The sequence below is a fragment of the Phoxinus phoxinus genome (genome assembly GCF_949152265.1).
Source record: "Phoxinus phoxinus genome assembly, chromosome: 2".
NCBI lineage: Eukaryota > Metazoa > Chordata > Actinopteri > Cypriniformes > Leuciscidae > Phoxinus > Phoxinus phoxinus.
Window position 1 is genome coordinate 46,163,421 of NC_136877.1, and position 70,668 is coordinate 46,234,088.

The window sequence follows — 70,668 nt, forward strand, 5'->3', positions numbered from 1 at the left end:
CACTCCTTTTTCTTTTTTTTTTCTTTTTTTTGTTGCCCAAAGTCTTTCTCTTTCTCAATTGCAAAAAGGTTAAATCATATATTCATCTTTCCACCTGTTTGCTCTTTTTGTACCTCAGCCAGTTTTCCATTTTTACATTGTGCTGATCGTGATTTTAACGGTAAAAGACTGTAAAAAAATAAAATAAAAGCTACAGTAGAAATCAAAGAAAAAAAAAGCTACAATAGAAAACTGTTAATTGGTTAACAGGAAGTTTCTGTACTACTGTATATACAGTGAATAACTTCAATAGATCTAACCGTACATTTAATGTCATTTTACAGTAAAATACTGTTACATTTACAGTTTTTGGAAGTGAAAAAGAACAAAATTATATAATTTATTGTATAATTTACAGTGAAAACCCATAAATTGACATTCCCATAATTCCCTGCGTGACACTACACATTTGATGTATATTTTCGTCGAAATAACTGTTTCTTCTTTTTTCTAAGTTATATACATTAGGGTTTTATGTCACATATTTCCCCGGTTTCACAGACAAGGCGTAAAACTAGTCCCAGACTAAAATGCACATTTGAGCTGTTTCAAATTAAAGCAACTTGCACTGACATATCTTGACATTTGTCTCAAGATTCACACTGTCACACCAGTAAAGTGTTTTTTTTATTTTTCTAAGGCATATTTATAAAAGTTACTTAAATATTCTAATTGAACTAAGGCATAATCCTGGATTAATCTAAGCCATGTCTGTGAAACCGGGCCCTAATGTTGTTAAATTAATATTTATCGCATTTTTTTATTTTATGTGTGTTACCATGATGGTGTTTGTGGGAATGACACTGTGCGCCTTATATATTAGTATTTACTTTCTCATAAACTGCTTGTGATGAACAATGACCAGCTGTTTTTGAGTGGTTGTCAGTGTATTACAAAGGTACAAAAACAGATATTAGTACTTCAGGTTGGTAAATTAACATTGTATCAGTTAATGAATTACGTTTAGTTTTTTACTGTAAATGTAAGATAAATCTGTAAAACCTAAATTGATGCTATACCTTATTTTGTTTACGGTTAACTTCTGGCAACCACAGCTGCCATTTTTTTTTTTTTTTTTTTGCCGTAAATTTAACCGCTCGTTTTTTTTATACAGCTTATTTACAGTTAACATCCAGCTTCATGGTTTGTGAGCACTCTGTAAGCTGTAGTCTGTGAAGAACAGCACAGTAATTTTGGAATATATGTAGAATGTGTATTGCTAATCTAGCAAACACTTCAGCAGTGAAATTGCAAAAAAAAAAAGATATCTTTGCCTTTAGAAAGTTGAATGCCAACACGAAACTGGGAACTGAGTAGGCCTATTTTCCTAATTGTTCAATTAGCATCAGGGTGAACTGCTGTTTTGTGTACACTTGAGGTGTTTGTGTTCTGTCATCAGTTGCCTCATAAATAAAGTGTGAATGTGTGTGTGTGGGGAGGATTATAGGTCTTAGAAGTTTCATGATCCATTTTTTTATTATCAGGGGCTGAGAATAAAAAGTGCACAGTGCATTTGGCAGTTAACTAAAACTACAAGGAAACTATCATCACGTGCTGTTCAAATGTTTAGTAGCCTAATGTGCAATAAGCAATATGACAGATAGAATGAAAACTTAAAATTAATCTATGGTTTAGAATTAGAAATATTACGGCTTCTGGGTGTTTAAATTTGAATTTTGACAGTTGGAGAGTTTGAACAGTCTTGGCTAATTTGAACATTCCGTCGATGTAACCTATTGGATTTTTTTATTTTATTTTTAGGAAAACCGTAAGTCGGATCCGTTAGAAAAGTCAAGATGTTGACTTTCTTTAGTCATTTAAGCTGTTTCGACCATATTTAAATGCCGATATTCTCTTATGGCGTCAGAGGAAACCCCCAAAGAAAATCTTCTGTTTTTTTACGTCACGTAATGGGCGACATTAACGTTACAATCGGTGTAAGATTTCTTTTTTGTTCGCATATTGCCTCGTAGACTATTATAGGCCTATACTTCATTCACTTCGGTGCCACCTTGAAGCGGAATTGTTCAGAGGAGAGGGAGAGAGAGAGAGAAAGGGAGAGAGAAAGGGAGAGAGAGAAAACCGGTTGGACAGGTAAGACGCAGAGGCAGGACTGTGTCGGGTTTGTTGTCACCGTTATATTCAGACGCATGCGCATTGTTACCCGTTTCCTCATGAAATGTGTACCTGCGCTCTAATCAGCCACTGAAATTCGTTTTGTACTCCGTCGTGTTGAGCAGCTTGGACTATTTATCTGCCACAAACATCACCTCCCAACTGAACAAAGGCACCTAGCTTGGTCTTAACCTAACGTTACTGGACTGAGTGAATTTCCGAGGAAGACTTCGTCCACTCGGAGTAGCGGAAGACGGCGGAAGGTGTAGCAGAAGCGGGTAAATAGAGTGGGAAACTCCACGGAAACCTGTACAGGTACAAAAAGTTTGGAGTAAGAAGGTGTGCGTATACAGCGAAGAACTCGGCTTTGCTTTTCCAAATTGAGGAAGGCACCATCCTAGAAGGACTTTACACTTACTTTGCAGTTTTATCAAAAGTGGGTCGGTGTTAAAAAAGCCTGCTGTTTAATTTTGAGAGATAGCGGGGAAGGACCTCGGGAATTATAGACCATGCCGCGAGCTTTCCTGGTGAAGAAAACGGGACATTCACCCGGCAAGAGAAACTGGAGCAATCTGCCAGATCATGAACGCGGTGACATTTATATTCCAGGTGAGAAGTTACAAAAGTAAACTCTTTTTCAGATCACGACTCGGATAACGGTACAGATGCAACAGTTCATTACAGGGGGTCCAAAAAATTCAGTTTTTTATTTTTTTTAAACCTTTGGTTTAATTATATATATTTATTATTTAATTTTAAATGCAACGGTTGGGTTTGTCCATATTTGACCCAAACATGGGTTGAAACAACCCAGCATTTTTAGAGTGAGTTGTGTAAGGAACAGTCTTGCCTAATTGATAGCCTAAGCTTATTTTGTGTAGCCTATTTTTTTATAGCCCATTTGTTTTTTTAACTAGGCTATTTTATGTGATTTGCACATAAATCAAATTAAAAGATAGCTAATACACAACGTGCCTAAATGTAATAATGTAATTGTGAGTGATTGAAAACTAGGGCTACTTAAATTATAAAATGAGTTTGTGTGTGTGTTGGTGTGTTTAAGAGTGCCGTTATACTGCAGTTGACCTTCAGACCCAACTGTCTTCCTTATAACATGAAACTTATTGCAACACAGGACGGTGCCAGTTTGGCCTAGGCTATACACAAAACGTTAGTTGTCTGAAACTAAACTCACTCTTAGAAGAAAAGGTTCTATATAGAACCTTAAAAGGTTCTATAGGCGCTTCATATTTGGAACCCCTAAAAGGTTCTATACAGAACCCAGGAAAGGGTTCTTTCTTGTCATTATAGAACCTTTTTAGCATAAAAGGTTCTTTGGAGTTGAGTAAAGAACCCTATGGTTCTATATAGAACCCCAATGAACCCTTTTTTTCTAAGAGTGTAGAACCTTTTTTATATTTAGGTCTATAGAGGCCTAAAAAAATTAAATAAAATCGAGATAAAGCTGAACCTTTAATTGCCCTGAAAGCTATATAGAATAATCACTAATTAATTAATTATATATATATATATATATATATATATATATATATATATATATATATATATATATATATATATATATATATAGCATATATAGCCTATTGTGTGATATTTACAATCAAGTCACTGATAAATGCTTGATTTTACTGTTTTTGGAAGTTAACAGTTTGGACTTGGTATCAAATTTCTGCGGGTCACCTAACGGAATATCAACCGTTCATTATGAGCCCATACTTAGTCTCTACACGAATCATCACAATGAGATATGTGTAATTTTTTTAAAATATTTACGGTTCACAGTTAAAAACGAAATGTGTGTAGAACTGTGCCAAGAATGCGTTAATCATGCGTTTGTCGGCCTGCGGTGTTTTGTGAAAGTGTAGCCTAATCCATTTGCGTAACAGCGCATTCATAAACTGAACCAACTTGAAATCATTGATTCATGCAGGTATGTCAGGACTGAGGTTGTTGTACACCTGTTTCACTCGTTGCCATAACGATTACTGAGTTCACGTGTGTATTTACTTACAAGGCGGTTTCTTTCTTTCTTTCTAACTAATCAATGCAGCATCCGTTTAACGCATCGTGGTCCTTTAGTTTGTGCCCGTGATATGGTTTCGGGTTAATGTTTACAGCGCTGAAGGAAATAACGGGCTTCACCGCGCTGGCTCCCTTCTCCCGCTACACCCTTAGCAAACACACACACACACACACACACACACACACACACACACACTCACACACATACAGCGAGTGTACCTTTCACCTCACTTTTCGATATCTGACTGCTGAACAAACCCGGAGCACAGGCATTGTTATGTATTTATCAACGGCGCCTACTCATTTTATGACTCTTGTTTTAACCCATTGGTCGTTTTTAATGGTTTTATTCCGCCCGCCATGTGATGTGACGCAAATTGTCATAGTAAGGAAAATTGACTTTGAAACATAATAAGCTAAATGACTGATAAACCAGTTTAGGATTAATGGAAACTTTACTAACTGATATGAGGTAAAAACGTTATGTTTTTCACTGATTATTATGGCTTGTGCGTTTAATTTAAATGCATGTTCACTCAAATCAAACATAGGTTATTGGTCGACATCGAATGCGGTCCTTTTTTTATAAAGATAAAATTCTTTCGGTTCTCGTTCGTCTTCATGTTATTGTTTGTGGTGTGACTGACTGTCTTTGAAGGGAGGGGTTGGCAAACACTAGGACAAAGGCAAAAAGAAACAACAATCACGGCTGTGTGTGTGTGTTTGTAGGCTATATATGCTATATAATATTCACATGATTCTTTAGAAACGATGTTTATTAATGTTGAAAACTTTTATTCAGCAAGGAGGCATTAAAATGGTCTAAAGTGGCAGTAAAGACAATAATACATTTATAATGTTACAAAAGCTTTCTATTTCAGATAAATGCTGTTCTTTTGAACTTTCCAATAATCAAAGAATCCTGGGGGAAAAAATTGCTCACAAGTTTTCAACATTGATAATAATAAATGTTTCTTGAGCATGCAGCAAATCATCATAATAGAATGATTTCTGAAGGATCATGTGAGACTGAAGACTGGAGTAATACAGCTTTACCTCCTGCATTAGGTATAACATTTATGTTTTTTAATCACATAAATCACATTTTAAAATATATTCCAATAGAAAACAGTTATTTTAAATTATAAATATATATTTCACAATATTACTGTTTTTGTTGTATTTTGGATCAAATAAATGCAGCCTTGATGAGTAGGAGACTTCTTTAAAAAAAAAAAAATCAAACATACATTCTGGTCTCTTCAGAACTAAAACTAGTTGGGTTTCTTCTTGACAGGAAACTGAGTTCGCTCACTGTACAAGTCTAAATGGCCGTTATGAAATATCGGTTATTGGATGCTACCGTTAGCCACTGCACCCATTAGATATTTGCATTTTAATTTGCAACTCAGTCGATTGTGCCACACCAGAGTCAACAAATTCATTGTTCGCACTGCTAGTATTAGTGTTGGTGATCATCTAAAATCTCCATGCAACCAATGTTTTTTTCCCCTCTCTACCTGTGATCTAATAATCTCTTTATGTGTTAGCTATGATCGAACAACCTCTTAGGAAAGAACATGATAGTTTACCGTCAAACATTTGCAGATTATTCATCTGATGTATTGTGTTGCGTGGAGGTTTGTATAAAGGGAGCTCAAGCCTGTGCCTCTAGCCCAGCTGGTCTGACTGGTAAAGCAGTAACAGGAGTGGTTTGACTTCAGCCCGGCACAATACACTCACACACTCATGCACACCAGCCAACCCACCCACTCACACTCGCACTCTCACACACCTGGCCCAGAGGCACAACTGTCCCCCTTAGCCTCGAGAGCCACATATACACACCCAGTTTCTGATTGTCTAGCAATCACATCCTTCATCTTCAGCTGTGTGGGATGTAATCCACACTTGTTCACAAGGCCAAGATGATATGCCGGAAAGATGTGTAAACCTGCGCTTGTCTTTAAACAACACTCAAGCAAATATAAAGATGTTTTCTGCTCTGACTCGGTTTTGCCGTTTCTTCCAGTCGCCATGTCTCCCGTTGCTCTGCGAGAGGAGAGCGAAGCCAGTCCTGCAGAGGTGGCGTTGTGTCTGTCCACACGCAAGGACCACAGCATCTACACGTACAACCGGACGTACACCGACGACCCCGGCGCAGTGGTCCCTGCCGCTGAACTCCCATCATGCACTGCTCTAGGCCAGAGTCCAGAGACCGAGCACATCCGAAGCGCACACAACAATACGTATGTGCGCACTAAAATAAAGGTGAGGCTTCTGGAAAATGTTTGCTTATGCTATGTTGATCTAAGATCTAGTTTCGGCAGCATTAAGCAGTCATATTCAGCTGTCATGCTATTGTGCCACTATTGGACATAATTGATTTGTCTTTCCCTGTATTGCTTGTGTGTGTGTGTGTGTGTGTGTGTGGTTATACTCATATCATTTTACTAGTTTGAATGTTTACCCTGCCACTAATTTCGTTCTTTGTTTGTTATTTGGGTGCAGGTCACCACAGGTGAGCTTCCCATAGAGGTCCCGCCCGCTGCCCCCAATGTAACTACAAGTCCACCTGTTTCTATAGCGACACCTTGCTCACCTCCTGTCGCTAAGTCGTCTGCAGCGCAGTCACGTAGCAATACCTATGTTTGCCAGGTGTGTGAAAAAGTTTTCCAGTTCCAGCGCATGCTAAACAGACACCTGAAATGCCACAGCGAGCAGAAGAGGCACTTGTGCGACTTTTGCGGAAAGGGCTTCAACGACACCTTCGATCTTAAGAGGCATGTCCGCACACACACAGGTAAGAGGTTCGTCTGTTCGCGATGAAATTGAAGTTGCAATAAATCGATTGTTTTGCAATGTGACATACGTCCGAGTATAATGGATTATCAAAAAATAAGCAAATGTACGGCGCAGACTTGATTCTATCCATTAGTCGCGGATTGGTTGTTACGGTTGTGGGCGTTGCACTCAAAAACGGATGCAAGCTTGCGGTCGATTGTGAGAGGGTGGGATTTAAGTGGAGTAAATGATTGGAGAAGTCTGGCATACGTCACTGGAGAGAAGTGTATATATGTGCAGGTGGAGCTGGGGGAGGGGGAGGGTTTCAGAGGAACTCTGAACTGCAGGACTAACTTACTAGCTTTCCAGACTATTTAAATGTAAAACAAGCAATCTCATTGGCTGCAGGATCAGCAGAGGCCAATCAGCTTGTGCCATGCAGCAATGATGTGATTCACACATTCACGCCCTCTAGAGTTTCATGACTGAAATAGATACACACACACACACACACACACACACACACCACTGTATGGAATAATTAAGATTTTCTAAATAAAACTCTCGAATAGTAGTGGAATGTTAAGCAGCAAAAAACTGTTTTCAACATAATAATAACAGTAAATAAATACAGCCTTGGTTAGACTTCTTTCAAAAAACATGAAAATATTAAGTGTGTGTGTGTGTGTGTGTGTGTGTGTGTGTGTGTGTGTGTGTGTGTGTGTGTGTGTGTGTGTGTGTGTGTGTGTGTGTGTGTGTGTGTGTGTGTGTGGGTGTGTGGGTGTGTGGGTGTGTGGGTGTGTGGGTGTGTGAATGCTAAAACATTCAAATCTTACTGATCCCAATACACTATATCACTATATACTATATCACACGCACACACACTGCTGTGCAAAAGTTTGGGATCAGTAAGATTTGAATGTTTTTAAAAAGTCTCTTATGCACACCAAGGCTGCATTTATTTATTTATTTAATTATAAATACAAAAAATTTCTATTTGAATATATTATAAAATGTAATTTATTCCTGTGATCAAAGCTGAATTTTCAGCATCATTACTCCAGTCTTCAGTGTCACATGATCCTTCAGAAATCATTATAATATGCTGATTTTATTGCTCAAGAAACATTTATTATTAATGTTGAAAACAGTTGTTTAACTTTTTTTTCAGGATTCTTTGATTAATAAAAAGTTAAAAAGAACAGCATTTATCTGAAATGGAAAGTTTTTTTTCAATTAGAAAACAGTTATTTTAAATTGTAATAAATATTTCACAACATCGCTGTTCTTTTTTTGCGTTTTTTTATTGTTTTTTTTTTATAAATGCAGCCTTGGTGAGCATAAGAGACTTCTTTTACAAACATTAAAAAATCGTATTTTTTATATATCTCACACAGTATAGATGAATCATTGACAATAATATCTATAACATGCTTTTACAAAATAGATAGGGTGACCTTGTTGGTTAGTTTAAAACATTACTATCATTTCCTTCTCAGTTTGAATCCCTTTTTTTTTTTTGCAGAACGTTTAGCCATGTTAGACCAACATGCAAAATGCCTTTCTCCTTTTTAAATCACGAATATTCTTCTGGTCCTCCTGCAGGTGTTCGTCCGTACAAGTGCAGTCTCTGTGACAAGGCCTTCACCCAGCGCTGCTCTCTGGAGTCCCACATGAAGAAGATCCACGGTGTCACGCAGCAGTACGCTTACAAGGAGCGCCGCAGCAAGCTGTACGTCTGTGAAGAGTGTGGCCATACTGCGTCTACCCAGGATGCACTGGTGCGCCACCTCCACACTGAGCATCCAGAGAGCGTCCTCCTGCGGGCCAAGGCGGCACGAAGACTGTCCCCGTCAGCCAACGCCAAAGACGACAGCTCCCAACCTGGATCCCCTCTCTCACTTCACAGCGATGACACTGTAGGGTCAGGAGGATTCTCCCTATAAAAATATCGTTTTTTTATACAAAAGGATGTGATTCTGATGATTTATCATTCATTCAGAGTACGAGGGAGGAGGGAAATTAAAAAGGGGAAAGTGAAGTCATGCAAAATGCTGTTTTTATGGCAGTGCGCTGAAATTCAGTTTACACTTTTGTTGTACTTTTCCCTGTGAAACCACACAAAAGCAGACGATAATGTCCACTACAGCATAAGTATGCACTACTTCACTTTACATAATAATAATATTATTATTAACATTGATGAGATGAAACACAACTCAGGAGAAATACACACATGAATGTGATATTGAATGGCTCCATTTGTACAGTGTCGGACGTTCATTTTATGTAGCAATGTTTCAACACTAAAATAATGCTTTTATGAACTCAACTGATAGTATTATCAGTGATCTCTGAAGGTTTGAAATGAGGGATTTCGAAAGGGAATTCATTTTGTGTTGCTAATTACTGCTTTATGTAATATATATGCATAAATTTATCATAAAAAGATTTATATTTATCCTGGTGTAGTTTTATATTTTCTGGGCTATATGTTTAAACATTTTTGCTGTAGATTTTATACATTTGTTTTCACATGTAACAGCCTTCTTTGTGTGTGTGTATATGTGTGTGTTTTTGGTGGCATTACTGTTTTTTGTACTTTTTTTACATTCAAAAGCATCATCAATATAACGTTGTAATTTCTTGTCACTGTTTGTTTAAATAAGTAGACTGTGTCATTCTATTTTGGTGATCATCACAACAGGCCTCAACAATAAATGTTTTTGTTGATGGTTTGAACATGAGTGGTTCATTCGCCTGTATTGCTATAGGCAACATTGCTATGCTATCGGAAACTCTGCTACTTAGTTAGAACTTAATTATTGATTTTTTAAAGTAGGCTACTTTTTATGCATGATTGCATGAATGCCAACTAGAATAGGGGAGATAAGAGCAATAAAGCATTTTGGAATTTGCATGTAAGAGAGAATGAACAAGAGAGAGAGAGATTCAGTGGGTGGATGTTGGTGTTGGCGGATTCCAGATCCTTGTTTGGTCTTGTTCGTGGAATCCAGTGTCTGTTTCATTGTGGGGCCATCAGGCATTAACGGCTCAAAGGTGCCTATCCCTTTAGAACCGTTATTTTCAACACCAACAAATTCAGTACCACCCTTTTCAAACTGCACAAGAATTTCTCGTTTAAAACAAACAGAAGTTGAAGTGAAATAGGAAATGTAGCTACTTTTAAAGGGATAGTTCACTCCACAATTAAAATTATGTCATTTAATCACCCTCCTGTTGTTCCGAACCTGTATGAATTTCTGTCTTATGCGGGACTCAAAAGAAGATATTTTGAAGAATGTAGAACCAAACATTTGATGGGCTCCATTGACTTCCATAGTATGGAAAAAATAGCCTACGGAAGTCAATCAACCGGTTATTCTTATTCTATATATATATATATTCTTGTTTAGCAGAAGAGAGAAATTCCTACAGGTTTGGAACAACACTAGGGTGATTTAATGCGGACACATTTTTCATTTTTGACATTTTTGGGTCAACTATCCCTTTAAGCTGGTTAAATATACTGTCGTTGTATACTGTGAAACATTCACCTAAACATAATCCAACCATATTGTGAAATAATGGTAAAATAATTAGGCTATTATCCACTGACTATGTTAGTCTTCATTTTGAGCTTGACTAAAATGCCCCATCAACCCTTTGAGTGGCGCTACTCGTGTCATCGTCGGACGGAAATGACGCAGTACAGTACTTTCGAAAACACGGGCGGGGAAACAGTGTGGCATCTAAAATAGGTAAATAAAGAATCACAGTCAATATAATATAATACCTTACGTGCATTTTAAAATATAATCACTCTAGCTAGCGTTTAATCCGAATTTAAGCACATTGTTTGCAAGCAAACAAGCTCATTTAGTTTTTAGTATTCGTGCATAACGTATATTTCAGTTATTGTAACTCAGCTTTGGAGTCTTTAATTTGTTGCCTAGTGATTTATCCAAGCTTGTATAATGCGGTTGCATCAGTTGCATTACGAATATTTAAGCAACTTGAGTCTGTTTAACTTGTAGGATGTGAATATGCCTGGGGATCAGGTGTGTTTGGGTCGCAAGCGCCCGCTGCCCTCGTGCCCGAACCCGCTGTTCCTGCAGTGGTTAACGGAGTTACGTGACAGCGCCAAAGAGAAGGGCATGAAAACACAGTACGTGTACCAGAAGGTGAGCGAAAGTGTTGGGTTTAATAGATCTTATTAACAGCTGCGCCATTTTTAACAGGAATGAAAGCGAGGCTGTGATGGGATAGTGGGTTGTTGCTGGCAGTGGCAGTGGCGAAACTCTGCATCTTTCCAAGAGAATAGACAAAAAAACTTCTGACATTGTGAGCTGTGGATAATTATAAGTGATCTAGTAACTTTTTTTTTTACAGCGGATGCCATTGAAAAAACAGTCATTGCCATCGAAAATATGCCTCTCCTATACGTAAAATACATATTTTACATGCACTGTTATGAAATTGAAAACCACTACATTATAGTGAGCATAAACACAGCTCAAACTGCTGCAATGAACCTCATTGGTTCTTGCTGAAGCTCAAATGGTGCATAACACAAGAATATGAACCTCATTCTTGCTCATCAAGCGAACATGCTTTAGCTTTGTTTACCACAGCTGATGCTTGTGTTGATGATGTTTATATGTGAATAAAAGCCTAAATTGAATCTATTCATTATATAAAGCGATCGAGCCTCTTCAGAAAATGTATGAACTTTTTGAAGCTTCAAAGTGGTAGTAGCCTTGCTTTCATACCTGTCTTGGCGCTGCTCTGAGTACGGTCTGTAAATATGTAAATGATCTCATTAGAATATGCTAAACTGATTAAACCCAGCAATTGCAATGTTATGCTATTTCACAGGCCATAAACTCTTTGAAAAAATATCCTCTCCCGCTAAAAAACGGAAAAGAGGCGAAGATCCTGCAGAACTTCGGCGACGGGATCTGCAAGATTTTGGACGAGCGACTGCAGAAGCATTATCGGGAAAACGGTGCGGGACTTCAGTGTAGTGCAGATGTAGATTTTCCCTTTATCCACAATCTACTGGCGTTATGTTTACATGTTTGTTTGTTTTTCCTGAAAGGTTCTGATGCTCCAATCCAATTGACCAGCCATACAAGCAACATGGCTTCCTCTAAACAGATGGACGAACCTCAGAAGAAACTCTCCGGAAACTTGGGTGAACATATGGTCGGTTTAAGGATGAAATGAGTCGTGCGTACTTGTCTTCGAAAACTAATGACAAATTTATTGCAGAAACGAACACAAATAGAAGGAAGAAAGGAGAAGGGAACTAGGAAAAAGAGAGAGTATGTGCCTCAGAAGAGGTCTGGAGGTTACGCTGTACTGCTCACTTTGTATAGACACACACAGGTAAAACAAGCACATTTATTCTCATGTTATTTTGCATTATAGCCCACAGTAGTCTTTTTTTTTAAACGGTTTACAAGTTATCCTTAAAAATGACTTCCCCTGTGGAGAAAATGAATGTGATTATTGTTTTTGTAGATGCCTGGCAGTAAAGGCTTCATGTTTAGGAATGAACTACAAACTGAAGCACAACCCTTGTGTGAGAAGTCCTTCACAGTGGTGAGGCCAACAACACACTTCTACAAAGGATTTACCGCTATAACCGCTGTCTATAGCCTAAGTATGTCTTCTCCCTCTACATGCAGCCTGATCTTGGTTGCAAGTACACGGCGTGGTCGTCTGTGAGCACGCTCGTTCAGAAAGACCTGTTGGTGAAGACGCACAACCCTGCCAGGTGAACCAGATCTGCAGTCACAGCCCTGGATGCTTTTGCTTTCATTTGAGCTCCGTTGATCTTCATCGCTCTCTCTTTTCTTGCTTTATTTCAGGTATTCATTGACTGACCAGGGTTTGGCTTTAGCTGAGAGGCTTGATTCAGAAGAGACCGGGATGACTAAAGAACATGTGGAGCAAAAGAGTGAAGAAGAAAACTCTCATGATGGACCAGATGTTGTAGACCTGACTTTGGAGGAGGAGGATGATGATGATAATGAAGAGCAGGAAGAGAAAGAGAAAGCGAGTCGGTGGGTACAAGCAGGTTGGCTTTTGCGTAAGTGCAAGGACATATGTTAAAGTTTCCAATTTAGTTTTTTAGATCATTTTTAGATCTATTTTGAGTTGCAAAAGTCACTAATATTTAAAATCAACAATTCTTTTTTTTTTTATGGATTATTGTAGCCTGGACCTCGCAGACTCTCGTACATTTCATTTGTACAGAGAGTCTGGCCTCTCTCCATTGACAAGCGTTAACTTCCTTGAAGGCGGGTCCTCTGTTGAAGTTTAAAACCATAACCAATCGCTAACGTTTGGTCGTGACGAAACTTCAGCTCAAACTAGTGCACGACCTCAACGTCATCGTTCTCAGCCACTCCCTCTGTTCGCTGATTGGACCGGTAAAAAAATTGACCGGAGAAAACCCAAGAATACACCGCAAACCCAGACGACACACTGAAGGAAAATGAAAATTGAGCGGAAGTATGTAGGTGGGCGGAGCCGGGCTAGGATTATTGTAGTATTTAGTATAAATTATTTATCCATCATTATCATTAAGTGCAAGGACATATGTTAAAGTTTCCTTTTTTGTTTTTTAGATCATATTAGTGACTTGCTGCTCAAAATAGCCTGATATTTAAAATCAACAAGTCTTGTTTTTTTTTTATGGATTATTGTAGTATTTAGTCTAAATTATTTATCCATGCACATCTTTATTTTTTTTTAAATCCATGTGCCCTCATATTTTTTAACCAAAATAACCTTAAACAAATAACAAAATTAACCAAAAATATATATTTTTCGATACTGAAATATCTGAAACGCTTCCAATACTAATTTTCCACAGAATAGATACACAATACCAGCTGCGCTTTCTCACTCTCTCATCTCTCCGACAGCGAGTGACACAAACCCGCCTCTCCTCACTCACTCGTTTCATTTGCTCTGAATGAATATTGTTGGTGTTACGGGGCTTGAATTTCTGCATGGGATTGGGCTTCTTGCACATAATTTGACTCATTCTTGAGTAGATTTTGTGCTCACAACCCAAAAGTGTCGCACATAAAAGCCGCCTTTCGTGCAAAAATTTTTTTTGGCTGCTTATTGTGCTTAAATTGTCAAATACACACAAAATAATGTCAAAATGCCGGTCTTGACGAGTAGTCAGTAATGTTTTAAGTGAACTTAAACAGTTGAGAAAGAAAACGCATGTGTAGTGTAATTGATCCGTGCGTCAGGTCTTAAAGTGTAATATTTCTGCTGTCAAATTATGAGATAAATAAAAAAATATCTATAAGGCTGGTTTCCCCCATTGTATCAGTTAAGATTGTGACCAGTTAAAATGCTGAGTGGCTAGTAACTTTGGAAAACCAGTAGCCACAATGGATCATGAGCAGAATAGTCAATGTCAAGCCCTGATTGTGGCATATTAATAACGGTGTAAACCTTCCTTTGCTTATAGATGCAGCAAGTCTTCAGAAAGGCCTACTACAGCTCTGTCTGTGAACCAGGCCAGAGGACTTCTCTCCGAGACAGATCCCAAAGGAGAATCCCAAACTTTAGAAACCGGGAGAACAGCAATGGGTTGGCATCTTCCGCCTGGATCTTATGACATTGTGTTGTGCGTTGACTTCGTCGAGACAACTGGGTAAGATACTTAAAAAAAATGTTTTATTATATCAATATAATTTTATTTCAAGTTTGTTTAATGCTTTGTTTTATAAAACAGGAAATAGCTAGTAGAATTATATTAGTTACATTGTGAACTCAACAGGGGAAGCAGTGGTCGCAAACAAGAATTGGCCAAGGAATTGCAAAGGAATGCAGTGACCTTTGACATCAGGAAACTGAATGTAGGGGACTTCCTCTGGGTGGCACGTGAGAAAGTGACACCTGTTCCTGGTAGGTCAACTTTGCTGAGATGCAGGACTAGTTAATCACCAGCAGATGGCAATGTTGTTCTTCTCAGAAGAAATGCACAAGAAAAGTTTGATAGATGACAATATTAAAAACATATATTTTTATTTATATAGAGCCTTTTCAACACTCAAGGCCGCTGTAAAAAGATCAAATGAAGTGATTTTTATACAGTGGTTCTCAATCTTTGGGACTCCGAGACAATATTCAAAGGCCCTCTTATCTAAGCTAATATGTACCTCTAGTACTTATGTTGTAGTAAACAAAAAATATGATGTCGGTTTAATTTTGTATGTTTATTTTTAATAAAGACTACGTCAATATACATGTAACTATATAATTTGAAGACTTATTGAGGCCCTCGTGGAAGTTTGCTGATGCACACTAGTAGGCCCCGGCCCCCTGATTGAGAACCACTGTTTTAATAGTTTAATCCATAAGGGTTTTTGAAATAACAATGATAATAATTGCTGACATGTATAAAAAGCATGCGTGTCTTCCTCCAGGGCAGCTGCGTCCACCAGTGGGGAGAGAGCTAGTGCTTGATTACATCATCGAGAGGAAGAGGATGGATGATCTCTGTGGAAGCATCATCGATGGACGCTTCAGAGAGCAGAAGGTTGAGGAAAATCTGCTTATAAAATTATGAAAAATTAACTTTGTTGCATTTTTTTTTTTTTTTTTTTCAAACCTGCAATACTTTTTCCTTAATTTACTATTTTAAAATTTATTTTATGTAACTTAAATTGAATTTATCCATTTTAAATTTTATTTATTTATTCTGTAATTTATTTGTATTTGTATATTTACGTGTTCATTTATTTTATTCTCACATGTATTTCTTTGATTATATTTATTTATACATTTATTTTTATATTTCTGTGCGACACTGAAACTAAAGGAGGCGGTCCTTGCTTAGCTCCGGTGTGTCATTGGTTGAGCTCACGTATAGCAGTAGAGATCGGCGTTTGCAAAGAGATCAACTGGAGAGTCGCAATTTTTTTTTTTTTAACGATTCGTGTCGATGTCGAATTGTTTCGTAGTGACCAGAGAAGTAAATGATGGAGGTTCGGTTCTTCATATTTATCTGCTTTCAAGATTCCAAATAGAGAACTAAACAAAATTGGAATTAGTTATATATATTTTTAAAAGTCGGATTGAATGAATGAGATACTCAAAGATTTCACTTGTTTCATTACTGGACAAATCAGTGTTTTTAACAAATCTCCTGAAAAGAATGATTCAATGTTTTTTAATACTTTTGACATGTCGCCACCAACTGGTCTAATGATGTAATTGATGGAATCTTTTTTGTTTTTTTGTCAAACTATAATCTTTTTTTTTGTCCGAACTATAAACTTCTGTGATAATTTGAAGCTTGTTGTCATTAAGGATTAGGATTCATGTCGGTGTTTGAATCGAGATCGCGATCTTTTAACAAATAATCATGCATCTCTAGTGAACAGATTTGGGACTTTCCTAATATATGTTGCATTATTTTCCTGTTTCTCTTTTCTGTTGTCTTCTCCTTCTCAGTTTCGACTGAAGAGGTGTGGTCTGCGTAAGCCCATTTATCTGGTGGAGGAGTGTGGATCGGCGGCGGCTCATCTCAGTATACCTGAGAGTACTTTACAACAGGCTATAGTCAATACACAGGTATACATCAGGCCGTAGAGACAGGCATGCATTAGTTGACGATGGTGACGATGTGATTGTGTGTAATTGCAGGTGGTTGACGGCTTCTTTGTGAAGCGTGTACAGGATGTGAAAGAGTCTGCTGCTTACCTCACCATCATGACCAGATACCTTCAGAAACTCTACCAGGTTTGTTTTAACCCTTTAACTGTCTCCCCCCTTTTTGAGAATGTACATTTAAAATGCACTATTCAAGCTTAAATGGTTGTAATTCAAGAATGCTTTGAAGTATAGACCTAAGTTTGGTCTTGTTTTAAAGGGAAAAAATGTATTATTGCTGAAGTGAAAGCACTTTAAAACATTAAAGTATGAAAGTTATTTAAGTTTAATTTACATTAAATCAAATATATTTTTTTTTATATTTTTCTTTTTTATAAAATATATTTTACAAAATAGTTTTTACTATAAAATTACTATAAAATCAAAGCCATATATCTAACCAAGTTGTGTTCCAAATTTGAAGTTGATATCACAAAAATTTAAGTTCCCATGAGATTTTGTTTAGGCGTATTACCAAAAATAGCCTCCGGGTGTCATTGAATTTAACTGTATGCATTCTGCCATAACAAATGAATAAATTTCTGTCCAAATATCACTTCTGTCACAAAATATGAAACCTTGAGACTCAGACCTTTCTGACAATATGTGTTTTGTCAAGATTAGACAATATTTTGATCATAAATTATGAAACATAATGATGCCCAAAAGGGGAGGTATTAATAAGGGGAGGCCTGATAAAATAATTTAGAGTACTGTTTCTATGGTAACACAATGTCCAATTTCAAAAAAGTTTTCACAGGATGAATTCTGAGATCGTAAGCTTTCAAATGATACCTAATTTATAACTACTAAAATATGTAATGTTATAAAAAAAAGCGATAAAAAAATATATTATATTTTTAGAGGATAATATATATATATTATACTTTTTTGAAGATAATATTATTTTATAATTTTTTAATGACAAATACTAGATTATATGTTTTCTTATGAAATTTTAGCATGAAAACCAACATTTCAATTATTAAAAGTGTGTGCGTCGACTTTTTGTGACAAAGGTCAGAACTCCTGTTATGATGTAGATTTTTTTTGAGGTGCGCTCTTGTCATCAATTCTTCTATTACTGTTCCTGCATAATTTGTAACAAAAAACTGCTGAAATATCTATTAAAGGAGAACTCCGGCGCAAACTGAACCTGTGGTCTAATTACACATTGTTACCTAGTCAACCGTTATCTGAGATTTGTTTTCATGATTATCGAATGTAAATAGTTTTATCTCTAAAAACAGTTTAGCCTATAACGCTAGTATAACGCTAGTATATGGGGCATGGAGTAATGACAAATAAAAATCGCTTGTTAATACCACTAACAAGGCTCAAAATAGCCCCACACTAACACGGTAGCATAATGAGGGTCCCTACATGCTAACCGAAGCATTGAGAACTTTGACAGTGTCCAGACAGTTTAATAAGAAGATATTTTATACATAGTCAACTTCACGTATACAAGCAGAATCCATCTTTGAAAAACAGACTCTATCAATCGATCTACGAACCACCGATCCAAATGCGCTGGACCATATGAGATTCTACACAGTTCAGCACATTTGGATCGGCGTTCGGAGATCGACTGATAGAGTCTGTTTTTATCAGATAGAATCTTAGACCTTTCCAACGATATATAGTTTGTCATGATTAATTTAATGCAATTTAATGCCCAACCAATGCAGTATGTGTAAATCACTTCTTTAAATATTTCCTAATTTATATTTAGGGCCCAAGCCTTGAAAAGGCGAAGGCCCTATTGTTTTCCTTCGGATTATTATTTATTATTATTATTATTATTATTATTCTTCTTCTTTATTATTATTATTTTACTACCTTTTGGGCACTTTTGGGGGCCTTAACGTGCTCAAAAACTCTTGAAACTTTGCACAAATGTCAGAACCTGCGGCCATTAGGGCCGCGCTGAAGCTGGGACCCGGGCGTGGCAGGGGGGCTCGGCAGCGCCCCCTGGAATGGGATTCAAAAACATGTCCATATATCAAACACGCTTGCATGTAATAATATGAAACTCGGTACACATGTAGATCTCATCGGGCCGAACAACTTTCGTGCTCTAAGTTTTACGCCAGTCCAACAGGAAGTCGGCTATTATGGGCTGTATGGAAACGCATGTTCTGGCATTTGAAACACTTCTCCCAGAGAATTCATCCGATGACCACGAAACTCGGTGTGCATGAAGTCAAGACATGGAGGATGCTAAATTGCGGACGGATTTTTGATATCTCGAACGGTTTGGCCGTGGCGAGGAAACGAATTTATGATTAAAAAAGGATGCATAAAGTGTGTTATAACTTAGTTATAGTTTTACCTACAGTTACAAAACTCAGCGTGTATATTGATATTATCAAGCCGAACAACTTTCTAATTTACAGTCATTAGCTCCGACCAACAGAAAGTCAGATATTGTGGTTTGAATGTGAATTGTGTCTCTCTCTGTCTCTGCTATTCTGTGTGTGTGTGTCTGTCTGTGTGGGGTGGGGAGGGGAGGGGGGATCTGTGTATGTGTGTGTGTGAGGAGGGGGGCTAGTTTAGTTTAACCCTTTCTCTGCTGTGTGCAAAATCTCGGGCACTTTTGGGGCCCTTAACGTGCTCGAAAACTCTTGAAACTTTGCACAAATGTCAGAACCCGCGGCCATCAGGGCCCGACTGAAGCTGGTACCCGGGCGTGGCAGGGGGGCTCGGCAGCGCCCCCTGGAATGGGATTCAAAAACATGTCCATATATCAAACACGCTTGCATGTAATAATATGAAACTCGGTACACATATAGATCTCATCGGGCCGAACAACTTTCGTGCTCTAAGTTTTACGCCAGTCCAACAGGAAGTCGGCTATTATGGGCTGTATGGAAACGCATGTTCTGGCATTTGAAACACTTCTCCCAGAGAATTCATCCGATGACCACGAAACTCGGTGTGCATGAAGTCAAGACATGGAGGATGCTAAATTGCGGACGGATTTTTGATATCTCGAACGGTTTGGCCGTGGCGAGGAAACGAATTTATGATTAAAAAAGGATGCATAAAGTGTGTTATAACTTAGTTATAGTTTTACCTACAGTTACAAAACTCAGCGTGTATATTGATCTTATCAAGCCGAACAACTTTCTAATTTACAGTCATTAGCTCCGACCAACAGAAAGTCAGATATTGTGGTTTGAATGTGAATTGTGTCTCTCTCTGTCTCTCTGCCATTCGTGTCTGTCTGTGTGGGGTGGGGAGGGGAGGGGGGGATCTGTGTATGTGTGTGTGTGTGTGTGTGTGAGGAGGGGGGCTAGTTTAGTTTAACCCTTTCTCTGCTGTGTGCAAAATCTCGGGCACTTTTGGGGCCCTTAACGTGCTCAAACTCTTGAAATTTTGCACACAGGTCAGAACCCGCGGCCATCAGGGCCAGGCTGAAGCTGGTACCCGGGTGTGGCAGGGGGGCTCGACAGCACCCCCTGGAATGGGATTCAAACACTTGTCCGTATATCAAACACGCTTGCATGTAATAATATGAAACTCGGTACACATTTAGATCTCATCGGGCCGAACAACTTTCGTGCTCTAAGTTTTACGCCAGCCCAACAGGAAGTCGGCTATTGTGGGTGGTATGAAAACGCATGCCCCTGGAATTTGAAACACTCTTTCTAGAAAATTCATCCAATCGCAACCAAACTCGGTCAGCCTGACGACAAGACATTGAGGATACTAAATTGCTGACGGATTTTTGATATCTCGAACAGTTTGGCCGTGGCGAGGAAACGAAATTATGGCGAGAAAAGAGAAACACGATCTGTTATAACGTCTTCATACATTTATTGATCTTGATGAAACTTCAGTAGCGTGTTTGTTGTAAGAGAGCGATCACATGGATGTAACTAATGTGAGCCCCCCCCCTTTTCTGTGTGTGTTTGGAGGGGAGCAGAAAGACTCACACTGATACAAGCTCTAAAGCAGACTTCTTCTCGACAGTCAAAGCGGGGTTACGTTATTGCCCGTCGTGCACAGGAACCCGAAAGGCAACGGGGGTGGCGGCTTTTTATATATATATATATATATATATATATATATATATATATATATATATATATAAATAAATATAGCTGCAAGCAGCGATGGAGGGCCCAAGCCGGTGGCAGCGCCAGCCCGGTGCCTTTAGTGTAACTAAAGGCACCAGGGTGGCGGTGCCACCGGCTTGGGCCCGTAATCGCTGCTTGCAGCTATATTTATTTATATATATATATATATATATATATATATATATATATATATATATATATATATATATATATATATATATTTTGTTTTGTTTTTCATCCTCAGAATTGCACATTATTCTATCGCTCCAGAGAGCTGGAGGGTGATCGAGAAGATGAGATGGAGAACACAGCGAACCTCTCCTGTTCTCTCATGGCCTTCACAGAGTTTAACTTTGGGGCTGTCAAGAACAAGGTAATGTGGAAACACATCAATGGGCTTCTGAGAAAGTAGGGTTGCACTGATATTAAAATCATGTATGATATGATTTGCTGACATGAAAATAGTTATTGCTGATACGATAAATGGCGATATTAAAAATCTATATTAGAATAAATATATATTAATATATTATATATAACACTATAAACAAAAAACACTATTATGATGCTTGAGTAGCACAATATTATAATGTACACTGTCAAATATTTATTTTGAAATGAGTCTTGTAAAAATATTTATATATATATATATATATATTTATTTCTGCTAATGAACTGTTGTGCTGATAATATTGTTCATCTCTGTGAGAGTGTATATTTTACCCTTTTTGTTGGTAACACTTTACAGTAAGATTGTTCATGTTTAATTAACTACGTTGGTTAACATGAATTAACAATGTAAAATACTTCTAAAGCATTTATTAATCTTAGTTCATGTTAATTTCACCATTTACTAATACATTATTAAAATCCAAATGTTTTATAATTCAATGGATTTAAACTAACTTGATCTAAGAATGAACAGTTGCATTTTTAGAATTTATGCACATCTTGGTGTTTCCATTCAATGTTTTTTTTATGCAATATCCCAAAATGCACATAAAAATAGGTGGATAGAAACAGCTTATTGTCAGTTATTAAAAATACAACTGTTCATTCTTAGATCACGTTAGTTTAAATCCATTGAATTATAACACATTTGGATTTTAATAATAATATTAGTAAATGGTGAAATTAACATGAACTAAGATTAATAAATGCTTTAGAAGTATTTTCGATTTTCGAATGCTTTAGTGAGTTTTTTTGCTGTGCATCAAGGAATTTACTGAATAAATACCTTGATGCACAGCAAAAAAACTCACGTGACTTTGCCTCAACAGTTGATGTGATTGGATAACTGGAGTAACCAGTGGATCAGTTTCATCGCACAGCATTTCTAATGTTGGTTTGATCATTCTGAAATCTCTGAGCCAAAGTCTGTCATCAGAATGATTGGGTTTAATTCCCTTCCAGAAGCGTCTCACAGGATTGTTCACAAACACCAGCATCCGAACGCAAGAGAACATGACAGCGTTTATTGTGTTTCGTCGGTTGCTCTGAAACACAAGTCATTTATGATGGAGGAAAAAAGGATTTTCTTCATAAATCGAATAATTCATTTCTCTTTCTCTCTCTCTCGTACAAACACAGTGCCAGACAGTGCGGGAAGTATTTGCTCGACAGCTTATGCAGATCAGCGGAGTCTCTGGTGATAAAGCAGCCGCTGTTCTTGAACACTACAGCACAGTCAGCAGGTGTGACTCGCTTTCTACTGTTGCACAACATATTAAAACTCATTTACATTCCACTGTCACAGACACTCGCTCATTAAATTACAGTGTACCGCCCCGCTATCACAGACACGCACTCTTCAAAACACTCATTGTCATTCTACTATTGCAGACACTTACTGACGTATGAGTTAAAAATGCCTTTTGATGTGTTCCTTATCAATTGCTCAACAACTCATTGGGATTGACAGAAGGTCATGTGATTTTACCTGTTAAAGAGATAGTTCACCTTCAAGTTGTTCCAAAACTGTATGAATTTCTGTTGAACACAAAAGAAGATATTTTGAAGAATTTTTTTGGGGTGAACTGTCCCTTTAATCATGTGAAAAAATGCTGTTGCCCAATCTCATGACTTGTTTTCAAGTTGTTTTCAAACGTTTTTTTTTGTTTTTAAACCATTCGTTCTTTCTCTAGTTTATTGCAAGCATATGACCAATGCTCCAATGAAACGGTAAAAGAGAAGCTTCTTTCATCGATCAAATATGGAAAACTCAAGAGGTTTGTACTGATTGTAAAGATACTAGAATCTAGTGTTTTGCTAGATCTCTTTCTTTCTCAAAAGTGACTTGCATTTTATTTATCAGAATATTAGGCAGCAAAATTATTTTCAACATGGATAATAATAATAATTATAATAAAGGTTTCTTGAGCAACAAATTAGCATATCAGAATGATTTCTGAAGGATCATGTGACACTGAAGACTTAAAAATTCAATTTTTATCTCAGGAATAAATCAAATTTATAAATATAGTCAAAACATTATTTTAAATTGTAATGGTATTTCACAATAGTACTGTTTTACTGTAATTTTGGCCAACTAAATGCAGCCTTGGCGAGCAAAATTGATTTTATTATTATCATATTTCTGGTTGATATTTAATAATGTTTTTATTGTTATTGCAGGAATCTTGGACCAGCCTTGAGTCGCACTATATATCAGCTTTACTGTACATGTGGACCTCTGTCATAAGCTTTCACCCTATTAAAAACACAAATGTGTGGTGTACTTCAGTTTAATCATTGTATTATAATTTTTCTGTTTGTTGACTCAAATAATGTCTAAAGCAATAAAGGTGTACAGTTTTCCGAACCACCTCAGGAGTATTGCATTTTATTCTAGCTGTTCTGTTTCAAAACTAAAATTGCTGTGCCCAAGCGTTTAAGCACTGAGGCGTATGATTTCAAAAATATGCATTAAAATGAAGGAGAGGGGGTATTGGTGCAATGGATTGGGACTAGCTGTATGGGGCAGGTGGGTGACATCAGTGTAAAGAAAGGAGAGTTGAGGTAACAGCTGCTCTGCCTTCCAGGAGATTGGAGGGGGACACCGCTGACGTCCTCTGAATCTCCATCAAGGAGAAACACGCATATCGACACAAACAAGTAGGGCGCCTTCCTTGCCTCGTATCCACGCTGGTTGCTTTCGTGGAAATGTGTTTTGACGTTTTGCTGCCAGCGTCCCGCGAACAGACAGGCGCGTGCGTTTTAATATCCTCGATGCATTCTCTTCTCTTCAGCCATGCTTGTGGAAACACAGCCGTAATGATAATAACAACAACCTCACCATCGTCCCAGTGAAGGTGATGCAGCTGGTGGTGAAATGGTCAGAACCGAGAGACTTTTTGAGAAAATATGCATGCACTTGATGTGTGAAGGGCAAGGAGGAGACGGAGGATGCGGGTGTGTGATGTGGCGTTGATCATGCGACTTCGCCCAGGCTGCCGCTCTCGAGAAACCGTGTCGGGACCCGCGGCGGATGGGCTGACTTACCCGCAGGGGAAGACCCTGACCATGGCCGCCAGATCCTGAAGCGCCCCCGGCCACCCCCGGTGCGTCTCCGCGGGACGGAGGGAAGATGCAGGAGGCGACGGAAGATGGACAGGAGCCCATACTGAACGGAGCTGGGAGGGAAGAGGTGAGGCGAGGGCGTGTATTGGCCCACATTATATGAACATTTTGCGTTTCCATATACAGGTGAGTTGTTATTGTTTAGCAGCACTAACTGTGTTGGACACAGCCAGGAAGACTGTCACGACGTGTATGGCAAGCCATTTTAACATCCGTTTTGAATCGCTAGTAAGTAATCCACTAGCGAATAGGTTCTTTTTTTACTTGTAACTATTTGATACACTTATTCTAACATTGACTAGCATTTATTCCAGTTTTACTAGTACTTATTAATTAGATCTAGTATCATAAGACTATTGCTAATGGGTTTATTTTGTTCACACTTTATTTTAAGGTCTTTGTTACACTGTACTACTTAGTAGTAGTCAACATTTGAAGTGGATCAGAAAAGTACATCAAAGTTGTCCTAAGACAAGAATGGGTATTGTTCAAATTTTATGTATAACTTTGATGAAAGGTTTTGATCCTCTTCAGATGTTGGTTAGGCTACTGTATTTAAGTACGGAGTAATATTTAGTCACTACGTTTACTTTAGGGTTAGGATTTGGTTTGGTTCAGGGTTAGTTGCATGTAAGTAGGCATAATTCATCGTTATTATTTAGTCACGTAACAATGACACTGTAAATTAAGTTACCATTTTTTATCTTACTTGTTAAGGTTTACTTTTATTACTAGTTTACTTTTATGACTACCTGTCAGATGTAATGTTTATTCAGAACAACTTTTATTTTATCTGTAGGATTTCTGACTAAACTATATGTCAGCAACAATATAAATAGTCTTATAAATAAATACTAGACTATTCTATTGCTATTAAGAAAACTTGTAGATACCAATAACAATTTGAATAGTTATAGTAATATTGAATAGTAACTTTTAAAAAATAGTATGTAATGAATAAGTATTATTTAATGAGTACTTACAAGTGAAGATTGGACTAATTAGTAATACAATATAAGTTATAGTAACATTAAAACAGATACTAGTTGGTTTTAAGAAATAAATGCCAAATGCTACATAAAACAGCTTGCCATAATGTGATCAAGCTGTACTCTGACGAGTTTTTCAGGCTCATGATTTTAATAGTTTAATATAGAGACCTGTTTACCATTATTTTATCTATCCATAAACGAGCATGCTGCAGTATATTGCCTGTTAGCTATGTGATTTTATCTCTGCACTGCAGTTACTAGTTTCCCCAGATTGTTGGCCTTAATCTGGCATACTTTTATCTTGTAAAAAAAAAAAAGGTGATCATATTGGCACAAAAAGTACTGTGGTGGCACTTTGATGGTATCAGATACTAATAGCGTGGTACTGAATGATTTCCATATTCAAATACCAAATTTACATAGTATTTTAAGCTACTGTTTGGAGGTGTAAAAGAGATCATAATGCTTCTCTCAAATACAGTATCTCCGCAGATTGGTATTCCACAATTTTAGGTTTTCTCTTCTGATGTTAATAATCATAAGATGTTACCCAAAGAAAGTGTGGCACCCATAGCACACGGTATAAGTAATGCAACTTTGTATTATAGTGATATTCTCCACACAGGGTAATAGGCCTATGCTCATCTTTTCCCTCAGGTCTTGGCAGAGCATTTCCCTTGGGGCTGTTGTTTTACTATTATCCTTGGCAGAAGTCTCTCTCGCTCTCTAATTGTGTTTGCCACTGTATAGCTCCTTCCCTTTCACATTTATCATGCTCTTGCGTCTGATAGATGTCCTCTCACCGGTACAATATCTGATCAAAGGAGGTCTGTGTAATTTCAAGGCAGATAATGACTTCGGTTAGGTCAACATATCTGTGACAAAGCTCAAGACCAGAGTCAGCACTGACCTCTATATTAACAAACTACAGCATTTCTCTCTCTCGCTCTCTCTCTCTTCTCTCTATTCATTCATTGGTGCTGAGTTAACCTCCTGTCTCTTGTTACATGAAGATCAATGGAAATGGAGACAGCTTGAAGGGAAGAAAGCTGTGAGTCATATAAAAAATGCAATTTTAAATTAATTTGGATGGCAGCAGGAATAGTCTACAACAGATAGTGTGCTATTTCTGTACATTTTAGGTGGCATTAGTGTGGCACCGGCTGTTGAAGGATAATGAAAGACTGAAGACGAGTGAAAGATGCTGACAGAGTATCTAGCTTTGACGTATCGCTCTACCTTCCAACATATTTTTATCTCTCTGTAAAGATATCATATTCCTTCTTTAACCAATATTTTTCTATGTATTATGTTCCTCTCTAGTGCATGATAGCCCTTTCTATTCCAGTTAATTTCTATTAACCCAACCACACATTCAGAATTGTAAGATTGAATTGTCAGTCATCAAAAGGCCATAATCCTCTTGCTACTTCACTGAGATGTTAATTTCCGAATTTGTGTTTTAGTTAATAGAAAAAGACTGAAAGAAAATGGCTATGGAAGAGAGAAGTTCATAATGAAGAGTGTTCAAGAAAGAGTGCAATTGCTTATTTAAAAGCTAGATAGAGTCATTACATGGACTAGTTTTATTGTGATTTTTGCACAAACTTCACTTGCATCCCAGTTGACATCTATTGTAACACATAAAGAAGCATTTATCATTCCTTAGTTTTTCCATTGTCGTACGTTTGTAAGTGTTAAATAATTACAATAACTTTGAAGTACTAATGGTCCAGTGACTGAAGGATGGTCATGACAAGTTTATTTGAATGCATGGTAGTATGAATGAATTGGGTGGAAAAAATAGTTACGAACATGCAACCAAAAGTGTTGTTAGTTTACTTAAAATGTTATGAAAATGCTTAAAAATTTCAGAATACAGTGGATAATAATAATTTGCATGAAATCCATTATGCTAAAAATAATATTCCATAATAAAATGACAGACAGTGCTTCTCAACAAGTGTTAGCCTACCTTTTCTGACAATTGCACTAAAAAGTACTTGTCTGGAAGCCAATGGCTGTTGTAAGGTAATTAAGTCTATTTCGCGACCTAATTTGCATGCAATTTATTGCAGGCCAGGCCAAGAGTGTTGTGCAATTTAACCATACTTTTAAGTAATTACGTTTTTTTTTTTCTCCAAAATTATTAACGTTTTGCCCAGAAAAAAAAAATCATATTTTTTTTTTCTTAACCCTTGTCCTCATTACTGACTCTCATATTTTCTCTCTCCTCACCTCTCTGCAGCAGCGTCCGGTGAAGCAGTCCTTGGCTTCCTCTCTGTGTCGAGAGTCTCACTGGAAGTGTCTTCTCCTCACTCTGCTCATGTTCGGCTGTTTCGGCACACTGGCCTGGTGCAAGCTGTGCAAAGTTCCAGTGCTCTCTCCGACAGAGCCCGAAGCTGCGGTCGTGGAGCCGGGAGACCCCTCCACGACCTCAGCTAGTTCTGGTGCCTACATCCCCCTAGAAGTGGATCTGGATAGTCCCTGTTCCAGTGGCTACATTTATATTCCTCTGGCTTTCCTTGCCATGCTTTACGTGGTCTACCTGGTGGAATGCTGGCACTGCTACTCAAAGACGGCCATGTTGGCTCAAGCAGAGGTTACGGAGGTGTACGAGCGTGTGCAGAGGCTGCAGCAAGCAACGCCGTGCATCTGGTGGAAGGCCATCAGTTACCACTACGTGCGACGGACAAGACAGGTGACGCGCTATCGCAACGGGGACGCCTATACCACTACGCAAGTGTATCACGAGCGTGTAAACACCCATGCGGCGAGCTCAGAGTTTGACTATGCGAGGTATGGCGTCAAAGACGTTTCGAAGGAGTTAAGAGGCCTAAAGGATCATCCAGCGGTACGGCTGCGTTTCACCAAATGCTTTAGTTTTGCTAGTGCCCGAGCGGAGGCTGCCTACCTGACTCAGCGTGCACGTTTTTTTGGTGAAAACGAAGGTCTTGATGATTACATGGAGGCACGGGAGGGAATGCATTTGAAGAACGTGGATTTCCGTGAGCACATCCTAGCTTTCCCAGACCCGGCCAGACAGCCCTGGTACGCCAGACGTAAAGTTTTCTGGCTGGCCTCGGCTCTGCTCCTGTCCTGGCCGCTTCGGGTTGTTGCGGAGTATCGCACTGCGTATGTGCACTACCACGTAGAGAAACTGTTTGGCGATGCTGATGATAACAATACGGGTGACGTAACTGAGAACAGCGGGGGCATGGAGAATGGAAACGGACCTGGACCTGGCACTGGATCGAGCTATCGTGCCATTTCACGAGTAAATACGGTGGACATGACGGAGCTGGAGTGGCACATTCGCTGCAACCAGCAGATGGTACCCAGTTACTCCGAAGCCCTGTTGATGGATCCCGGTTCGGGCGCCAACCAAGTTGCCAACACTCCTCCAGCCGGGCAGGGGACTAACTTGACACCGGTTGGCCCATCTTATCCAGTGGCATTCGCTTCGGCTTACTTGCTCCAGAACTGTCCTCGTTGCCGCCGCACCACAAGCAGTGCTTCCCTTCCCTCCCGTCTGAGAGGCCCGACCGCAACCCTGTTGAGTGGCACCATGGCTGGGATGAGAGCTAGTGCATCAGGAGGTGGTCCTGGAGGCCCGGGACGGCTGGTTTTGAGCAGGAGCGGCTTCTCTTTAGGGCGGCTCCAGGCTCCTCGCCCGTCATCCCTCTTCCACTCCCGAAGTGTAGGTGGAGGACTAGCAGCAAGAGGAGAAGAGGCAAGTGGAGGAGGTGGTTTCTTAGGTTTGGGAGCTAGACAAGACGAAGAGAGCAGACGAGTGCTGGAGGGAGAGGGTGATGAGGATGAGGAGGTGGCGAATGTGGTTGAAAGAGAAGAAGGTGAGAGAGATGGGGAAGAAAGAGAGCAACAAGAGGATGTAGAAGAAGGGGAAGCAAGGGAAAGAGAAAGACCTCCTACATATCAGGATGCCCTTTTCTTCCCAGTGTTGATTGTGCATGGAGAGGAGAGTTGCCATTCAGGTGAGGACATTTCTTGAGGAAAAGACACTAATTCCCCATCAAAAAGTGCATTGAAGTGTTAGGGAAAAAGAGGGAGAATTGGAAATGTCATGGCCAAAGTAATTTGTCAATGATCTCTAGAGACTTTCATAAGAAATGTGTAAGAAAAGCTTGTCTGAAAAAAATAACCAATGGCAATAGTTGCTAAAGCGAGATTGGTTGGTAAAGTTTTTAAGGCGAAACTTAAGAGAAGAGTCAGTTGGTAAAGCTTAAGACTAATATGAGAACGAGAATGCATGAGTTGACCAAGAAAGGTGTCAGACACCTCTTGTCAACAATGACTGACGTCACTTATCTATGCAATAAAGAAATGTCAAGAGAGTGTTTGTAAAACTTAAGGGGATACACAAGAAAAGAAGAAGAACTCCTTCTGTGGCCATGTAGCAAAAAGCACCAAAAGACAAACTACCGAAGGAAGACAAGACCATTGGAAAGCCTTCCAAAGATCACGAAGAGAACAGAACCGTTCATCAAGGGGAATGTTATTAACCTATATATACATAGCCAAAATATAGCTGTCCAACAAGTCAAAAAAAGTTTTATAAAAAAAAAATAACGAGAGAGAAGAGCCTCATAAACTTGCACAAAATGTTGGGATTCAACTTCTTCATAGTAACTATCTGTTGTTTTTTCTAAACTTCCTCACTGCATCATCTGCTGTTCTTCTGAAAGGGATATTTGATGGATGCCATTAACGCAACTAATGGATGCCATTATTATTGCAGGGAGTGTGATCAAATTAAGCAATTTTCTTGCAGCTTCATTAAGAGTGTTTTCTTTCTGCAGGCTTGCAAGTCCCAATAATATTTTTGGTTTGCTTATCAGAAAATTAGTAAAAGTTTTCCTCAGCTAAAACTACAGCGTTAAAAATGTGTGAGGTGCTGTAATCACATTGTGTTCACTGTATGTATTTTATACTTATTGTTTGTTAGTCAGTAATTGTTTATTTGTACAACAGCATATCACCAACTTTGCCTCATGAAGAGTTTGAGACTGAAGAGCACCTCACAGACATAAATAATGGTGCAGCATGTTGCCCTCCATCGTAGCCTCCGCGCTCGTCTTTGATTGGCTGAAGTGTCATGTGAATAAATAGGCCAATTGTGGATGAGACTGCTTAGTGTGCCAAGACACATCCATCTCCTGGTAACTGTGGATCCTCGTGAGACGTCTTAGTAGTGAGTTATTCGTTGCAGAATGCACATATGAATGTGTTCAATAATTGAAAAAAATGTGTACAACGCAAATCTTCCTACTTGTGTTATACTGTCAAGCTTCAAATATATATCTGCAAATACACATTGGAAGCCAAAAAGCACACGCTTTGTCTTATCACAAGCCTAAAGCATGCAGACATGCTCTCTCATTTATCCTTTAGCAGGTCACATACAGTAGATGTTGCAACTGTACTGCAAATAATTAAAAAAACACCTTTAGTTAAGAAAAAGAAAATATTCTTGCAATACTGTCGAAATGTTCTGTCACAACGTGAATGTTGATCTAACAGTGATGTGGTGTCTGTTTAAATCACGATGAGAATGTAAAGTGTGTCATAAGTATTTGATTGTGCAGCGTGTGTCATCCATTAGCCGGTGGTTGATGCACAGATGGCTAGACGACCAGAATACTTGAATTTTTAGTAAATCGGAGCTGTTCAGTTGAGTGCACAATTGTCTTCTGGACATCATGGATGACGAGAGTTTTTTTTATTTAAATTGCAAATATTAACAATTGCATTTCAGGTGGTCCTGAGATCAACTGTATGTTCAGCATATGTGCGTTTTCAAGGGTATTTCAAGGTTGTATTCAGTTTTTTTTTTATTTTTTTTTATGTACCATATTGAGACAGAACCCTTTAAGATTTAATAGTAGCATCAAAAGCAATACTTTTCTTTTTGTGTGAAATGCCCTGCCTGAATACAATCATATCAGATGTAGCCAAATTCGTTAAGATGTTTGCGGGATACGGTATGATTGATTTGTTCAGCTTAACTAAACAGAAGCTTTATATTTGTCCTTCCCCAAAGTTAATAGGTTGTAAAGCAAGCAATTTTTGCAGTTATGGCTCAAACAGGTTCGCCTGCATTGTCTTTTACCCTAGTACAGTGATTTGGCTTGGAGTTATGAAAGGAGAATGAAAGTTATGAAATATGTAAGTTTGTTTATGTGTTTGTGTAGGGAGGCAGTCTGAGGATTGTCACAACTGATGATCATGATAAACGTAACACTGATGCTACATAATAAAATGCTTGATTTGAAATCTTATTTGTGCCTTAAAAATTATGAACTCTTTGCCCAGTTATCAATTTGTAAATTCAACTGTTTTTTTGTTTGTTTTTTATAATGCTATTTTGTCATCTTTGATTTTAGTGTGCATTAAAAAAAAAAATGCTTCCCAGACATCTGTCGGCCAAAATCTGGTACAGGTGAATTCCACGTGGGCCGGATCTGGGCCGACACTGTCTGGGTTATGAATATGATTCATCACTGTGATCAGAAGGTCAAGTCAAATGTATTAGACCTTCCTGATGCATTGTTCACATTGTTAGAACTATTCTATGTCCCGTGCAGCATGTATAATGTGCTGTATTTGACATTTGTAATGATGATATGATATAATGGCCATATTTGCATAGGCTAGCCTACAGTAGGCCTGTATCTACAGGTTATTCCCGTTTTTTGAAGACCTGCTTCTTCCTTATGCCACTGCTTCAGTTTTGTGCCTTTAAAGGGATAGTTCGCTTTAAAATGAAAATCATGTCATCATAATCACCCTCAAGTTGTTTCAAACCTGTATGAATTTCTTTCTTCTGCTGAACACAAAGGAAGATATTTTGAAGAATGTCGGTAACCAGACAGTTAACTGTTACCATTGACTGCCATCGTATTATTTTTCCTACTATGGCAGTCAATGGTAACTGTCTACTGTTTGGTTACTGACATTCTTCAAAATATCTTCCTACATATTTCTTAAAAGCTCGGTTTAAAATGAATTTACCCACCTATAAGAACTTCTCTCTCTCTCTCTCTCTCTCTCTCTCTCTCTCTCTCTCTCTCTCTCTCTCTCTCTCTCTCGTAATCCTGTCGTGTTTAATTTGAGGTGAAGTAGATTTAAACCACTCGTTTAACAGTCACGCTGGATCGCGATAGAGACACGGCAGGACGTGATCAAGACAGCGGGAAAATCTGGTAAGACATCTTGTCTGATTGAAGTGGAAAGTAATTTGCATTTGGTTGTGTAAAGTTTGTTTTGTGTGCTGTAAAGACAATCATTGACTGTAGTAGGCTAAAAAAAAAAAACGCGCACAACACACTGCATGTAGTCACTCACTGTATTTGTTACATCTTTACATGCTGTTGTTTCTACACGGTCTCGTGCTTTAACAGAAGCTAATGTTCCCAATCACTTACTGTATGAGGCTGATGTGAGAGCGGCTCGGTAAGCCTCTGTAAGCCGCTTGATGCCCTTCAAGCCCAGAGGATCAAACCGAGGCTGTCGTGTCGCTGCTGCTGTATAATAAAGCGTCACGACTAATGATTGACGCATTTTCACTTTGTCAGAGTGTAAATGCTCCGCTGATGGCACTATAAAGTCCATGGACAGTCCTTGTCAAACAACAGTTATTAAAATCATCACATAGAAGAAACGGCCATTCAAAACACACACATTGGCCATTCAAAAACACACACACACACATGTGCCTATAGCCTTTACAGAAATATTACACTTAAAAAACACTTTAGAAATTACTATTTCTTTACATTTTAAAATAAAACAATATGTTATTTGAGCAATTACACTTTCTTGAGCCATCAATGTGGCAATATTGATTTTTTTATTAATTATATAGGATTCCAAGCACCGCAGAAGTGCTCGTCCCCACAGTCACGTACAGAGGGAAAATGCTTTATTTTGAGGTCAATTACACCATTTAAAATACAATAATGTATACATAACTATATAATATATTATGTAAATGACATCAAAACATAATGCAGAATAAATATTATAAAATGTATAATGAAAGTAGTGGTCCCCTGGAGTTGTGTCACTGGTGTTACCGTTAAACAAAAATATCTTATTTTGAAATAAAAATCACACTGATGACATCACATGACTTCCTTCTTCCAATTTCCTGAATATCTGTGAGGAAAGGCCCATCGTAAATCCACTGGCTCTTTTCAGTTATCAGAATATTTCTCAGCTCATGATTTCATATGAAGCGTTTAGTTGAAGTCACTGGTATGACCTACTTTGTAAAAAATAAAAATAAACTAGAATACAAATGGATTAAACTTCTTAATTTAGTTAGTATACAATGATTGACAATATGGGGTTTGATACCTTGCAGCAGCCATTTTGTAAAACGAATTTTTCATGAAAATTGTCACTGGTGTTACTATCACTGGTGTCACATTTCGTATGGGTAACACCCATGTGACTCCTATTTATAGATACATTTATTCAAAGCTATTCATTTAGATTGTATGCCAAATGTAACAATTTAGTCTCATCTAATTATAGTTGAAGAATAATGATATTTGGTATTATATATGTCATTGGTGATTCATTGTGTCACTGTAAATACAATGTCACATGTGACATGATTATAATTTTACATCCATTTAATTCTGCTACACTCAAAAGTTAAGATTTAAAGGATTGCATCATTACTTGATTTTAACTGGTTTTCAAATATTTCCATTGTTATAGCAAATACATGGTTGAGCAAACGAATTAACATCATTCAAGCACACTTTTAACAAACCTGATTAAAATAAATAAAACATAATCTCCTTATGTGTTGCATTATTATTATTATTGTTCGGTAACTCTGACTATGTGCTGAATTAAAAAAAAAAAAAAAATTCATAAAAACCTTTAATATTGCCAAAGAAGTAAGGTAACGCCAGTGACAAAAAAATGGTACATGCGGTCTTTAAATAAATGCACAAAAAATATAAAAAAAATCATTAAGCTGTCTTTTATGTTATTTATAATTTATGTTTTATTTATAAAGTCAAAGGGTAATTTAATAATGTGGTCTAAGTTTAAATGTTAGAAAAATAAATACATTTTAAGACATCTTGCCATACCAAAAGTGGATGTTTCTGTAGAATGATATAGACTCTTTCTTTTTTAAACACAAAAAAACTTTTGACGGGTAGCCTACTGTAAAGGCCTATATTTACAGTGTGTATATAGGCCTATATATATAATATCAAAGTTTGGAAACATAAAAAAAAAAAAAAAAATTCTAAAAAAAAAAAAAAATCAAAGCTGCATTTATTTATTTAAAAATACTGTACAAACAATAATATTGCAATAATATTATTAAAAATTAACATAATATTTCTATTTGAATATATTGCTGACAGTTGTCAACAATTGAAGTGGATCAAAAAAGTTGACCAAAGTTGTCCTAAGTCAAGAACGAGTATTGTTCAAAATTCATATTGGTTATAACTTTGATGAAAGGTTTTGATCCACTTCAAATGTTGACTACTTTATTTTAAAATGCAAATTGAAAATGTATTCCTGTGATCAAAGCTGAATTTTCAGCATCATTACTCCAGTCTTCAGTGTCACATGATCCTTCAGAATTCACTCTAATATGATGATTTGCTGAGAATTATTATCAATGTTGAAAACATGTGCTGCTTAAAGTCCAGCTTTTAATTTTGTTAATATGTCTATGTGGTGTTTTTAATATATTTTAAGACAAACCATGAGCGAATTTGTCAACACCATTGCTGAGTATTTTCTCTTTAAATCTGCAGTGAACCAAAGATAGTCTCAAAAACACAGTTTGAAATCGCTGGTGTTTCTGACTTCACAAACTACCTTGTAACCAATCAGGTCATCGTGTGATCGTCAATGAGTGGATCTCTGAGCTGGTGTGAGTGAGTGAGTGAGTGGAGGCGGGGCTAATTTGCATATTCATATAACCACATATACTAAATGAGGCAAGGGTGTAGAGTTACATTCAAGCTATTTTAAGGGATGACGACATTTTTCATGGAAAAACGTTTAAATATGTAATTTTGATGATATTTATGGTGATATAAATATGTAGTTTTAAGGAATACAATTATTGAGTACAGGGGGAAGATTCTTTGATGAATAGGAAGTTCAATGAACTGCACTTATAAAATGTACGGATTACATTTAATAAAGTATTTATTAAATAAATATTTTCTAACATTATAAATGTCTTCTCTGTCACTTTTGATCAATTGAATGCATCCTTCATAGCCTAAATAAAAATATAAATGTCTCTCTTTTTTTAATCTTACCACTTATATTTGAATGGTATCATTGTTTCCACAAAAATGTTAAGCAGCAAAAACAGTTTTCAACATTGATAATAATAAAAAATTCCTGGGCACCAAATCAGCATATCAGAGTGGTTTCTGAAGGATCATGTGACACTGAAGACTGGAGTAATGATGCTGAAAATTCAGCTTTGCCATCACAGGAATACATTTTATTTAAAAATGTTATAATAAAAATAATATTTCTCAAAAAAAAATTTACTGCATTTTTTTAATTGAATAAATGCAGGCTTGGTGAGCATAAGAGACTTCTTTCAAAACAATTATCAACCTGGTGCTTTAAATATATTCTATAAAATGTGTAACTGACAAATGGAGCTTCTATTTTATTTTTACCCTAATTATAAGGCGATTTACTCACAGTGGTAAATGACCGCGCTCTCTCTCTCTCCTTTTTTCCTCTCTGCCAGATGATGACTGAGATGGCCAAGGCCCAGACCGATTCGGTGGTGTCCAGTGTGGAGTCCATGCTGGCGGACGCCGGCCGAATACAAACGCGGTGCCGGGAGCGCAGCGAGCAACTGTCGGCGGCTGCGCTGGAGCTGCACGAGGAGACCCAGAGCCTGCGGGAACAGTGTCAGGCCTCACAGCTGGACATGGCCCGCCTCAGACGCACGCTAGACGAGCTACTGGATACCAAACACGCCTACGAGGCCCGTGAGAGACAGACCCGAAAACTCAGCAAGCAGCTGTAGAGGCGAAGAATTTAAAGTAGGCCTAAATATCTCTGTAAAAAGTTGTTTACATAATTTAAGTATGTTAATAAAATTTTATTTAAAGCAAAGACGCAGTCATCTAATAATTGTACAAAACTATTTATGTGCGTCAAATTAACTGGTGCATTTATTTGCGTGGAAGCGAGTTAGCATTATAGCACTTCCTGTTCCATCGTAGCGAAGTACATTTTTTAAAATGGGATTTTGGTTAAATGACTGAAATAAGGTCTGTGGTGAACACAAGCTGAAGACTCTACAACATAAAATACATCAATATTACCCCACTCGTGATTGTTATAGGTCTTGAAAAAGGCGTGAAAGTGTCTAAATGGGACTACAGACGCAGTCGAGGAGATTAAACGCCATCACGCTGAACAGGTAAACTTGGTCCGCTTTCAAAGCATCGTTAATGAAAATTATTACGTGAATTCAAAGAAATTAAAGCAGAGCTATGCAGTTTCGGGAATTTCTTCGCTGTATTCTGGCTTTTTGCTCGCAGGTTTCTCTATAGAGCTCCCCCTACAGCTTCGGAATAGATATTTGACAACACTGTCGAAAAACTCGTTGGCGACTCTCAGATACCAGAGGCTAGTAGATCAACGACATCAAAGCAGACGGACATTCTTTACAACGTCGTCTTCATTCGGGTTCGAACAGCGTGAGGGAGCGCAATAATGACAGAATTTTAGCAGATTTTTTTGCCGTAAAGCAATTCGTTGCATCGCGAGACTTGATATCACGCAATACTTCCTGACAAAAGTTGCAAGGGTGTTTTTTCCGCTCACAGGCGATAGGGGGGTGCGAGACGACCACCATTGAACCCGAAAAAGGTCATATAACCATTCCAATGACTCCGAAGCTGTTCAGTTAAGGTAAAAAACCTTTAACCCATGACAGCAACATAGCGCCAGCCCTGATCCGGCCCACATGTGGATTCCACACGTTCCAGATGTGGACCGACACTATGTTGCTGTCTGGGAAGTTAAGCTAAAATAGACCTAAATATCTCTGTAGAAAGTTGTTTACATCATTTTCTAGTATATTAAGAACATTTTATTAAATGCAAAGACGCAGTCGTCAAATAATTATTGTACAAAACTATTTCTTTGCCTGAGTAGACCATTTAGATCAGGGGTGGGGAACGTTTGTCCTGGGGAACGTTGGTCCTGGAGTTTAGTTCCAACCCTAATCAAACACACCTGAACCAGCTAATCAATGTCTTTAGGGTCATTAAGGCTACAATCAGGTCAGTTTTTTTCAGGGTTGGAGCCAAACTCTGCAGGACAGTGGCCCTCCAGGACCGACGTTCCCCATCCCTGATTTAGGTGTAGCCTTCCTGGTGTCAGAAGATACCAGTCCTGCCGTCTATGGAAGCAACAGAACAGGATAAAATAATTACAAAGGCAATTTCAAATTTATATTTTAAAGAAGAACATTTTTGTTTGCAAGATATAAACTTGATAGTCTATTGTCTGAAGCTTAGTGATGGTGACGTTGAATTCGTGGGACTGTGATGTAGTTCGTTTATAGCAGGGGTCACCAAACTCGGTCCTGGAGGGCCACTGTCCTGCAAAGTTTAGCTCCAACCCCAATTAAACACACCTGGACCAGCTAATCAAGGTCTCACTAGGCATACTAGAAACTTTCAGGCAGGTGTGTTGGACCTGGTAAGCTAAACTTAGTGCAGGACAGTGGCCCTCCAGGACCGAGTTTGGTGACCCCTGGTTTATAGCCTATACTTCTAGCTTTTTACTTCTGGCTAATGCATTTTAGGATTCAAAATTCATAAAAGTTGTTGATCTTGATGGACAAAACGTGCAAGTATCATAATAAACCTTTGTTGAACATGGAGCTTGTTTTTAGTGATATTCAAAAGCCTATGGGAAAATCCCATTGTTTTTTCCTGGAGGGAACCAGTGTGATGCTAATTGCTAATAAATGCCTTCAAAGTGACTACATCCACACCACTCTATTATGTGTCTAAAACTGTGATTTTATTTCGTTTCGTTTTTCCCACCCTTATTGCAGATGAATAAAATCCCTAAGCGCAAAATCCTATACATTTTAATATTAAAAATACCACCTTTGACATTTAGACATATTGTGTGACACCATAAGCTCTTGGTTGACTAAATGAATTGCTTTGAAGTGTTTGCATAGTCACAGACTCAAGCATAGGGGGTTATACAACAGATTTAATATTCATAAAAAATATCAGTGCATAATCTGTAACCAGCGGTTCTAAAAACAAATGTAGTAAGTAAGTTAAATAAAAAAGTAGCACAGAAAGAGGAGGACAAATGATTATACGATGAGACCAACGCATTTAGTGGCTGACGCAAACACGGACTCGAGATAGGCGGAAGGACACTGCGTTTCCGAGGACGTTCAGCACCTCAGATTTGGCACTTCGCCTGTGGAAAGCGGATACCATCACTGGCCAAATTATGGATTTATGTCCTTGTCAACCCAAACACACACACATACATACATACACACACACACACACACACACACACACACAGACACACACACACGCACACACACACGCACACACACACACACACACACGCACGCACGCACGCACGCACGCACGCACGCACGCACGCACACACACACACACACACACACACACACACACACACACACTTACCTCCCGTGGCTCTGTGCAAGAAAAAGCCATTAAAAATGACATCTCTACTGGGCACAAGATTAATAGGCAAACACTCTCGGAAAGACACTCTCAAGCAGTTTTGCTCATGTTAAGGACACCAAGGACTATGAATAAGAGAAATGTGAAATTTAGGGAGGGGGGGGGGGGAAATACTTATGGGAGATTCCTGGCCTACAAAACAGGCACATGAGCACCGTCTAATCTGGGATTTATGGAGTAATTCATATAAACAGACAGCAGAGGGCGAAAATGTTGTACATTGACACAGAGCAGGCTTTATTTAAAGGGATAGTTCACCCAAAAAATGAATTCTCTGTCATCATTTACTTAATGAGTTTTTCTTTCTTCTATTGAAGGTATTTTGAAGAATGTTGGTAACCAGACAGTCGACTTCAAAAGTGTGTGTGTGTGGGGGGGGGGGGGGGGGGTGGGGGTGGGGGGGGGGATACTATGGAAGTCAATAGGTGCCGTCAACTGTCTGGTTGCTGACATTCTTCAAAATAACTTGTTTTAGTGTTCAACAGAAGGAAGAAGCTCATACAGGTCTGGAACAACACGAGGGTGAGTAAATGATGACACAATTTTCATTTTTAGGTGAACTATCCCTTTAATACAAGTGAAAAGTTACAGTAGAGTGCATTAACCTTAACCTGGTTTGATTCCAGGTCAGCTAGGTTCAATTTATTGGATGTTATTCCACAAAAACCTTGAAACTGTTATATAAAGTGTTTTGGCCAGAGAGTAGAAACACTAGTGTCACCAAAGCATTTTCCTGAAGATTTTTGTATCCTCATGTTTAGTTTGTGAAAACTCTGGCAGTGTTGTCAGATTTGAACTCTTTACATAAAGCTGTGTCTCAATCAGTTCAGGTCACACCACCAATCTGGCAACCGCACACCATCACCTGCCAGGTCTGCGCTGCCAGCCACAGATCAGTAACCATGGCAACTAACCCTTGGCAATGCTAGTGAACAAAATCAAGACCGTATACTGGAACTGCCAAAATCCTTTTGGCTCAGCTAGCCAGCAGTGCGTTTGTGAATGTGAGCGTATGTGTGTGCGTGTGTGTGCGCGTGAGTGTTCAAGGGACACATAGACTGCTTTAGTGTGGGGCGACACTAAGGACGTCCTGGGCGGTTGAAGAAGGGCTCGGTTTCAGAAGGGTTGGTTGATCTCACTGATGGTTGCTCTCCTTCTGACTGGATTTCTGACCCTTTTTTGCGCTGGAGCAGGACCAGACCCGCTATGATCACCCAACAGAAGAAATTCACCCATACTGCTATCTAAGAGGGAGAAAAAAATATGTTTTTTTAGAGGTGATGTTGAAAAATTTTAGGGCATTAGTGCAATTGAGACGGAACAAAACCAAGTTGGCTATACATTTTTTTTTTTAAATCAGTGTGTGTATATATATTTATTATATTCTATATATTATATATATATATATATATATATATATATATATATATATATATATATATATATATATAAAAAAGATTTTAGACAACATTTTTGTCAAAATATATGAAGTTATTTACACAATATAATTGTCTAAAACATTGTCTACAAATGCCTAATAACACATATGTTATTGTTATTATTATACAACACATAAAAATATGTTTTTTGATTGAATGATTGATTTATACTTTAATTAAAATCAATAGACAAATAAAACAAAACAAAAAATCGAAATATATGGCCAATTACACAATATAATTGTCTAAAACATTGTCATATATATATATATTAGTGCTGTCAAATCAAACAAAAGTTTGTTTATATAGTGTGCGTGTGTGTTATATAAACAATTTTTATGTTAGATGCAATCAATCGATTTGACAGCACTAATATATATATATATAGAATACATATACTGTATATATATATATATATATGGTAACACTTTACAATAAGGTTCGTTAGTTAACATTAGTTGACATGAACTAATAATGAATTGCACGTATACAGCAATTATTAATCTTTGTTAATGTTAATTTCAACATTTACTAATACTTTATTAAAATATTGTGCACATTAGTTAATGCACTGTGAACTAACAATGAACGGCTGTATTTCTATTAACTAACGTTAACAAAGATTAACAAATACAGTAACAAATGTATTGCTCATGGCTAGTTCATGTTAGTTAATACATTAACTAATGAACCTTATTGTAAAGTGTTACCATATATATATATATATTTATATACACACACACAATACATATACTGTATATATGACAATGTTTTAGACAACTGTTTCGATTTTGCCCTCAAGAAGATTTTGTCTGAGTTTTCTCCAGCACCTCCAGATAAATGAGAGATTTGAAGCCGGAATGTCAATAAATCGGACAACATTAAACAGATTTAATTAATCTCAGATGTCAACTTGATGGAGGCTCTAGAAATGAGTCTGTGTGAATGAGATGCAACTTTAATGATATGCATATGCTGATCGCTCTTGCATAATGCGTTTCATAATGTGTTTGTGATCCGCTCTACCTCTGCACTGTGCAGTCTGGAGTAGAACTGGCTCCCACTGATAGGGCTCAACCAAACCTTGTCCTGCGCTGCTTCACACCTGCAAACGCACAAAATAGAGTATTTATACAACCACTAGTTTTTGATACACTTGTTATAATGGTCAATACTGTCTGTCGGCACTAATCAACATCTAATACAGAGGTCTCTCTCACACACTCACTTCGTTATAGTGGTCAGTGCATGAAGCACAGAGTCACACAGTCTGTCTCGGCCGATTTTCAGGATGCATCCCGTCACCAAGAGGAAGAAGAGGAAGACTCCAGACAAGCCGAGAGTAACGTTCATCCATAATTTCTCTCTGATACAAGACAGAGACAACATTGCACAATGTTTGAATGACATTTTAGAAGAAAAAAAAAATGTTGTAGCTTCCAAAATGAATAGTCTTAAGAAAAAAATACTTCTTTCATGTTATCAAGGACTCACACTCTCTCTGACAGTACAGGGACTGTTGTAACATCTCTTACTGAATTTGAAAATCACAGCTTGTTATTAATATATACACTAACGTACCAAAACTAGTGGTCGGCAGACAGATTTGTTTTATGCCTGATGCCGATATCTTAGAGAACCGGTTTATACTTTAGAATGCAACGTCTTGATTTTGTAATTATATTACAGTATTTTTCACAAGTAAATTATTTGTTTCAACTTTTTGTCTTTACTTGTTCACAAGTAAATAATTTTAACTATTATGCTCGCGTTCTCAGCGCCGTCAAAATAAAGGTCTTTAAAATAAAAGTGCTTCCGACACATCGGCCAAATAAAAAAGCTTATTGGCCAGTGCGATAAAAAAAAAAAAATTGTCGATATAGTCGACCACTAATTTAAACATTTGGCGCGAGTATGATTTTTTTTTATTAGGTATTTTTTGTGCACCGATATAGTTAAATTTAAAGTAAGTTTTCTATTTTAATATAACATAAAATGTAATTCATCTGTGTCATGGTAAAGCTGAATTTTCAGCATCATTACTCCAGTCTTCAATGTCACATGATCCTTCAGAAATCACTCTGATATGCTAATTTGGTGCTCAAGTAACATCATCATCAGTGTGGATAGCAGTTGTGCTGCTTAATACTTTTGTGGTAAACGTAATGCATTTTATTCAGAATTATTTGTTAAATGCAAAGTTCAAAAGGAGAGCAGTTGTTTGAAATACAAATGTTTTGTAATCATTTTTAAGTCCTGCCACTTTTGATCAATTAATAGAATACTTGAATAAAAGTATTTCTTTCAATAAAAATAATAATAAAAAGTTTATACTTTAGATTGCAACTTCTTGCATCTGTAATCATATTACAGTATTTTTCACAAGTAAATAATTGAAACTATTATGGTCGTGTTCTCAGCGCTGTCAAAACAAAAGTCAGTTTGTTAGATAAGTTTGTTAAATGCAAAGTTCAAAAGGAGAGCAGTTGTTTGAAATACAAATGTTTTGTAATAATTTTAAAGTCCTGCCACTTTTGATCAATTTATTGAATACTTGAATAAAAGTATTTCTTTAAAAAAAAAAAAAAAAAAAAAAAAACGAACCACAATGTCTCATATCTATATTCTAACAACTTTTTATGAGTTTGCAATTTGCATCACATATCGTTTAGAGTTCCTCCTGCAATCCATCCATACGGGAGCTCGACAACAGGAAACAGAAAACCTCTGTTCTTCACAAACCTGAAATAAAATCACGAGCACATGATTTACGGAGCTCTTTGACATACCTTTTCACCTCTCCGTCAAAACAGGCGATGTAGACCCAGTAGAGAGTGAGTGAAAAGCAGAAGATAGCCACACACACTGAGATGGCGGACACAAAGTAACAGAGAGAGGGAGAACTGTGTGTAAGCACACTGAAGGATGAGTTGTTCAGACGCACTGAACCGTACAGCATACACGTCCCATCAAAACTTCCCTGTTTGAGTGAAAAAAATAAGGAAAGAATGTTATGGCTTACAATGCATCTTGTTATGACCATAGTAGGCACTTTCTACAAATAATGGTCAACAGAGGGTCTGAAATTATTGAAAAACGTGGACACAAAGGGGTTAAATGCAGGTGGAATTTAATGCACTTCAACCTAGACACTTTTTCATGTTTAATGTGTGTGCCAGTGAACTCCACAACTACATACAAGAGCATCACTCATGGTCTTCTTCATTTTCCCCTTTCATTCTTTTCCTGCTATATCCACTGCTAACAGGACGAAACCTCTTCAACACTGCAATTCTTACTCACACTCTCCATTTCTGCTCATCTGACTTTAATAAGCCAATTCCTCTTGATAGCAAATGCTCAGCTGGTCACATGACAGAAACAGTGACAGAACTGGAAGCTTCAGTTACTTCTATTACACTTTCATTTTCTCTTCACTTCCGGGTTTTATTTTTTAAAACGTGGGCCTAATAGTTCTTCTACGGTATGGATAATTATAAGAATTATAAAAGCATAGGCCTATTAGTTTTTCTACAGCATGGATAATTATAAATAAATAAATAAATAAATAAAAAGTAAAACATTTCTGGTCACATGACCATGACGATTATAACGACAACTCGTGAGAGTATAAGCACAGAACCCTTCCAGAAGAAAAGTTATGATTTTTTTATGCATCTTGGGAAAACACCAAAACACATCCCCTGCTAAACAAAACTGTCAACAACAGTAAACTAAGTGTTCAGATAACATTGTCAAAGTTTGAAACTTACATTCTGTCGTGTTTCTGAACGCAATAGCATCGTAACAACAAGGTAAAGTCTTCTATATTCAATAGTAAACAGCAGATATACCTGTGAGATTGTAACAGAGGCGGCTGTGATGATCCCACAGATAAAACAGCTGCCATACAGCAGCAGCTCCAGCAACAGAAGCCATGGCAGCGCCATAGCATGTGTGTGTGTGTGTGTGTGTACGCGCGCGCCACAACTCCGCACTGACTTTAACCAGCCGCGGCAGCGCGCATACACGCACTCATGTGTCCAAAAACGCATCATGAGTCAACGACAATCATGTGATCGCAACATCGCACAAAAAATGAATGAACAGAACCACATTCCCTTGCGTAAGCACCAAAATAGGTCACATTTATGATAATCACCTTTTATAAATTATATAGACCTACTTCATTTTGACTAGATGTGAGAGTATAAGTTAACAACATTAAAGATTAAATTAGGACCTTTTTACTTGTAATTGAACTACTTTGGTTTTTGTTAGATCAGTGCAAAGCCCTGACACACTTTAAATAATTTGTTCAACCAGTTCAAATATAAAGCAAACCAAATCTGGGACCAGTTTTGGGGAAAGTTACTTTTAAAAGCAATGCGTTACTCCCTAAAAAACAACTAGGCGTTACTTTTCCTCACCTGGGCTGCTTTGTTTTTTAACAAAAGCTACTATTGGCACATGCAAATTGCTTTTTTTTCACACCAAAGGTGAAATGAAAGGCCTGTTCACACCAACAACGAGATATTTGAGATAACTATGATTGCATCAGCTGACGATATCGTCGTGCTTGTCTGTCGCTTTAAATGCACAAGTTACATGATTGATTCTGATTGGTTAATGTTTTTATCGTTCATCAGCTGGAACAAAAAAAAAATCTGAAAATGATTCCAACTATCGTTTCTCTGTGCCTTTATTGTTATATAGCTGCGGTGTGAACTCTATTCTTTAATATTGAGAACGATTTATCGAACTATTTCTTTATCGTTATCTTTACAGTTGTCGTCCTTGGTGTGAACAGTAGAGGGCGCAGCTCAAACAAACCTTTTAGCTGTGCTGTCATTCTGGACTGCAGAAGAAGAAAGTTCAACACTTTAGCAAAAAGACAAAAAAAAAAAACACACAAATGTGATGTTTATCTAAAGTCACTTTTGCTTATAATAGTTTGGTTGAATTGGACTATTGAATGTCAGCAGCAAAGATATTAGTTAACAAAGTGACATTAAATACAAAAAAAATATGTATTAACAGCCACTGCAAACTTCATCGTTACATATTACATTGTTATTTTATAATGCTATCATATTCTGTGCAGGCAATTAGCTTACTGCGTTGTAAATAGGAAAGCCTGACAAGCTAAATACCTTGGTATTCCGCCATGTTTCTCAGTGACACGTCCACAACTCGTAAAGATCGGGGCTCAGAGAAAATCCCGAGTTTCCCACTGGTATTTACGACATTGTGGTGGCGCTCAAGTGCTTTCAACTCGTAAATACGAGATACAAGATGACTTGAACGCAGCATTAGGCTATGATTATTTCTCTCAAAATGTGGACAGGTGTCAGTCAATAAATGTGAAAAAGTAACTCAGATATTACATTAATGTTATAATTAAAAAGTAATGCTTTACTAGTTACTTGAAAAAGTAATCTGATTACGTATATTACCCCCCAACCCAGTCTAGGGAAATCTGTATAGACCGCAATAGAAGCCCATCCCACTGTGTATAGACTCGTGCTGTCAGGAGTTTGAGCTTAGAGAGCCAGGGTCTCCTTACCCTCCCTCAGTTGACCATATTAAATGTTCATGTCATTTAGTGTACTCAGCCAATATATATGTCATGTTAGACTGCATATGCATTTAAAAATAAGCGTTAAAACTGTGGCACTAATTTGTAGCGTTGACTGAGAGCAACGTTTGTTTTGACTCATTTTATTACACGACACCACGAATACACAGAAACTCAACAACATTATATAACGAGTAACAAGTAATATAAAAAGGTCAAAGGCCAACCAGGCCTGCATTTTCAGATAAATTAATGAGCCTTAAATGTAACAGTGAATAAAATGAGAACATTTTTTTTTTCTTCTTCAATAAATTCAGAGCGTTTCTCAGTGCTAAACTGTAATAATGCTTGACTAAAGCAGAAGTATTAATCAGATAACGTTTAAACAAAGAATACTTTTGAGCATCATGATGATGATAATAATAATAATAAAACACTTATTTAGTGTTCTCGATCTTTACAGCATCATTTTGTACATTTTCTTCTTGGTTCTTTGCCACTGATTCAAATTGTTAAACATTCTTGCACACTCTTGCACACTTATGATATCAATCTGTGCACAATTTGTGTGTTTTTCTGTGTGTGATGAACTCGGTTTAACCCATGCGGTAAGTGTCTGTAGGGCAGCCGGGCAGACGGAAGCTGTCAGGCACTGGGCTGTCTAATTTACAGATGATCTTGTAGATGGCCTTCTTCCAGCACGGATCAGTATCCCGACCACTCTGAATGGCAGAGAAAAACTCCCTCAGGGCAATCTCAGATATCTCCACAAACCTCTCAGGAACCTGGAAAGCAGAAGTGACGTTTAAACACGTGATTGACCTGTTTCACGCAGATGTGCACACGTGCATTGCACACACTGACCTGGTAATCATTGCTCTTATTGTAGTGCATGTTGAGGATGCGGTAAAGCTCGGTGTCTCTGCCCAGGCGGAGTGATCTATCCCTGGCAGATGTAGGCCCCTCTCTGGCCGCCTGGCGGGCGAAGCGCTCCATCTGGATGTAGAAGAACTCCCGGAAGTTACTGAACCACTTAATCAGCTGGGAAGTGACACAGCGATTGAACTGTGCAAGAGAGAGAGAGAAAAAGAGGCATTTCAAAAAGAGGCTATATATTGAATGTAGGTCAGCATTAAATATTTGAAACATTCTGCGATGCTTAATCACATACGGACGAAGCTTTATTATAATACGTATGATTTCATTGAAAAATATTGACGTGGACTCAATGAACATTTTCTGACTGCTCTAAATTGATTCAAAGGGTAACCATGTCAGACCGCTGTATATAGGTCAGTGTAACTTTATTCAATAAGTCATTAGCCCGTATCATTTGTGCAAGATATGCACACAAAGCTATTGTATGTTGCGTTTAGGATATCTGAATGGTGCTCACTTTGACATCGGGGAAATATGTCTTGAGAGTGCTGGAGCTGGGGTAGCGTGCGTAGAAGAACATGAGCTTGGCTTTCTTCAGGTGGCACGGAGAGAGACCTTCCTGAGAGTGTAGATGGTTAAGGAATGTTTGATGGCAGCACAAATACAGTTGTATAGTTGTGTGTATAATATCCACTACTGTTCAATCATCTTCTGTAAGATTTTTGGTGTTTTTGAAATAAGTCTCGTATGCTCACCTATTTGATAAAAAATACAGTAAAAACAGAAATTTAGCATACATTTTCTATTTGAAAATAGTTAAAAACAAAAGAAAAGTATTCTGGTGAATTTTCAGCATCATTACTCCAGTCCTCAGTGTCTCAGAGAAGTCTTGTAAGTCAATTGTATTTAGCATAAATTTTCTATTTGAAAATAGTTAAAAAAGTGTAATTTATTCTGGTGAATTTTCAGCATCATTACTCCAGTCTTCAGTGTCACATGATCCTTCAGAAAATATTCTAATATGACGATTTGTCGCCAATGAAACCTTTATTATTATCAATGTTGAAAACAAAAGTGTTGTTTTTATTTAAAAAAGTGATAATGACATTATAAATTAGTCAATTTTGAACAATTTAACATTAATAAAGGTATTCATTTCTTTTTAAAACTGACCCCAAACTTTTGAACGGCTGTGTTATTTGAACAGTTTTTTTTTTCTCAAATAAAAGGATATTGATCCAGCGGCGAGATAGAGAGCTGCATCTCCTCCATCCCCCCCTCCTGCTCCGCCTCCCCTCATCCCTCCTTCTCTCGCTCTATCCGACGGAGAGGGCTCTAGCTGCCCCAACAACGGGAGGGGCGGGAACGCAGAGTTGTGTGAACGGAAGTCCATGAAAGACTCAGACAGGCAGTCCTTATGAAGAGGCAAACTGGAGAGGGAGCGGGCGAAGAGATTCTGCATGGTGTAGTGAAGAAGGGGCAAGGGAACGGGGTTGTCCGGGGGATAAGAGGGCAAGAAGTGGTCTTTGCTCCTGGGGGGTAAAAGTGCCGGGAGAGGGGGCTGGGATAGCGGAGGGAGGCTGGGATTGGCATGAGGGAGGAGGACGCTTTGAGCGATAGGCGCCCTCTTGTCTTGAGGACTCTTTGTGACGAGTGGCAACGCCTCCACCTGCTCAACCGCATGAGGTCTCGCCCTCCTGTCCGAGTTTAAATCCAACGCCATGCTGGTTTCTTGGGAAACCGAGGCGGATGTGACTGTCGAGGAGTCGGTTTCGGCATAGAGACGGACAACTCTGTCGATAACTTGAGCCACGACATTTGCGAGCTCCTGTTTTAGAGCTTGAGCAAACTTCTGCCCTCCTTCTGCGCTCTCCCACTCGCCCCGGACCAAACTGCAGCCCAGCCACACCTGATCCCCATTTAACTCCAAGTCCAGGTCCACGGAGGTCTCTGGAAATATCTCGGCGTTGCCATTCCCGTTGGTTTCGTTGTTTTTCTTAGACGAACAGCGCGGAGGAGAAAACCCACTGCTGATGAGTGGATCGTCGCTGTCGGAAAACATCTCCGCAACCTCATCGAGATTAATCGCCCCGTTCTCCTGTTCCTCGTCGCCTCCCTTCTCGTCATCCGCCTGCCCTCCGTAAACTCTCCACACCTTTCGCTGGAGCTCGAGAAGTTTCCCTTTGGTTTCCTCCAGCTGAAGCTTCAGTTCCTGTCGCTGTCGCTTTCTGCCTTCCCTGCTTTCCCTCCTGTTCCCTGGTTTCTCTCCCTTCCTCTCACCCATTCTCACCGAAGCTCTACTCTTCCTCCCTCTCTTCCCTTCTCTCCCCGTTTCTTCTTCGCTTCGAGCTGCCGAGTCCATCCTGGGTCTCTTAACTCTCGCGAAATCCTGCCCCCATTCGCCAGGGTCGGGAGCCGAGCTTTGTCCCCGTTGTTCTCCATGACAGCGCTGAGATGATGGGGTTGCAAACTCCCTCTTCCCAAACACATCCTCCTCCCTTATATCATCATCTACCAAAAGCCCAGGGAACAAGCCCTGACGCTGACGGAAACTACCCCACCTTTGGGACGCACTGTTGGGATGCATGAGAGGGGAGAAGAGCGGATGGGAAGACAGGCTGCCGGGGGAAAATCGGTGGCTTGAGGGGTTTGAATCCGGCAGGCTGTGATACAGTTCGAAGGGACACATCTGGGAAGGCTGCTGATGAAATCGATCCGAAGGGGAATCCATAGCCCCCTTTTCCGTTCTGATCTGGTTTCAGGATCTTTAAAGAGAGCACAATTGGCCGTGAATAAATACAGAATCATAGACGAATATACGCAGCTATTTGGATCGGTTTTAAAATTGCTCATAATCCTCTCATTGTTATCGGCATCATCATAGTCTCTCTTTTTTTCCCTCTCTGCATGTGTGTGTTATCTATCCGCTGACAGCTGTACCCTGTGTTTGTTCAGACTGTTGACTCTATTGCTCTCATCCTTCTTTCCCTCTCTCTCTCTCTCACACACACACACACACACACACACACACACACACACACACACACACACAACACAAATACATGGATGGTGAGACAGTAAATATTTTAATGAGATTACTATAGTCCCAAAAGCTCTGAATCTGCATTTTTTACTTAATTCAGAGCTTTTAGTACTACTAAATAGTTTTGAGATAGATAGATAGATAGATAGATAGATAGATAGATAGATAGATAGATAGATAGATAGATAGATAGATAGATAGATAGATAAAAAGACAGGCAGACAGGCAGATAGACAGACACATACATAACTCATTTATCCCGTTTTCGCCTTTCCCTCATTGGCACAAATGCCACAGATGTCATCAGATTATAGCTCGAATTTAAAGCCGTTTAACTGCCATGAAAAAAAAAATGTACCAGATGGAAGGACAACACCCTCACGGATAAATTATAGAAATTGATTTGCCTTAATTACTCACACACTAACCAACTCGCCGTGAATAATATCGCAGAGTTCACGTCAAAGTTTTCTTGTTATGAAGACAGATTTCGCTCCTGCTCGAATACCGGCGCACGAGCGGACATTTGTAAACTCTGCGCGCGCGCGTGTGTGTGTCGCAGATTCATTAACAAATAAATAGATGAGCCGCATTTGACAAGGACAACCAAATACGCGGATGTCCCTAAGGTAAAAAGCAAGGTAAAATATTTTAAAAACTTACAAAAGAGTCAGTTAAAACGCATCCCCCGGTCGGTCACTTTCCTATCGTATTATATGTCGGTCTTGTCGAGGTGTGCGTTGGTCACCGGGAGCATCAGCGTTAACGCGCCACCGAGTTTCCTGTTATTGCTGTCGCTCCTGCCTCGCGCTGTCCATCTCTCATCCTCGCGCACTCTATCGCGTGGTGATCAGCCAGTGGGCGTCGAGGCGAGGCGTGAGAGAGGGAGGGATGTCCGTCCGCTGCCCCACACACACACACACACACACACACACACACACACACACACACTCTCTCTCTCTCTCTCTCTCTCTCTCTCTCTCTCTCTCTCTCTCTCTCTCTCTCTCCCACTCGCTCTCCACGTGGGGTAACTACTTGGTTATAAGCCTCCACCAATCAAAAACGACCAGATTTACTAAAATAATCTGATGTACATATTATGGTAAAAATTATCATTGTGACCTCTTTTTTTTACACTATTATAACCGTTCTTGTTTAGATTTAAAATGTAAATAAATGTAAAATTAATAATCAATAAGTATCTCATTCAATGTAAAAAGCCGACTGAAAGTGAATCCAAAAGGCCCTAAATAGAATTTGCTTTGAACAAACAGTAGATACATATGATACATTTCGGATACATGGCTCCCAACAGGACTATAAAGTTCCCAAAGGGATAAAACGCCCCCTTTATTATTACTGCTCAAAAATTTGGGGTCAGTAGCCTACAATAAAAAAAATAAATAAAAAAAAATCATGTTTTTGTTTAGCAAGGATGCATTAAATTGATCACTATGACAGGAAATATTTTTACATTGATACAAAACAGAATGTTCAATCCATCAAAAAAAGTTTCTTAAAAAAATTAATAAGCAGAAGCACAATTGTTTTTTAACATTGATAATAATCAGAAAAGTTTATTGAGCAGCAAGTCAGCATATTGGAATTATTTCTGAAGGATCATGTGACACTGAAGACTGGAGCAATGATGCTGAAAATTCAACTTTACCATCACAGGAATAAATTACATTAAGAAAAATATACATTAAAACACTTGAAATATACATTAAAACACTAAAAATGGTAATATTTCACAATATATATTTTTATTAAAAGCAGCTTTGGTGACATTTTTCAAAAACATTAATAGCCTAAATCTTACCAAACCCCAAACTTCTAAGAAATATAAAACAAAAACAAGTAGGTTTCTGATAAAGACGTGACATTCCATAGGACTTTTAAAAATAAAGAAATGCAAGATTATTTTTTTCTAGTTGGAACAGATTTGGTTCTTGCAGGATTCTGTGTGTGTGTGTGTGTGTGTGTGTGTGTGTGTGTGTGTGTGTGTGTGTGTGTGTGTGTGTGTGTGTGTGTGTGTGTGTGTGTGTGTACTTGACCTGGAATGTGTTAGGAGAGGTTCCAAATGATGATAGAATTCTAATAGGAATTCTGTACACATTCTTTTACAATTTTTTTCATTCTCTTTTGACTAATGCCATGCATGCACATACCGATATTACAGTAACACTGACTGCAGTGAGTAACTATTATGTTGGAGAACCTATTGCAGTTATAAAATTTTTGTCTAAACATATACTTCTGACTCGATTATTTTAATAGCCTGACATAAATAAATCATAACATAAATCTGAGTCTGAGGACGTGAACAGCTCCGGGTAGAACGTCACGGTTGCCATCTCATAATTACGGTTATGGTGTGAACGCAGCTTAAGCTCGTTGTTTTGGTTCAGGAGGAACTTTAAAAGGCGGCTGCTGTTTATTTGTGGCGTATCATGACGTGTGATGTCTGTGCGAGGAAGAGGTATGGAAATACATATTTTGACAGGCTGGTAGGACACCCTATTATTGCATTCGGACCGAATGCATTGATTGGATGAATATTTTTTGACTTCCATATGTACATGTTTTAATTTAGACCACTTCTATTATTGATTGCTATCAGGATGTCAGAGTTTCAACCAGTAAGTGTTTATAAAACCTTCCGGTAATGATTTTTTGTGTGTTTTTTTTATGACATATTTCCCCTATGAGACTGTATATGCCAAGGCCGGTATGAAAAATACAGCAATAAAGCTCTTCATAATCAGAGACTCCTCCACCCCTGAACGTGTGAAAGCTGATTATCGGTCCCTCCACTCCTCTTCATAGCACCCCTTCTCTCTCTTTCATTGTTTCCATCACTCCCTCTCTCCCCCACTTCACTGAAATACCCCTCAACCAACCAAACTGTTCACAATAACCAGTGGCGACTGTTGTTATGGAAACAAGAAATATGACACAAAGCCTTATTAATAAAAGGTGCTTGCGACTACAGAGCGATCCATAAACAAATGTAATTGAAATGTAGTTTTAAAAACGAATAGATATTGGATAGATAGATAGACGGGACATTAGCACGGCTCGCATACTTTGACAAGTGGCGTTGATGCTAATGGATTTATTTCTAAATCCTTTTTTTTTTTTTTCTGTAAACAAATGCCAGTAAGTGTGCAACGGAAGTGTTAAATTCCGCATTCGACAATTCCTCAATTCCTTACAGTCCATTTGCACTGTAAACACACACACACACACACACACCTTTTGTAAGGTCAGGCTGAAAGGCTTTTTGAACTACATTAGCAACTCACACTGAATGCTTTGAACTGAAGCCAAATGACTGACAGCAAACAATATTAAAATGCATGAGCAACTCTAACAAAGAGCTATGAAACACACCAAAGGGACGTGGCCATTTGCGAGCAGTGTTTTAAAAATGCCACACGAATGTCGATCCTTTCAAACGGTGGGAGACTTATCAAAATGTCTCATTTGAATGAGTCACGATCAAACATATTGCATTATGAGTCCGTAATATGCGCGGAATGAAAATGTGGTATCCAGCGGGGAGAGAGAGAGAGAGAGAGAGAGAGAGAGAGAGAGAGAGAAAGCAGGAGTGCAGATAGACGTTTTGAGGGGGTCGATGGACAGGCAAAGTGTTTGCCCATTGGCTGCCTCTGAGGGAAAGTGTGTTTGAGAGAAGAGAGCACTCACACATTCAGCCTTGGGCAAGGTGACTGAGGAGAGACAGTGAGTGACAACTGCAGTTGAACTAGAGGATATTCAATCTGAAGGGACGATATAATGAATCCAGTCCTCGGGAATTAGTGCCACAAAGACGTTAAAAAACCCCCAGGGAAGACAAATACACTCAACCAAGGTTGAGAGAGTGTTAATAATACGTTAAAAAAGGGGGCAAGTTGATTAAATGGAAGATATTTTGAGATTATTCGACGAAAACTGCGCAGAATTGGTCACCTGTCAGTATGAAAAATAATAATGCGCACTATTTGTTTTCAAATAGATCTTCAGTGAGCTTTACATTACAACAAGGTTCAGTTTGTTAAAGGCAGGGTAGGCGAGTTGTTGTTGCTGGCTGAAAGTCTCTCCACATCCTGATAGCAATCTTAGTTGAGTGATCTAAATGTATTTATAGGCCTATGTATGTCGTCTGTGGAAGGAGACCATAAAATGTTCGTCCAATCATTCAGTCCGACAACGAGCTTATGCTGCGTTCACGCCATAACTACCGTAATTTGCAAGAGATTGAAACCCGTGACGCTATACTCGAAGCGGATCGTGAATCGAATTTATGCGTTTCAGTGGCAACACTATCAACGCCGAAATTAATCTTCAGCAGTCGTACAGGTGTGCGTTTCCCAAAGCTAACGATAGCCGCAAGTTCTGTCGTTACCAATAGAGTTCAATGGGACGTGCGACCATAATTAGCTAACTAATGATGCTGTCAGGAAACGCACCCGAAACGTTATTTATGTTCAATATTATAGTGGTTTTGTGCTTTGAGACATGAGGTAGTTTAACGGCGTCTCTCGTGACGCTTTTGTTAGCTCTCTGCTGTGCGCGTTTATGTGTTTTGAAGGATGCGTTTCTTTAGAGACTCTCTGAAGGGAGCTAGCCTCTTTAGCCTATTGCTAGCCTCTCTTAAATTGCCTACATATTTAAAATTTGAATACATTTCAAAATGTAATTTATTCCTGTGATGCAAAGCTGAATTTTCAGCATCATTACTTCAGTCTTTAGTGTCACAGTTCAAAATAACAGTGTTTATTTGAAATAGAAATATTTTATGAATCATAATCTATGTTGCATCCTTGTTGTGTAAAAGCATTCATTCTGAACCTAAACTTTTGGAAGGTAGGTTAGTTAGTGTATAAGGGACTTTGTAAGGCCGTGCACCCATACAAATATTGTTTTGGGCCTGTGAATTTTATGGAGAATCCTGTAAAAATCTGCATTTTATCAGCTACCGCCAATTATAGATATCATTTGAGCACTAAATTTAACCGACACACCACTAGACTCCGGATTCAGCTGAGCCATGGCCACGGTTTCACCAGCTTTCCCCTCTTTACTGAAGCTCTGTTTTGAGTTTCTGCCTCTGACCTTGAGTTTCAGGAAACTGACTGCGGTAATGCACATTATTAAAGCTGTGAGTGTGTGCATGTGTCTTCAATGGATTGTCCTTGTCCTCTCAGCACCGCAAACATATTCTTTGATCTTTGACCGACATGACTCTCACAATGCGGTGGAGAACCTCAGGAATACAATATAATGCACCGACTCGCTCTCAGCCGCACACAGATAAGCTACCACAGACGTGAGAAAACGCGCGCGCTCACACACACTTTCACTCACTCTCCCTCTCAGTCTCTCCGCAGTACTCAGGTTGCAATTATCCTCTTTGGCTGGAGTGTTTTGATGGTATAATTGCCATGGACACTGAGGAGAGAGGGATTGGTGAGTGAGAGATAGAATGAGGGATGGAGAGGGGGAGAGAGGGACATCGAGAGCTGACACTCTCAGCATGCTAATGCCCAAACACACTCCATCTCCCCCCGTTTTCCTTTTTGTCACTCTCTTCATCACACACACACACACACACACACACACACACACACACACACACACACACACACACACACACACACACACACACACAGGTGCGGTAACCTCTCTCCATTCCACATTCTCTCCAGGAAGCCAAAACAGCAAATACACAAGCTCGACGGGAGAGCGAGAAAACAACAGTAGGAGGGGAACGAGAGGGATATTTTCCATCCACTGACAATAGAGATGATCCACGCTCATCCTCTGCTCATCCCTCAGTTCTTTCTGCTATGTAATCCGCTTCGTCCTTTATATTCGCTCCTTCCCTTTACCCCACTCCAGAAACAGAGCCAAAAGTGAGTGCTACTCATGATGGCCCTAAGAGATGTGGCTTTATCTGCGCTGATGTCTTGATCTAGTTCAGGGAAAACAGCGACACCTGGTGGTGTATTAAAACAACTGCGCTCAAACCTATTGAGATTATTAACAAAACAAAAAAAGTTGTTTTAGGGTTTAGTTACCCTTTAAAGTCCCCCTGTAGTCAATAATTGTATCCCTTAAAACTTATATTTGATCAACAAAATTACATATTAAAAAAATAATAATCTTGAAAAAAAAAATGTCTTCATGTTTTAAAATAGCTTGAATGTTACTCTACACAGCTACACCCTTGGCTAATTTAGTATGCGGTTTTATGAATATGCAAATTAGCCCCGCCTCCACTCACTCACACCAGCTCAGAGATCCTCTCGTTGACGATCACACTTTGACCTGATTGGTTACAAGGTAGTTTGTGAAGTCAGAAACACCAGTGATTTCAAACCGCGTTTTTAAGACTGTCTTTGGTTCACTGCAGCTTTAAGGAGAAAATACTTAGCAATGGTGTTGACTTATGAAGTTGTACATGGTTTGTCTTAAAGCATAGAAGAAGAAAAAAAACACATAGACATAAACAGCATTAAAAGCTTAATTTTCACCACAGGGGGACTTTAAAGTCAACATGACATGAAAATTAACCATATGAAAGGTGCACTATGTAACTTTTTTTGTTCAAAATCAACATTTTAATAATGAGTGAATACATCAAACAGTCTGGTTCCAGAAGTAAAACTTATCCATAGGGAAATACATTTTTAACAATAACTTAACCTTTAAAGAAAGAGCTACAAGGCAGTTAATCTATATTATTTGCTTCTTATGAAGCCGTCAGCCCACATTATTTCAGCTTAGTTTTAAAATAATTGTGTATAACAGCATAATTTGTGGTGGAAAAACTACATTACCCATGATGCTGTGCAGAAGATTCCACCAATCAGTCAAAACAAGCAAACAGCACCAAAAGATCTCTTTAGCTTTAGCTCTTTAGCTTTAGCAGTTTTTTAACTTTGTACCTGTCAAGTTTTCTAATATACTTGTTCGTTTCAAATCAAAGTTTGTAGTGTTGTGATTCACCTCGTCGCTGATTGGCTTGGTTTATGGCTTATAACACTTTAACAAAGACTTTTGAACACATTGAATATCCTGTTCCATCCTGAAATATCGTATTACAAAAGTAAAATGGGTCGAGAATGCTTTTTTATAATTATATTTTAAATTACTTATAATTTACAAAACAGGCAGATTCCATTGAAAAGGCAACGTCTTAAGTTAGACAACAGTCATTTACATAATGCTTCATTTACACGTTTCCAGTTCCTTAGGATCACACAGTATTAGATGATTACGCTAAAATAGTGTCAAATCAAGTAGAAATCGCTTGGTCTTACAATGCAGGGAGCGTAGTGCATCTATTGGACACATCCGTTTGGATGGTGATACAAGTGTATCTATTTGAGTGTGGGAGTCAAGTGTGTGTGTGTGGACCGTGTGGGTGGTCGGCGAGTTGCACTTAAGTGAAACCGTGGTGGAATTGTTTCAACGTGTTAGTCAAAACTGGGTTCATGAGGGTACATATGTGGGAGTGTGCTTGGGTATCCCAGGTTTGATGAAGCTTGAGTTAGTGTGTATGTGTGTGCGTTTAAATAGTTTCTCTATGTATTGTGGTCGTGAGTGGGAGTCTGTATAGATAGAAGTCTCTCCGCAAGCTCTAGGACTTCGGCAATCTTCCTCTTCACTGCTTCTCTCCTCTTCAAATCTACATCTCCTAGCGGGAGGGAATGAGTAATAGAGAGAGAAGAGAAAAGGGTAGAACAAAGGGATGTAGTGAGCTTTAGTTTCCTCCTACCATTAAAATATTTTACATTGCATCCAAATAGAGCTAATTTTCCTGCTTCGAGAAAAGAAAAAAAAATTGCACGTAATGTCCTTGTGTTGAGAGCTACTCTGCTCTTTCCTCTCAGATAATTTAATCACGCCAGGGTCATTCTGACCACAGCAAATTGGCCTTTGTATGATTTAGGGTCTGTAGCCTGTATATGGGGCCAGGTTTTCAATTACATTTTTATTTCGATTTAAAAAAAAAACTACAATGTTTATTAAAACAGCAGTGTTTTGGTCATGCATATTTTTATTTTTTAAAGAAATGAATACCTTTATTCAGCAAGGATATATTAAATGGATCAAACGTGACAGTAAAGAGCTTTAAGGTGTGTTCACACTTGTAGTTCGCTTTGCTTGGTCCGGACCCAAAACGTTTAGTCCTGGGCGTTCACATTGGCATTTTTACACCGAAACTAAAGATACCTAACGGCATAGGGATACGTTCACAACCTGATTGGTCGGCTTTTATTTTACGAAACAATGCCGTGCACTGCATCCGCTTGTTGTGTGTGCGTAGCCAACACATGATGGTATTTTGACCAGCTGAGAACTCGTGAAGAGTTTATAAAATGCGTAAAGGAGTCAAAACAGCAACAGGAATTCCTCCGTCACACACACACACACACACACACACAATGATCTGCTGTGAGGAGACGAGGTTCTGATGCCTTACCGAACTGTGATGGGCAACACTGCGACAATGATGAAAAAAACAGGTGTGCTTCAGCATTATGTCTATTTGAGGTTCTATCTGGTGACATCATGTCCTGTTTTTGGTTAGTTTACATGTCTTTGGTTCGTGTTGCGTTCATATTTGAGTCGAACCGCACCAGAGTTGGTTTGGAAGCGGACTGAGACTCATCTTTCAGAGTCTCGGTCCGCTTGTTTGGTGGCACCAGGGTTCGGATATCAGCGTTCACACTTATTCAGATGAACCGCACTAACAGAGCAATCGCACTAGGGTCCGTTTTAATTGAACTAAACATGCCAAGTGTGAACACACACCCTAAATGTTACAAACAGTGTTGGGGTAACACATTACAAGTAACGCAAGTTATGTAATCAGATTCCTTTTTTCAACTTGTAAAGTAATGCATTACTTTTAAAATTAAGGTTTAGAGTTACTTTTTCAAACGTTAAGAGAACTCGTGAGTAAGTGCAGAGGCGTTGTGTGTGTGAACATGATGGATGAAGTGAAGATAATGGGTAGACGCTCAGTCTAGGTGCTAATTCTGGGTTTATCACCAGGTTCACTCAGATGTGTCGGCCAGAACACCACTTAAGGCCAAATATTCCAGAGTATGAAATGAAGAGCTGAGAGAAAGTTCTTATTATTCTGTTTATTCTTCACTTTTTCTTGTGCGAGTGAGATTGAGGGTGAATGCAATTTTAAGTGTGTGTGGTTTCTATAAAGAGAGAAACAAAATACAGATGAATAAAGGAAACATGCATACACTCATTCCTCCTTAAGCACTAATATACATTACAAACATAAAATAAATAATAGTCAGAATATGACTATATATCTCTTAAACTCTAAGAATGTAAGAAGAGAGAAAGGATTCAAACACTTATATGGGATTCTCAGATTTCCTACCGTGCATTAAGTTACCAATAACGTAGATATAACCTTCTGTCGTCTATGATATACTTCAAAGCCTCAATAGCGTTCCAGATAATAATATTTAACGCCACTTTTTGCTCAACCAAAGTAATAAATATTCATAACAACAAATAGTAAAGTATAAGCATGTCTAAACACGATGCTGTGACATATTTTGACCCGACGTACTGAATCAGATGGACTGAAGCTAGAAAGTAACGTACGAACGTGGATATAATCAACACAACGGTCGCGTAGCGACCCTTAAACTCCTAACTCTCATCCATAGCAAATAGCAGAAATAACAGCAGACAAAGAAATACAATATCACGAGTAATGCAGCAGATATACTTACTTTCCTCATTGACGCACACTCTGAAGAAAAGTGTCCCTCACAATTATCATCCGACGACGATCTCTATCTTACAGCATACTAACAACTGTGACAACCAACCGACTATCTCTATCGTACTGCATACTAACTGTGCAACGTCAGATATACTATACAAACCAGCGCGCGCTTTACCGTCACAAGCACTGAATACACGGGAGTAAACATGAAACATAAAGCACAATATGGTCTAAATACTAAATAATTAATACTAAATAAAGCAAAACTAACATAACTTTGGGGCCTTTTCTACAATGGATATTGTAGTTCTAGACTAAATGTGAACATGCATTTACTGATCTCACTTGCACAAAAACACATCCAGTATTACTCAAAATGACAAACAAGTCCAGCCCATATGAGAAAAAGTATTACAATTATTTTTTATAAAAAAGTAACCAAGTAGTTGGGGAGTGACCCAATATTGTAATGTATTACTTTTAAAAGTAACTTTCCCCAACACTGGTTACAAAATATTTATATTTCAAATAAAAGGATCATGTGACACTGAAGACTGGAGTAATGATGCTCAAAATTCAGCTTTGCCAAAACAGGAATAAATTACATTTAAAATATATAAAAATAGAAAAGATATTTTAAATAGTAATAATGTTTCACAATACACAAAAGACTTTCAAAAACATAATAAAAGTTATGCCTCTATTTTAAACTCAACTTTGTGCACACTTGTTATAACTTCGAGTTAATGAGTCACACTGGAAATGGAAGGTCACGTCAAGCACATGCATTGTGGGATACTATATTCCCAACAGTGTGCTTTGTTGAATAAAGCACATATTAACAAAGGTAGTATTTAGTTTTTTGGGGATTCTGTGAATGCAGAAAATTTGCACAGTATTATCCTATACACTGCAGAGAAGTATATATATCTATATATTAGTATGCCATCACAAACATCCTCCTCGTCTTACCTTGCACTCCTTTCATAAATATATCGACAGCCATCCTGTATCGTTTCACTGCTCCACTGTAATCACCCTCTCGCTCTCGTTCCTGGGCGGCATTCAGCTCGTCATTGGCCTGGAGCACGTAGCTCTCATCAGACTCAGTCCCGTTTGGACCCGTTAGAGGGACAGACAGGAGTTGAGCATGGCTGGGTGACCCGAACGGTTGATCTGAGGCATTGAATAAGGTGGTTAGAGTGAGATTTGCATTTAAAAGAAAAAAAACAGGTCAAACTGTGCAGACTTCCCTACCTTCTTTGGCACATGGGTCAAAAATAGCGAGGTCTGTATCTGACAGCGGAGGCGGAGCCTTTTCTGAATGTTCCTCCAATCCCGAATCAAACAGCGAATCAAACTCCTCTAATTGGTCGACTGGAGAACCTGGAATTTCAAGCGAGGCATCTGGAGGATGAAGAGCAGGAATGGAGCAATTAGACCATGATTGAAATCGAATAGAAACAGGATAAAAGAACGTAGATGACAAACTAACGTGTTGTGGCGTCTGTAGCAGCAGCGCATTGCTCTGTGCCGTTATCCTGATGTGTCGTGATGTCAGTGTCGCTCTCTTTTTCTGTCAGTTCCTGTATTTGCGTTTCTGCTTGTGTTTCTGGTGTGGGGCTGCTTTCCCTGTCGACGGAAAAGGCCTCGACTGCTTCCTCTGGCTGGGCTAGATCTGTCAGTCTTGGGTTGGACTCCAGCTCCTGGGCCGGGATGGGAGCATCTCTCCCCGTCTCCTCTTCAGCCGACAGCTCAGCGTTCCTCTCCGGCAGGGGAATGAGAGGAGGAGGAAGATACGTGGAAACGGCAGCTGTCTCCAGTGGTCTCCTCACTTCTCCTCCCTGACAGAAAATACCATTCACAGGACACACAATCAGACAAATACAGCACACCGGTCACATATGGACAACTTTTATGATACTTTTTTAGTATTTTTATGAGTTTGACCATGTCAGTGACTATTATAAACTCTGTTAAGAGCAATATTTATTTTATGTTCCACCTAAACAACACCTGAGGATAAGTATTGATGGCAGTAATTGATGAACTATATGTATACACATTACCGTCTAAAAAAAAATTGTTTTGTTTTTTTGGATGAAGTCTCTTAGTAGAGTTGTGTTCACACTTGGCATGTTTGTTTCGATTAAAACGAACTTTGGTGCGATTGCTCTGTTAGTTGCGTGTCATGCAAAAGATACCCTGGTGCCACCAAACAAGCGGAAAAGATGAGTCTTTGTCCACTTCCAAACGAACTCTGGAGCGATTCGACTAAAATATGAACGCAACACGGACCAAAGACATGTAAACGAACCAAAAACAGGATATAATGTCACAAGATGCGTCAATATTCGGTAAGTTCAGTCGTGAAATAGAGACAGAACGTATTTAGGCCACGCCCACAACAGAGGGGGACACAAAATCCAACCGTCTCCATTGACTTTGCATTGCGAGAGGCTGCCTCCTTGTCATTTCTTGCTTCTAACTAAAGACAGAAAAATGCCTAAAAGCTGCTGTGTGACCAGGTGTACAGCAAACAAGCTAAGAAAACGAGAAATACGTTTTTATAAGCTGCCGACCCCAAAAAACGAGTGTTTAAGGACTTAAAAGTGGATCAGGCAGTGAGACAGAGCATAACGTGTCTCATTACTCCGAGAACTAACGTACGCCCGCTGGAGGAGAACGTAATCGGCAACACAGGATAGCTTCTCTTTCAGAAATGTAATATATAAAAGTGACATTTGGATATTTGACTCACCAGTGACCAAATGTTTAACTTACTGCACACGTAACTGTATTTTTAGTGCATACTGAGTGTCAGGATCCCACAATTTACTAATTCGTTGCAGCCTGTATCCACTTTTAAGTCCTTAAACGCTCGTTTTTTTGGGTCAACAGCTTATAAAAACTTATTTCTGGGTTTTTTAGCTTGTTTGCTGTACACCTGGTCACTCAGCAGCTTTTAGGCATTTTTCTGTCTTTTGTTAGAAGCAAGAAATGACAAGGAGGCAGCCTCTCGCAATGCAAAGTCAATGGAGACGGTTGGATTGTTTTTCCCCCCCGGTGGGCGTGGTCTTCAGATTATGACGCGTTGCGCTCTGTCTCTACATACGTAATAACAGCCGACCAATCAGGTTGTGAACATATCCCTATGCCTTTAGGTTCAGTATCTTTAGGTTTGGTGTTAAAATGCCAATGTGAACGTTAAGCAAACCGAACAACAAGTGTGAACACACACTTAGTCTGACTGGAATCTGATCTAAATGAGTTACTGTCCACACTGTCGCAACTGGTCAGATCCAATTTGTGTGTCCTGTGGCGCTCTTTTTTATTTTCCAGAATATCTGCATTGCTTTCTATGGCAATGGCATAGACATAATATATATGTCTTACCCTGAAGAAATCTTTGAGTTGAGGGCTGTTGTACAGAGCAGGAATGTTTGTAGAGAAGAGCAGCATGTCCTCGGCTGCTTTCCTCCGCTCTTCAATCACAGCCTCATCAAAACGCCCTGTGAGAGCGAGAGATACAGAGAGAGCGGTGAGGGACGTTAGAAAAGTAGAAAGAAGCCGACTCACAGCATCAAGTCATAACAATGAAATTCTTCAAATTCAGCTGGTGGGAAATAAAGTGACAAATGTTTGCATCACGTCTCAAGCAATTGCGTTGACCTTACCAAAAACCTGCGCTCGTGGGAAAGGGGGAAACTCTTCTAGCCGCCTGAACAGGTTCCTGTGAGTGTACGCCAGCTCTCCGTGTAATTTCTTCAACTCTGAGTACCTCTTCCACACCACAACCTGCCAATCAAACCAACAATGAGTCCAGTGCAGCTCCAAACATGTGTGTGTGCAAACATACAGGGTCAGGGATGATCATACCTCTTTAACATTCTCCGGCTGTGTCTTTGATACAAACTGTGGAGAAAGAGACGGATAAGTTAAACCACATGACACCAAAGGGAGAGGATTTGAAAGGGCTTATTATTTGAAGCATGAATGAGGAAGGGGGTCAGATTTGTGCATGAGACACTGGAGTCACGTGGTCTCGTTCCAGATTTTTTAAATCACGAGTTTCACAGCAAACCATATACACAAACCGAGGTTTGTAGTTATTATTAACCCTCTCTATGATGATCAATATGTCTTTTGTATTTATGAAGCACAGGTTATCAAAGTGTAAAGCATAAACATCTCGGATACCTGTAATCAATTCAAAACACAAAACTCATATATATCTGAGGTCGAAACTATGCCGTATCTATTCTATTATTCCTCTCTGTGATAAGGAAATGTAACGTTAATGTTAAATAGGATCATGCAGAATATGATAGTGCTACTAACCCTTGCTGTTACTTTATACTCCGTGTGTCCTTTCTCGTGTGTGCGTGGATCTGTCACTGTGAAGAAGCGATAATATTCTTCAGTTTTAGACTTTCGAGACATCACTGTCAGAAAAATGTTTAAATTTGAAATAACATAAATATGAGGACAGAATCAAGCGGTCGTGACTGGTACTGCGTTGGACTGTTGACAGTTTGGAAGTTACTTCCTGCTTTGTGACAGGCCATGCGCAAACGCATAACGTCTCTACTTTTCAATCCCTTCAAAATAAAAGTCATTATAGGGAACGTGACGTTTTATTTTGTTTGTGGTGTCTTCGACGAATGTGGTGATGACAGAACGAGTGTGACCCATAGACTGTAAAAAAAAGAGTGAATGATAAGTGTGTAAAAATAGAGTCTATATTAGATACACATTATAAATCAAGTTTTACATCACTTTAAAAGTCTACAGTCACTGCCCGCTTTTCAAAAAAAAAAATGTTTTGCTGTTGGAAAGAAACCCAATTCTGTGACTATGAAAGTGCAATGTATTTGTAACCTATTCAAATTATATCAAACCATTGTGAACCTGCCATTGTGAAATTATTAACAGATCTGATTATCATTATTATGTTACATTGCAACCTTATGCTAAACGCCTTTTTTTAAAATTAAAATATAAAAAGCAATCAATTCTAACTCTAAAGATAATGCTTACTTCTTTCCCTCAAATTAAAGGGTTAGTTCACCCAAAAATAAAAATTCTGTCAGTAATTACTCACCGGCATGTTGTTCCAACCCCGTAAGACTTTCGTTCATCTTCGAAACACAAATTAAGATATTTTTGATTAAATCTGAGAGCTGTCTCACTCCTTCATAGGCTTCTATTGTAATTAAAACTTGCCGGCCCAGAAAGTTAGTAAAGATAATGAGTGAGTTCACGTAGTGTAACAGCGCAGCACTTCTGATTTGTACGCCAGCAGGTTGGCTCACTATTGGCCGACGCTGTCATGTGTGTGATGCTGGCCAATAGTGAGCCTACGTTCTGACGTACAACCCAGAAGCGCTGCCCTGTTACACTACGTGAACTCACCCAGAGGCCCACACAGAAGAAAATATATAGTCGAATAAAGTTGTTATTTTTGTTTCTTTTTTCGCACAAAAAGTATTCTTGTCGCCTGATAAACTCATGGTTGAGCCACTGTAGTCACTTCGACTATTTTAAACATTTGTCTTTACTAACTTTCTGGGCCGGCAAGTTTAAATTACAATAGAAGCCTGTGAAGGAGTTGTGAGACAGCTCTCAGATTTAATCAAAAATATCTTAATTTGTGTCCCGAAGATGAACGAAAGTCTTACGGGGTTGAAACAACATGAGGGTGAGTCACTACTGACAGAATTTTCCTTTTTGGCTGAACTAACCCTTTTAAACCAAGGATGAGCTGGCTTCATTTAGGTGCCCAGCATGTCACCCATAGCACTGACATGCTCACCACCTTGTAAATGTTAATGGCCACCCATTGAGACGGCCAAGTCTGAGTAATTGCCCTCTGAGATCTCGAAGTCCTGGATCATGTGGGTACAGAGGGATGAGATTTAGAGGTGCACAACTGTCCATTATCAGCCACACATGAGTATCAGATTTGATCCGATGGACAGGATCTATATCTATAGGTCTACATGTACTGTAAAGCAGTCACCTATATAACCGGAGATGGAGGATGGTGTGATGTAATGGCCAAGCAGACCAATTAACATTTGAGTCACTTCGCATCATTAATTCCTCTGTCTAACGAGGACCTCATAGTGAGAATAAGACACAGAAATGCACGGTTCTCCAAATCACAAGTGACACCACACGCCTTACCGGACCACGATAGTATCATCAACCTGCAATAATGAAGACCTTACTAGTTCATTAATGCCTTGCCACTGAAGTTATTAACACTTTCCCCTGTCAAACCTGAGGATATGTATGCTATAGATGATCAATTTGTATTGCAAATAAGATAAAATTGATACAGCTTCTGATGCAAAGGTCACACCTTGATGTGACCTTATCAAACATCTTTCCTACTGGGTCTGGAAGAGTCCCTTCCCTCGCACACGTCTCTTTACCCTTTACCCCTTCTCCTGTACACCCACACACCCACCTTCATCATCCTCCGTGTGTTATGTTTCGACCAATAAGTTCTCTTTCATCGACCCCAGGTTCCCAGCTTTGGTGCCTATATAAGCTTGTCATCCCTATTGGCATCTAAACGCAGTGTTTTTACAGTGCTGTAAGATGTTTTCCCCGTTACAGATGGTCGTGGCGACTCTATCGCTCTCTTTGCTGCTGTGCAGCGTCAGTCCGGCACCTGGAGGAGACATGCTGATCCAGCTCTTACGGTCTGAAGTGGAGCCCAAGGAGAATGAGGTAGAAGAACACAAGCTTTTCTACAGTTTGTTTTGATGGTGATGTCTGTGTGGATATAGAGAAAATAATGGTACAACTTTAAGGTCCCAATAGGCAATGCATTGCCTAACAAAAAATAACAATCAGCAATACATTTGTTATCAATCAATCAATCAATATATATGTATATATGTGTGTGTGTGTGTGTTTATTTATAAAATGGTATAACTTTTTTTGTTAATAACAATACAACTGTTTATTTTTCATTATTTGTTTTGCAAATATTGAATCAATGAACAGTATTAAAAAGATCTTTTGACCAAAGCTCTTTACTCAATCGGCAGTAAAACCTCAGTGAGTGTCACGCGCAGTTTGGAGCGTCTCTGCTTGTTTGCAATGCAATTGTAAATAAAGAACTTGCTCTTCGCTGGAGAAGGGGAATGTTTTACTTGTCAAGGCATAGCCAATATTAAATAGCCTGTGCGAAGCACTTCGACTTTAATAACATGAGATTTTGGCCAAATGACAGAAAAATGAGCGCCTGCATAGTTGCACAATGCTGCCTCAGATGCCGATGTTAATGACGAACAAAAACATGTCCGAATTTCTCTCGATAAAAACAAGACAATTTGGTTTTGGTAACATGTAAATAACAACTGTCTGACCATGTATAAAGCCACATTATCAACTTTAACAACGCAGTGTTTAATTGTTTAAAATATATGTTTTTTTTTGTCTATTTTATGAAAAGTGGCACTTTTTGGAGATAGGTTTCCGCCAGACAGCGACGCAATGATAAACTGTTAGTAACAAAGTAGGCTACTAAAGCAAGTTCAAATTAGAATATATTTTTCTTCTTGACCTTGACAAGCTTGTGAATCTTCATTCTTTGCAGCTTCAGGATTTCTTTCGTTTGCTCCTTCTGAAGCAACTTTCGGAGTCGGTGGCGCCTGAGGAGAAACAGCCTCGTGAAAGCATTGATGATGATCTTGACGTCCACAATGAAGTGGTTCGCCAGATTCCCCTCTCCCATCGAGAACGGAAAACAGGCTGTCGGAATTTCTACTGGAAGACCTTCACCTCCTGTTAGTCAACTTGCTTGGTATCAAATCTCAACTCAAACCCTTGCAACATTGACCTAACTGTGTAGGCGTCAATATTACTTGTTTTAGAGGATTTTGGATCGTGTGCTTTATGCCCGTATCCCGGATTGTAATAACGAATCTTGTCTTTCGTTTCTCCTTTTACATTTACCAACAATGTTCTTAAAATTCACCAGCACGCATATTGGTAAATAACGACACCAGTAATACTATTCCAGTACAAATTGAGTGTTACTCTTCTTGTATAGTATTGATTGTTATGCACTGTATGGTAAAAAATGTGTGTTATGGGTACTATGGAGATTGATAGCAAGTGATTTAATGATTAAAGTTCAATTTAAATTGAAAAAATCTTTATCTATAGGTTGTGCTGACCTTGCAACAGTGTCATTAGATTGTTAGTCCTCTGTAATAAACTGTGATCAGGGAAACTGTTTACATGTGATTGGCTCTATGGAATATAATACAAAAAAGCAAACACACAACTTTTTTGGGGGTATTTTTTCTTTCTTTCACAGTTCATCAAATCATAATTTGGAAACAATAGTCAGTACAAAAACTAGAAATCAATAGACATTTGCTGTAAATACAAATGGATTTATAAAGCAGATTTTTTATCTCCCCATAATAAACATCAGGGGGGAAAAAATGCAATAAGTAATCCAAACAAGCCCTGAAATAAACTGGCAGCTTAAAAAGCATATCAGCCATTAAAACAAACCGTGCAGAACCAGGGGCGCTTTATCAATCAGTGATTAATGACAATGATGACCGGTTTAGAAAGTTGTGGCAGCAAATTAATCCGATTTGAACCATACATTTGAACAATCTTACAAAATATTCCAGACAAAGTCAATAAATAAAGCATGCAACCATCTGACCCACTTTATGCTTTTAGTTTCTAGATAAATGTAACTATTCATCGGAACGAACACTGGTACTTATTTTGCTTCAAACAATCAACATCTTATTTCAAACCTTTTTGTAAAATCGCTTTAAGTAATGGATGCTTGCTGTTCCACATAATTCAAATAATAAAAAATGCATTGACACAAAAATAAAGCAAATACAGCAAAAAAAAAAAAAAAGAGATGTAAAAAAATAAAGCCAGTCAGTAACAATCTCTTTGCACAAAAGTCGGATGCATAATCTAAATCTGAAGTGAAAGTCTTGACCTTCTTGTAAACTTCATTTCACTTATCTTCTGTTAGTCAATAATCTGTTTATTTAGTAACAAAATTGCGACTAACTTCCTCAATGTTACGAGAAACGTTCTAATAGGTCATATTTGTCATTCTTCTAACATAGCAGATTCCTTTCCCTAAACGCTCACTATTTCTCTCACTATTCAAACTCGCTGCCGAAACCAGACCACTGAGCATAGCAGAAAACACACACCTGTCCAAAGATTCATCCTTCATTGAAGCGTTCATGGTTTACACTGACTCTTTATTCCTATCTGGCAATATCATGTTCTTATAACAGCGTAAAGGGACAGTTCACCCAAAAATTACAATTCTGTCATTAATTACTTGCCATCATGTCGTTGCAAACCCGTAAGACTTTCGTTCATCTTCAGAACACAAATGACGATCTTTTTAATTAAATCTGAGAGATTTACGTCTACGTAACTCACACTGACACTTAAAAAAAAGTGAATAAAGAAATCATAAAACTAATCCATATGAATTGAGCGGTTTGTTCCAAAATTTTCTGAAGGGACTCGATCACTTTATATGATGAACAGATTTATTTTCGGCTTTAATTCACATATAGACATTCATCAACTCACACATAAGTTGAGGTAAACGGAAACTCAAGCATAATTACTTGACATGCGAGAACCAATGAGGTTCATTCTCATGTTACGCATCACGTTTGAGCTTCATGTTTGCTGATCAATGTTTATATGTGAATAAAAGCCTAAATTCAATCTGTTCATCATATAAAGCGATCGAGCTCTTCAGAAAATGTGCACTAAACCGCTCAATTCATATGGATTAGTTTTACGATCTCTTTATAAACTTTTTGAAGTGTTAAAGTGTCAGTTGCGTAGCTGTCAATGGAGGGACAGAAATAGCTCAGATTTCACCAAAAAGATCTTCATTTGTGTTCTGAAGATGAACGAAAGTCTTACGGGTTTGCAACGACATGATGGCGAGTAATTAATGACAGAATTTTAATTTTTGGGTGAACTATCGCTTTAAGAGGTCAGCATAAACCTAGAGTTTTAATCTAGAGGCTGTTTGGACTGACAAGAAAACAAAAGCTGCCCATGTTAAACTTTTCCACCTTTTCACCAGAGAATCATTATTAGCATCATGATGAATTTAACGATAATAAATCAATACCAAGTTCGTAAATGAAATACAGTAATAATATCCTTCAACAATCATGATTTCAAGTATTAAAATAATGAGTGCTTGATCTCCGCCGAGTGTAGCAGGAGAAAACATCATGTATTTGTTTTTGAGAGGATAGAGAGCATCTGAACGGGGGACGATATGAAGCGACCCCGACTGCCAGCAGAATCGGGGCGTTATTTGAGGAAAACTGAGACTTGTTTCTATATTTCCATGAAAGGTTATTGTAAAAACTCAAGAGCAGATTGGACAGATTTTCCAAAGTCAGAAATGCACCCGGTTCACAAGACTCACATTTTTTGTATAAACATACACACGCATTTCATTCACCACCTGTTTTTCTCTTTTATTAAATATTCATCTTTCCAGTCAATCTCCTCTAAGCACAAGAGCGATTGTTTTTTTTGTCCACAGCTCTACGCTAGCATTAGATCGTGCGATTGACATGTGGATATTTAGTGTGGAGGATGGAAGAAATACCAGGTGGTGGATGTTTAGATAGTTGCATGGTCTGAAGGATAACCATGAAGCAGAGAACGGGCACAGCGAGTCGGGACGGGGGCGTTAGCAGTCAGTGGAGATTTTGGCAGAAAGGTCTTGGATGCGACGAGCGCTGCAGCTCTTGCACAGAATGTGTCC

General features: G+C 38.6%; 8 protein-coding genes and 1 long non-coding RNA gene across 13 annotated transcripts in view; 5 read left to right on the forward strand and 4 right to left on the reverse strand.

Annotated features, from left to right (window-relative positions):
- Nucleotides 1–2,045: 2,045 nt before the first annotated feature.
- ovol1a (ovo-like zinc finger 1a) lies at nt 2,046–9,792 on the forward strand. The gene is made up of 4 exons (XM_079596255.1): nt 2,046–2,763; nt 6,230–6,468; nt 6,709–7,000; nt 8,587–9,792. Exons 1-4 carry the CDS (start codon nt 2,664–2,666, stop codon nt 8,925–8,927), a joined length of 972 nt encoding a protein of 323 aa, XP_079452381.1. The 5' UTR covers nt 2,046–2,663; the 3' UTR covers nt 8,928–9,792.
- An 839-nt stretch (nt 9,793–10,631) lies between these two features.
- mus81 (MUS81 structure-specific endonuclease subunit) lies at nt 10,632–23,582 on the forward strand. The gene is made up of 17 exons (XM_079604931.1): nt 10,632–10,742; nt 11,019–11,165; nt 11,860–11,989; nt 12,083–12,189; nt 12,256–12,372; nt 12,508–12,588; nt 12,675–12,763; nt 12,858–13,052; nt 14,483–14,668; nt 14,795–14,922; nt 15,444–15,556; nt 16,474–16,593; nt 16,666–16,761; nt 21,001–21,129; nt 22,347–22,450; nt 22,901–22,984; nt 23,391–23,582. The coding sequence occupies exons 2-17, from the start codon at nt 11,028–11,030 to the stop codon at nt 23,455–23,457; spliced, it is 1,884 nt and encodes a 627-aa protein (XP_079461057.1). The 5' UTR covers nt 10,632–10,742; nt 11,019–11,027; the 3' UTR covers nt 23,458–23,582.
- Nucleotides 23,583–24,218: 636 nt separating this feature from the next.
- On the forward strand, nt 24,219–30,507 carry LOC306994431 (transmembrane protein 151B). Its single transcript, XM_079604932.1, has 3 exons — nt 24,219–24,402; nt 27,576–29,322; nt 30,320–30,507. The coding sequence occupies exons 1-3, from the start codon at nt 24,343–24,345 to the stop codon at nt 30,376–30,378; spliced, it is 1,866 nt and encodes a 621-aa protein (XP_079461058.1). The 5' UTR covers nt 24,219–24,342; the 3' UTR covers nt 30,379–30,507.
- Nucleotides 30,508–32,436: 1,929 nt separating this feature from the next.
- LOC306992450 lies at nt 32,437–36,481 on the forward strand. The gene is made up of 2 exons (XR_013796287.1): nt 32,437–32,550; nt 36,108–36,481. It is a non-coding gene; the product is annotated as an uncharacterized lncRNA (long non-coding RNA).
- Nucleotides 36,482–39,081: 2,600 nt separating this feature from the next.
- Nucleotides 39,082–45,134, reverse strand: tmem179ba (transmembrane protein 179Ba). Its single transcript, XM_079591717.1, has 5 exons — nt 44,420–45,134; nt 43,355–43,545; nt 41,794–41,931; nt 41,592–41,670; nt 39,082–40,370 (listed from the first exon to the last, which is right to left on the reverse strand). Exons 1-5 carry the CDS (start codon nt 44,621–44,623, stop codon nt 40,206–40,208), a joined length of 777 nt encoding a protein of 258 aa, XP_079447843.1. The 5' UTR covers nt 44,624–45,134; the 3' UTR covers nt 39,082–40,205.
- A 980-nt stretch (nt 45,135–46,114) lies between these two features.
- prox3 (prospero homeobox 3) lies at nt 46,115–51,082 on the reverse strand. Its single transcript, XM_079605472.1, has 5 exons — nt 50,729–51,082; nt 48,257–49,787; nt 47,540–47,647; nt 47,008–47,208; nt 46,115–46,928 (listed from the first exon to the last, which is right to left on the reverse strand). Exons 2-5 carry the CDS (start codon nt 49,751–49,753, stop codon nt 46,740–46,742), a joined length of 1,995 nt encoding a protein of 664 aa, XP_079461598.1. The 5' UTR covers nt 49,754–49,787; nt 50,729–51,082; the 3' UTR covers nt 46,115–46,739.
- Nucleotides 51,083–56,588: 5,506 nt separating this feature from the next.
- On the reverse strand, nt 56,589–64,455 carry snx15 (sorting nexin 15). Its single transcript, XM_079605479.1, has 8 exons — nt 64,185–64,455; nt 63,723–63,758; nt 63,521–63,641; nt 63,240–63,355; nt 61,339–61,687; nt 61,101–61,250; nt 60,816–61,019; nt 56,589–57,773 (listed from the first exon to the last, which is right to left on the reverse strand). Exons 1-8 carry the CDS (start codon nt 64,284–64,286, stop codon nt 57,661–57,663), a joined length of 1,191 nt encoding a protein of 396 aa, XP_079461605.1. The 5' UTR covers nt 64,287–64,455; the 3' UTR covers nt 56,589–57,660.
- A 1,283-nt stretch (nt 64,456–65,738) lies between these two features.
- sst5 (somatostatin 5) lies at nt 65,739–67,653 on the forward strand (the record flags this gene model as incomplete). Its single annotated transcript, XM_079592655.1, has 3 exons — nt 65,739–65,744; nt 66,471–66,584; nt 67,459–67,653. 3 exons carry the CDS (start codon nt 65,739–65,741, stop codon nt 67,651–67,653), a joined length of 315 nt encoding a protein of 104 aa, XP_079448781.1.
- A 79-nt stretch (nt 67,654–67,732) lies between these two features.
- The window catches only part of trip6 (thyroid hormone receptor interactor 6), a 38,074-nt gene continuing 35,138 nt past the window's right edge, over nt 67,733–70,668 (reverse strand). For 4 of the 5 annotated variants that reach the window (XM_079605475.1, XM_079605473.1, XM_079605477.1 and 1 more), the window contains exon 11: nt 67,733–70,668. This exon is cut by the window's right edge and continues 57 nt beyond it. In XM_079605475.1, coding sequence (XP_079461601.1) covers nt 70,594–70,668 — 75 coding nt within the window. In that variant the 3' untranslated portion in view covers nt 67,733–70,593. The other variant, XM_079605476.1, reaches the window with a different exon arrangement.

Coding starts and splice junctions, on each gene's coding strand:
- ovol1a (XM_079596255.1), top strand. CDS start 2,664: ATGCCGCGAGCTTTCCTGGTGAAGAAAACGGGACATTCACCCGGCAAG. Junction 2,764..6,229: donor CGGTGACATTTATATTCCAG/GTGAGAAGTTAC, acceptor CGTTTCTTCCAG/TCGCCATGTCTCCCGTTGCT. Junction 6,469..6,708: donor ATGTGCGCACTAAAATAAAG/GTGAGGCTTCTG, acceptor ATTTGGGTGCAG/GTCACCACAGGTGAGCTTCC.
- prox3 (XM_079605472.1), bottom strand. CDS start 49,753: ATGGATTCCCCTTCGGATCGATTTCATCAGCAGCCTTCCCAGATGTGT. Junction 47,648..48,256: donor TCTATCTCGCCGCTGGATCA/ATATCCTTTTAT, acceptor AACCATCTACAC/TCTCAGGAAGGTCTCTCTCC. Junction 46,929..47,007: donor ATAAGAGCAATGATTACCAG/GTCAGTGTGTGC, acceptor TCTGCTTTCCAG/GTTCCTGAGAGGTTTGTGGA.
- tmem179ba (XM_079591717.1), bottom strand. CDS start 44,623: ATGATGCGTTTTTGGACACATGAGTGCGTGTATGCGCGCTGCCGCGGC. Junction 43,546..44,419: donor CCTCTGTTACAATCTCACAG/GTATATCTGCTG, acceptor TCACTCAAACAG/GGAAGTTTTGATGGGACGTG. Junction 41,932..43,354: donor TTTGACGGAGAGGTGAAAAG/GTATGTCAAAGA, acceptor GTCTTGTATCAG/AGAGAAATTATGGATGAACG.
- mus81 (XM_079604931.1), top strand. CDS start 11,028: ATGCCTGGGGATCAGGTGTGTTTGGGTCGCAAGCGCCCGCTGCCCTCG. Junction 12,589..12,674: donor GTGAGAAGTCCTTCACAGTG/GTGAGGCCAACA, acceptor CTCTACATGCAG/CCTGATCTTGGTTGCAAGTA. Junction 13,053..14,482: donor GAGAAAGAGAAAGCGAGTCG/GTGGGTACAAGC, acceptor CTTTGCTTATAG/ATGCAGCAAGTCTTCAGAAA.
- snx15 (XM_079605479.1), bottom strand. CDS start 64,286: ATGTCTCGAAAGTCTAAAACTGAAGAATATTATCGCTTCTTCACAGTG. Junction 63,642..63,722: donor AGCCGGAGAATGTTAAAGAG/GTATGATCATCC, acceptor TTTGATTGGCAG/GTTGTGGTGTGGAAGAGGTA. Junction 61,688..63,239: donor AACTCAAAGATTTCTTCAGG/GTAAGACATATA, acceptor ATTTTCTGTCAG/GGAGGAGAAGTGAGGAGACC.
- LOC306994431 (XM_079604932.1), top strand. CDS start 24,343: ATGCAGGAGGCGACGGAAGATGGACAGGAGCCCATACTGAACGGAGCT. Junction 24,403..27,575: donor ACGGAGCTGGGAGGGAAGAG/GTGAGGCGAGGG, acceptor ACCTCTCTGCAG/CAGCGTCCGGTGAAGCAGTC. Junction 29,323..30,319: donor AGAGGAGAGTTGCCATTCAG/GTGAGGACATTT, acceptor TTTGTACAACAG/CATATCACCAACTTTGCCTC.